Source organism: Strongylocentrotus purpuratus, unplaced genomic scaffold, assembly GCF_000002235.5.
Source record: "Strongylocentrotus purpuratus isolate Spur 01 unplaced genomic scaffold, Spur_5.0 spur5_scaffold_20, whole genome shotgun sequence".
NCBI lineage: Eukaryota > Metazoa > Echinodermata > Echinoidea > Camarodonta > Strongylocentrotidae > Strongylocentrotus > Strongylocentrotus purpuratus.
Genome location: NW_022145606.1, coordinates 27,536,465 through 27,607,605, shown reverse-complemented (window position 1 = coordinate 27,607,605; position 71,141 = coordinate 27,536,465). Strand labels below are relative to the sequence as shown.

General features: G+C 40.4%; 2 protein-coding genes and 2 long non-coding RNA genes across 4 annotated transcripts; 2 read left to right on the top strand and 2 right to left on the bottom strand.

Moving 5' to 3' along the window:
- Positions 1-24,017: 24,017 nt before the first annotated feature.
- Positions 24,018-26,505, bottom strand: LOC115927340. Its single transcript, XR_004065575.1, has 3 exons — positions 26,335-26,505; positions 25,142-25,269; positions 24,018-24,667 (listed from the first exon to the last, which is right to left on the bottom strand). It is a non-coding gene; the product is annotated as an uncharacterized LOC115927340 (long non-coding RNA).
- A 5,909-nt stretch (positions 26,506-32,414) lies between these two features.
- Positions 32,415-38,671, top strand: LOC115927338 (echinoidin-like). Its single transcript, XM_030993119.1, has 3 exons — positions 32,415-32,677; positions 37,408-37,680; positions 38,118-38,671. The coding sequence occupies exons 2-3, from the start codon at positions 37,417-37,419 to the stop codon at positions 38,340-38,342; spliced, it is 489 nt and encodes a 162-aa protein (XP_030848979.1). The 5' UTR covers positions 32,415-32,677; positions 37,408-37,416; the 3' UTR covers positions 38,343-38,671.
- LOC115927339 lies at positions 35,485-36,991 on the bottom strand. Its single transcript, XR_004065574.1, has 2 exons — positions 36,941-36,991; positions 35,485-36,044 (listed from the first exon to the last, which is right to left on the bottom strand). It is a non-coding gene; the product is annotated as an uncharacterized LOC115927339 (long non-coding RNA).
- A 14,253-nt stretch (positions 38,672-52,924) lies between the features above and the next one.
- LOC100893179 (galactose-specific lectin nattectin) lies at positions 52,925-68,289 on the top strand. Its single transcript, XM_030993118.1, has 3 exons — positions 52,925-53,025; positions 61,499-61,792; positions 67,106-68,289. Exons 2-3 carry the CDS (start codon positions 61,529-61,531, stop codon positions 67,340-67,342), a joined length of 501 nt encoding a protein of 166 aa, XP_030848978.1. The 5' UTR covers positions 52,925-53,025; positions 61,499-61,528; the 3' UTR covers positions 67,343-68,289.
- Positions 68,290-71,141: the final 2,852 nt, after the last annotated feature.

Sequence of the window (71,141 nt, the reverse complement as noted above, 5' to 3'; positions counted from 1 at the left end):
GACTGAAGGCAGCTTGCGACTGAATTGTCAGTCCAATGGTTTTCTTGTGAAAACTTTCCTTTAGAAAATGATAATCAAAATTTAGTAGCATGGCCGTAATAATCACAAAATAAGCTTTCATTTCATACCTCCATTCACGTACGACACCTATATAAAAATCGCGGCAATAATGATGGAAATAGGTCCCTAAGTTTGGACGTGGACGGGATGAAGCTTCGTATGTATCTCTGTGGCTCGTGCAGCTACTATACAATGGATATCCTATAGAAAGATGCTTTACTCGGGTAAGCCCGACCCTGTGAGTCGTGCATTTAATACGCAACTTAATGTGAGTGGACAGTCATCGGTCGTGTGTCTACGGATGTCATGTTGAATATCCATGAGGTATCTCTGTCGTCACGCATATCCTGCATTATGCATGTCGCGTCTGTTTTCGCCCTGGACGTCGACACGGAGGAGGACCTCGGGCGGAGTGTAGCCAATTCGCTAGAGTAGACTCTCCCGCGGACGACGGCACCGGGCACGGGTACCCCGAGGGCAGGGTTCAGGGGGAGATAGCCGCACCAACTTGGGTCGGCGATCTCATTAAAAAACAATAGGATACAAAGGCTCGCCGAGACGTCGCGCCCCCCGCGGAGCCTTAGCGTATTATTATTATAGACTAGCAGGACCCGCGGAAATCCGCGGGATTCTAGAGGGGGGCGGGGGGTGTAAATAGATATATAGAGACTGTCTAAATTAAAACCACCAAGAACTTTATTTGCCATTCAGGCCATTAAAAAAATATACATGTTTAGCGTCCCCGCCCGCTTCCTTTTTGGGGCCACCTCCTATATTTTTTATTTTTTTTAAACAGCTTCCCCGCCCGTTTCCTTTTTGGGGGCCGCCTCCTATTTTTTTTTTTTTTGAAATTTTTTTGAATTTTTTTTATTTTTTAAAAAAATTTTATAGAAAAAAAACAGCGTCCCCACCCGCTTCCTTTCTGGGGACCGCCTCTCCTATTTTTTTTATTTTTTTTGAATTTTTTTTTGATTTTTTTTTTTTTTTTTTTTTTTTTTTTTTAAGAAAAAAAACATGAAAAGCACTGCTAAAATGTATTTCTGATCTTAAAAAAGAAAAGAAAAAAATTGTCGGCTGCCATCTTGAAAAATAGCCTGAATGTCAGGGAAAATGTACGGAGCAGCCATTTGAAAGAAAAAAAAAAAAAAAAAAAAAAGGGCCTCGATCCTCCTTCCCATTTTTCAGAAAAAACAGGACGCTAAACATGTTTTTTTTTAAATTTGGCCTTAATAAAAAAATTTAAAAAAACGATCCAACTGTACCGGTAGTTATTCTTTAAGCCACTGGAACTGCGTAGAGTTCCGTAGTGTGGCGTACCGACTACGCAGAAATTAGGCTGCGTATTAATGGGAAAATAGTCCCTGCGTAGGTTATGCGTAGGCTGGCGTACAGGTTTGCTTATATGGTTGCTTACTGTGTGGAAAGCTTTTACTGCTTTGACGATCTGGCGTAGGGTAGCATAGTGTTGCGTAAAAAGGCGTACTTTCTGCGTCAAGTTTCTACGCTGAAAGTACGCGAAAAAAATTAAACATGTTGACTTGTTTTCGTTCATCTTGCGTACCCCTTTCTGTCCCTCAGCATATAGTAACGTAGGCCAGCGTAGTTGGTAGCAACACTACGCAACTCTACGTATTGACCCCACGCCAATTAGTGACCCGCAAGTGTCACAAATAAAGTATTAAAAATATGCTCATCTGACCCTAATTAAACGCCTAAAACCCCCGAGCTTTCGGGGGTTTATGGCCCCTTGAAACCCGTGGACCCCACGCCTATATTGTATATACACTCAACTCGCTGCGATCTGATCTCTCAACTTTGAAGAACGTAACCCCCGAGCTTTTGGGGGTTTATGGCCCCTTGAAACAAATATACACTCAACTCAGGGTTTCAGGTTTCCTTCTTCATAATTGCTTATTTAAAAAAAAAAAACATTTTTCTAGTTCAATAACTAAGTTTTCATGCATTGATTTGATGCAAGAACTGTAACATAATAGACCCTAGATTGTGATTATTTCTGACCATAAATTTCGATAATAGTATTTTTCAAAGTACAATTTTCACAAGAAAATCAGACAGTCGTTTAAAAACGTAGACATTAGTAATACTTTTACTAATTCTAAGCTCAGGTTTCGTAAATCTATTCACGAAACTATATTGAAATCGCGGCAATAATGATGCAAACCAACAGATAACAATTTCAAAGTGTCAAATCTCTTCGACTCGAGCTCAGCTCAGCTCTACTCATGGTGTCTGGTCAGGTCAACCCCAAGCCGGTCGCCTCCTATACGCAGTCGCCTCCTATACGCAGTCGCCTCCTAACGTAGTCGCCCCCAAACTGTGTGGTCGAGTCGCCTCCTATACACAGTCGCCTCCTATACACAGTCGCCCCCTATATACACAGTCGCCCCCTACGTACAAAGGCAGTACGCTCCGCTAGCGCAGCAGAAGCAGGTTATTTAATATAATGATGTCCACCTTCTTCTAGATAACTATTTTGTGCTAAAGTATAATGTGATAAACGTTTCATTTTATTTTGATGCAACAGAGATTTACATTCAAAAGTTTTACTTTTTATAATTGTACAGTAATATTCTTCTCATTTCGACATTATCAGCCACTGGTTCTCTGTTTCATTCCCTAAACTAAATAAAAGGTATATGTGAGAGGGGGGGGGGGGGTTAGAAAGTTGGACGTAGCCTGTATAGACCGTACTGTATTCATTGTTATGATATTTGTCTCTCCTCCTCCAATCACTCCCTTCCGGCTCTGATTTTGTTCTTTAGTTTGTCTCTTTTGGTGTGATTATATCTTTTCGCTAAAGTATAATGTCCGACGTATACCATCAGGAATATGTTTAATAATTAATCTCAAGGAAGGGATGATGCCGGGATACAAGCAAATGGCGGAATAGACAACATTATGGAAGATGAAGATGGACATAGACAGAGAGAAGGAGAGAGGGGGAGAGAGTGGGTTGGCGGAGATAGAAAGTTGGACGTGGTCTGTACTGTATTTATTATTATGATATTTTTCTCTTAATCCTTGTCTGAATTCAGTTTTCCCTCACCGCGCTGACGTTTCATTAAATTATTAGAGAATGGTTTTCGACTCTTAATCCTTGTCTGAATTAAGTCCCCCCCCCCCCTTCCGCATGAAGCGCGGAAGCTTTGATGTTTCATTAAATTATTAGAGAAAGAACAAAAAAGACGATTCGTTGTACCGACTCTTCATCATTGTTTGAATTATATGTTTGAATTATATACTGAACTTATACAATATATGAATAGTGATACATTTTTGATATTCAAAAGAATTAAATGTTTTAGTTGGAAAATGCATAGCCAGATGGGTAAGGTATGGTTATGGTGTTTTCTTCAATGAACAGAAACAAAGACAACAACAGAAACCAAATCCAGGAATTATAAAATCAAATAGATGCTACAATGATTTAAACAAATTATACAATGTAGGCAAAATGCAGAACATTTTGTATTTGGGCCAATTTACTAAAAGGTACATGTAGAATATGATATTGCATAAAAATAAGATAATTTTCGCATAAAAAAACATAGGTAAAAGTTTGCTATTGTAATATTCGATATAGTGTTAAAAAGTCAAACAGGATTTTATACAATTAAAACTGATTTAGTTTAAAAAAAAGTAAAATTCTATATTTATAACCCTAGTAACATTATTAAAAAATGCATTCACATGTCACCCTTTTATTTAAGAACTTATACCAGAGAAAGAGAGAGAGAGAGAGAGAGAGAGAAAGAAGGAGAGTGAGAATAGGGAGAGAGAGAGAGGGGGGGGGGGGACAAAGAGCGAGAGTAACAAGACAGTGAGCTAGCCAGAAAGCCATGAAGAGGGTCTCCCCGCTCCGCAGCACAGCACTGACAGAGAGGAGACAATAATATTGAGAGAGTGATCGATGTGTTAGTACGTAAGCTGGTGAAAACTTAGATGCAAATATCCTCGAAAATATGTGTTACAATGGAAAACTCGAGGAAAATTTGCAATATTTAGTAATATCATAGAACTGAGATGCCAGGAACTAAAAATGGCTTGACTTTGAACTTGTAAAAGACATCAAATTAAAACAACAAATTAGGGGGCGAGATGACCAAAAAACTGGGGGCGAGCTGACCAAGAATCCCAAAATCGGCAAACAAAATCGGGAGGCGACATGACCAATTGAGGGCGACTTTGTAAGGGGGCGGGCTGACATTAGGCGAGCTGACATGGAACCACTCACACACATAACACTCCAGCGTAACTCCACGAAGCTCAAACACAGGCGCCGCAGGCCTCGGACGCCTGCGGTGCCCGGTGCCGGTGTTGGAGATTCCTCGAGTTACTGCACTGTGATGTGTGGTGACTGAAGTTAGCTTGCGACTGAATTGTCAGTCCAATGGTTTTCTTGTCAAAACTTTCCCTTTAGAAAATGATAATCAAAATTGAGTACACATGGCCGTAATAATCACAAAATAAGCTTTGATTTCATACCTCCATTCACGAAAACTATATAAAAATCGCGGCAATCATGATGGAAATAGGTCTCTAAGTTTGGACGTCGACGGGAAGCCCCGTGTATCTCTTGTGCAGCTACTACATGCAAATCCATGCAAAGCACATCCTAGCTACAACAAAGCACATCCTATAGAAAGATGCTTTACTCTCGGTAATCCCGCCCTTTGCATAGAGCATTTAATACGCAACTTAATGTGAGTGGATAGTCATCGGTCGTGTGTCTACGGATGTCATGTTGAATATCCATGAGGTATCTCTGTCGTCACGCATATCCTGCATTATGCATATCGCGTCTATTTTCGCCCTGGACGTCGACACGGAGGAGGACCTCGGGCGGAGTATAGCCAATTCGCTAGAGTAGACTCTCCCGCGGACGATGGCACCGGGCACGGGTGCCCCGAGGGGAGGGTTCAGGAGGAGATAGCCGCACCAACTTGGGTCGGCGATCTCATTAAAAAACAATAGAATACAAAGGCTCGCGGAGACGTCGCGCCCCCCGCGGAGCCTTAGCGTATTACTTATATAGACTAGCAGGACCCGCGGAAATCCGCGGGATTCTAGAGGGGGGCGGGGGGTGTAAATAGATATATAAAGACTGTCTAAATTAAAACCACCAAGAACTTTATTTGCCATTCAGGCCATTAAAAAAATATACATGTTTAGCGTCCCCGCCCGCTTTTTTTAAAAATATTTTATTTTTGTATTTTTTTTATTTTTGAAAGAAAAAAACAGCGTTCCCGCCTGCTTCCTTTTTGGGGGCCGCCTCCTATTTTTTTTATATTTTTTTTTTTATTTTTTTTTATTATTTTTTTTTTTTGAAAGAAAAAAAACATGAAAAGCACTGCTAAAATGTATTTCTGATTTAAAAAAGAAAAAAAAAATTGTCGGCCGCCATCTTGAAAAAATAGCCTGAATGTCAGGGAAAATGTACGGAGCGGCCATTTTGAAAGAAAAAAAAAAGAAAAAAAGGGCCTCCTTCCCATTTTTCGAAAAAACAGGACGCTAAACATGTTTTTTTTTTAATTTGGCCTTATATAAAAAAACAAAAACGATCCAACTATACCGGTAGTTATTCTTTAAGCCACTGGAACTGCGTAGAGTTCCGTAGTGTGGCGTACCGACTACGCAGAAATTAGGCTGCGTATTAATGGGAAAATAGTCCCTGCGTAGGTTATGCGTAGGCTGGCGTACAGGTTTGCTTATGGTTGCTTACTGTGTGGAAAGCTTTTACTGCTTTGTCAATCTGGCGTAGGGTAGCGTACTGTTGCGTAGTCATGTAGCGTAGTGTTGCGTAAAAAGGCGTACTTTCTGCGTCAAGTTTCTACGCCGAAAGTACGCGGAAAAAATTAAACATGTTGAATTGTTTTCGTTCATCTTGCGTACCCCTTTCCGTCCCCCAGCATATAGTAACGTAGGTCAGCGTAGTTGGTACGCAACACTACGCAACTCTACGTATTGACCCCACGCCAAATAAAGTATTGAAAATATGCTCATCTGACCCTAATTAAACGCCTTAACCCCCCGAGCTTTCGGGGGTTTATGGCCCCTTGAAACCCGTGGACCCCACGCCTACACTCAACTCGCTTCGATCTACCTGATCCCCCTCGCCCCCCCCCCCTCCCCACACTTTGAAAAATGTTTTGTGGGGTCTGCATGTAACATGTAAGATGCAGATTTTTGTTGTAACATGTAAGATGCAAAAAAAAATATTTTGCCCCCCCCCTCCCCCCTCCCCCCAACGATCTTATGGCACTTCGGCCTGCCCGCTGTTGTGTTCACGTGTATATAGGCCTACTTCAATGAATGGATAGACATAAATAGTCGCATGGATGGATACATAATATAGCGTATAGTTGTCGAATATTGGCATGTTTGGCCCTTCATAGTCTCTTCGACTCTGTATAGCTAGCTCACTCACTCACTCGACACTCAGCTCAGTCGAGCAGCCAGCGCAGCTGCACTGCACTACACACTGTATGCGTACGGCAGAGCTCTTGAAACTGAACGATGTTTTTCTCTGATTTTCTTGTGAAAACTTTCCTTTAATAAATGATAATCAAAACTGAGTAAACATGGCCAGAATAATCACAAAATAAGCTTTGATTTCATACCTCCACTCACGAAAACTATATAAAAATCCCGGCAATAATGATGGAAATAGGTCTCTAAGTTTGGACGTGGATGGGAAGACATCTGTTGCGCTGGGCGCTGATCATGAAATAAGCTAATAAATATCAAATAAAGACTCGACTCATTTAAATTTTAAATATGAGGTCTACATTTTAATCAAAATTAAAAAAAATGGTAAAGATTACAACATCTAAAATATACAAAACAAACACGGGGAAGAAAAAACAAACACTTGAGACGGAGGCGGGATCGAACCCGTGCGTGCAAAAAGTGCAAGAGCTGCCGGCGAATCGAACGCAACCGGCGCCTCAGACCGCTCGTCCACTTCCGTTTCATGCTAAAGCATGAAATTCGTGACGGATAACTGGGACGTGCGGACGCATCGACGACGTCGACGACGACCGGGACGTCGCGCCGGGCTGGGACGTGGCCAATTCCGTAGATTGAAACCCCGTCCGTCCGCGGGACCGCCCGGCGGCGCCCGGGGGCGGGCGGGAGGGGAGATCTGGGCGCCGTAAAATGGAGCCCGGATACCCCCCTCGACGCCTTAGCGTATTATTATATGGACTAGCAGGACCCGCGGAAATCCGCGGGATCCTAGAGGGGGGCGGGGGGTGTAAATAGATATATAGAGACTGTCTAAATTAAAACCACCAAGAACTTTATTTGCCATTCAGGCCATTAAGAAATATACATGTTAAGCGTCCCCGCCCGCTTCCTTTTTGGGGCCGCCTCCTATTTTTTTTTTTGAAATTTTTTGAAAAGTTTTTTTTTTTTTTTTTTTTTTTTTTTTTTAAAGAAAAAAAAACAGCGTCCCCGCCTGCTTCCTTTTTGGGGGCCGCCTCCTATTTTTTTTTTTTTTTTTATTTTTTATTTTTTTTTTGAAAGAAAAAAAACATGAAAAGCACTGCTAAAATGTATTTCTGATTTTAAAAAAGAAAAAAAAAATTGTCGGCCGCCATCTTGAAAAATAGCCTGAATGTCAGGAAAAATGTACGGAGCGGCCATTTTGAAAGAAAATAAAAAGAAAAAAAAAGGCCTCCTCCTTCCCATTTTTCGAAAAAACAGGAAGCTAAACATGTTTTTTTTTTAATTTGGCCTTATATAAAAATTTAAAAAACGATCCAACTGTACCGGTAGTTATTCTTTAAGCCACTGGAACTGCGTAGAGTTCCGTAGTGTGGCGTACCGACTACGCAGAAATTAGGCTGCATATTAATGGGGAAATAGTCCCTGCGTAGGTTATGCGTAGGCTGGCGAAAAAAATTAAACAGGTTGAATTGTTTTCGTTCATCTTGCGTACCCCTTTCCGTCCCTCAGCATATAGTAACGTAGGCCAGCGTAGTTGTTACGCAACACTACGCAACTCTACGTATTGACCCCACGCCAATTAGTGACCCGCAAGTGTCACAAATAAAGTATTAAAAATATGCTCATCTGACCCTATACGCCTAAAACCCCCGAGCTTTCGGGGGTTTATGGCCCCTTGAAACCCGTGGACCCCATGCCTATATTATATATACACTCAACTCGCTGCGATCTGATCTCTCCCCCCGCCACCAACTTTGAAAAACGTAACCCCCGAGCTTTTGGGGGTTTATGGCCCCTTGAAACCCGTGGACCCCACGCCTATATTATATATACACTCAACTCAGGACCCGCGGAAATCCGCGGGATTCTAGAGGGGGTGCGCAGGCAAAAAATTAAGTTTTTCATTTCGGGGGCTCCATTTCAAATTTTAGGGAAATTTTCGGGGGCTCTTTTTTCTGGGGCTACTTTTTCATTAATTCATATAAGGATAGGCCTACACTTTGTTGAGATTTGTTTAGTAGGCTATTAGGTTTAAGGCTTCCTACTTCATAATTGCCTATTTAAAAAAAAAACAACATTTTTCTAGTTCAATAACTAAGTTTTCATGCATTGATTTGATGCAAGAACTGTAACATAATAGACCCTAGATTGTGATTATTTCTGACCATGAATTTCGATAATCATTTTTCAAAGTAAAATTTTCACAGGAAAATCAAACAGTCTTTTAAAAACGTAGACATTAGAGTCTAGTAATACTTTTACTAATTCTAAGCTCAGGTTTCGTAAATCTATTCACGAAACTATATTGAAATCGCGGCAATAATGATGCAAACCAACAGATAACAATTTCAAAGTGTCAAATCTCTTCGACTCGAATTCAACTCACACACTTTCAACTGCAACTCAGCTCATCTCACACACACTACACAGTGGCAATGCACTGTCAGTTACGGTGATTTTGTCTGATTTTCTTTACTTTGAAGAAATGATTATCAAAATTACGTAAACATGGCGAGAACATCACAAAATAGGCTTTAATTTCATACCTCTATTTATGGAAACTTTATAATATTGCAGCAATCGTGAATTCGTGATGGAAATTGATTGCAGTTTCGCGATGTTTAGTGGTTCATGGTCTAGATTCAGCTTCTACCAAAACAAAATCGACCGCCAAAAACTCGAGCCCTACGCTCCGTCTCGATCTCGCAACTGCGAAAATGTACGTGTTTTGGCGTACTTGCGTGCGACATGGTAAGCCAGGTAAGGTATGGAATATGGTTCGAGTTTTTTTACGACCGATTTTTGTGTATACAATTTTATACGGATAGTCATCGGTCGTGTGTCTACGGATGTAATGTTGAATATCCATGAGGTAGCTCTGTCGTCACGCATATCCTGCATTATGCATGTCGCGTCTGTTTTCGCCCTGGACGTCGACACGGAGGAGGACCTCGGGCGGAGTATAGCCAATTCCACAGAGTAGACCCTCCCGCGGACGATGGCACCGGGCACCGGGACCCCGAGGGGAGGGTTCAGGAGGAGATAGCTGCACCAACTTCGGTCGGCGATCTCATTAAAAAACAATAGAATACAAAGGCCGGCGGAGACGTCATGCCCCCCCGCGGAGCCTTAGCGTATTATTATTATAGAAGACTAGCAGGACCCGCGGAAATCCGCGGGATTCTAGAGGGGGGCGGGGGGTGTAAATAGATATATAGAGACTGTCTAAATTAAAACCACCAAGAACTTTATATGCCATTCAGGCCATTAAAAAAATATACATGTTTAGCGTCCCCGCCCGCTTTTTTTTAAAATATTTTATTTTTTTATTTTTTTTATTTTTGAAAGAAAAAAACAGCGTTCCCGCCTGCTTCCTTTGTGGGGGCCGCCTCCTATTTTTTTTTTATTTATTTATTTTATTTATTTATTTATTTTTTTTTTTTTTGAAAGAAAAAAAACATGAAAAGCACTGCTAAAATGTATTTCTGATTTTAAAAAAGAAAAAAAAAATTGTCGGCCGCCATCTTGAAAAATAGCCTAAATGTCAGGGAAAATGTACGGAGCGGCCATTTTGAAAGAAAAAAAAAAAGAAAAAAAGGGCCTCCTTCCCATTTTTCGAAAAAACAGGACGCTAAACATGTTTTTTTTTAAATTTGGCCTTATATAAAAAAACGAAAACGATCCAACTATACCGGTAGTTATTCTTTAAGCCACTGGAACTGCGTAGAGTTCCGTAGTGTGGCGTACCGACTACGCAGAAATTAGGCTGCGTATTAATGGGAAAATAGTCCCTGCGTAGGTTATGCGTAGGCCGGCGTACAGGTTTGCTTATGGTTGCTTACTGTGTGGAAAGCTTTTACTGCTTTGTCAATCTGGCGTAGGGTAGCGTACTGTTGCGTAGTCATGTAGCGTAGTGTTGCGTAAAAAGGCGTACTTTCTGCGTCAAGTTTTCTACGCCGAAAGTACGCGAAAAAAATTAAACATGTTGAATTGTTTTCGTTCATCTTGCGTACCCCTTTCCGTCCCCCAGCATATAGTAACGTAGGCCAGCGTAGTTGGTACGCAACACTACGCAACTCTACGTATTGACCCCACGCCAAATAAAGTATTGAAAATATGCTCATCTGACCCTAATTAAACGCCTAAACCCCCCGAGCTTTCGGGGGTTTATGGCCCCTTGAAACACGTGGACCCCACGCCTACACTCAACTCGCTTCGATCTACCTGATCCCCCTCGCCCCCCCCCCCACAACCCGTGGACCCCACGCCTACACTCAACTCGCTTCGATCTACCTGACCTCCCCCCCCCCCCCCACACTTTGAAAAATGTTTTGTGGGGTCTGCATGTAACATGTAAGATGCAGATTTTTTTGTAACATGTAAGATGTAAACAAAATATTTTGCCCCCCCCCCCCAACGATCTTATGGCACTTCGGCCTGCCCGCTGTTGTGTTCACGTGTAGGCCTACTTCAATGAATGGATAGACATAAATAGTCGCATGGATGGATACATAATATAGCGTATAGTTGTCGAATATTGGCATGTTTGGCCCTTCATAGTTTCTTCGACTCTGAATAGCTAGCTCACTCACTCAGCTCAGTCGAGCAGCCAGCGCAGCTGCACTGCACTACACACTGTATGCGTACGGCAGAGCTCTTGAAACATAACGATGTTTTTCTCTGATTTTCTTGTGAAAACTTTCCTTTAATAAATGATAATCAAAACTGAGTAAACATGGCCAGAATAATCACAAAATAAGCTTTGATTTCATACCTCCACTCACGAAAACTATATAAAAATCCCGACAACAATGATGGAAATAGGTCTCTAAGTTATGGACGTGGATGGGAAGACATCTGTTGCGCTGATCATGAAATAAGCTAATAAATATCAAATAAAGACTCAACTCGTTTAAATTTTAAATATGAGGTCTACATTTTAATTAAAATTTAAAAAATGGAAAAGATTACAACATCTAAAATATACAAAACAAACACGGGGAAGAAAAAAAAACTTGCGACGGAGGCGGGATCGAACCCGTGCGTGCAAAAAGTGCAAGAGCTGCCGGCGAATCGAACGCAATTAACCGGCGCCTCACACCGCTCGTCCACTTCCGTTTCATGCTAAAGCATGAAATTCGTGACGGATAAGTAGGACGTGCGGACGCATCGACGACGTCGACGACGACCGGGACGTCGCACCGGGCCGGGACGTGGCCAATTCTGTAGATTGAAACCCCGTCCGTCCGCGGGACCGCCCGGCGGCGCCCGGGGGCGGGCGGGAGGGGAGATCTGGGCGCCGTAAAATGGACCCCGGATACCCCCCTCGACGCCTTAGCGTATTATTATATGGACTAGCAGGACCCGCGGAAATCCGCGGGATTCTAGAGGGGGCGGGGGGTGTAAATAGATATATAGAGATCGTCAAGAACTTTATTTGCCATTCAGGCCATTAAAAAATATACATGTTTAGCATCCCCGCCCGCTTCCTTTTTGAGGGCCACCTCCTTTTTTTTTTTTTAAACAGTTTCACCGCCCGCTTCCTTTTTGGGGGCCGCCTCCTATTATTTTTTTTTGAAATTTTGTTGAATTTTTTTTTTTTTTTTTTTTTTTTGACAGAAAAAAAAAGCGTCCCCACCCGCTTCCTTTCTGGGGGCCGCCTCTCCTATTTTTTTTTTTTTTTTTTTAAAGAAAAAAAACATGAAAAGCACTGCTAAAATGTATTTCTGATCTTAAAAAAGAAAAAAAAAAAAATTGTCGGCCGCCATCTTGAAAAATAGCCTGAATGTCAGGGAAAATGTACTGAGCAGCCATTTTGAAAGAAAAAAAAAAAAAAAAAAAAAAAAAAAGGGCCTCCTCCTTCCCATTTTTCGAAAAAACAGGACGCTAAACATGTTTTTTTTTAAATTTGGCCTTATATAAAAAAAAATTAAAAAAGATCCAACTGTACCGGTAGTTATTCTTTAAGCCACTGGAACTGCGTAGAGTTCCGTAGTGTGGCGTACCGACTACGCAGAAATTAGGCTGCGTATTAATGGGAAAATAGTCCCTGCTTAGGTTATGCGTAGGCTGGCATACAGGTTTGCTTATATGGTTGCTTACTGTGTGGAAAGCTTTTACTGCTTTGACGATCTGGCGTAGGGTAGCATAGTGTTGCGTAAAAAGGCGTACTTTCTGCGTCAAGTTTCTACGCTGAAAGTACGCGAAAAAAATTAAACATGTTGACTTGTTTTCGTTCATCTTGCATACCCCTTTCTGTCCCTCAGCATATAGTAACGTAGGCCAGCGTAGTTGGTAGCAACACTACGCAACTCTACGTATTGACCCCACGCCAATTAGTGACCCGCAAGTGTCACAAATAAAGTATTAAAAATATGCTCATCTGACCCTAATTAAACACCTAAAACCCCCGAGCTTTCGGGGGTTTATGGCCCCTTGAAACCGTGGACCCCACGCCTATATTGTATATACACTCAACTCGCTGCGATCTGATCTCTCCCCCCCCCCCCCCTCCAAACTTTGAAGAACGTAACCCCCGAGCTTTTGGGGGTTATGGCCCCTTGAAACAAATATACACTCAACTCAGGGTTTCAGGTTTCCTTCTTCATAATTGCCTATTTAAAAAAAAAAACATTTTTCTAGTTCAAAAAATAAGTTTTCATGCATTGATTTGATGCAAGAACTGTAACATAATAGACCCTAGATTGTGATTATTTCTGACCATAAATTTCGATAATTATTTTTCAAAGTAAAATTTTCACAAGAAAATCAGACAGTCGTTTAAAAACGTAGACATTAGTAATACTTTTACTAATTCTAAGCTCAGGTTTCGTAAATCTATTCACGAAACTATATTGAAATCGCGGCAATAATGATGCAAACCAACAGATAACAATTTCAAAGTGTCAAATCTCTTCGACTCGAGCTCAGCTCAGCTGTACTCACACACACACACACACAGTGTAACTCCAGAAAGCTCGAACACCGGCGCCGCAGGCCTCGCGGACGCCTGCGGTGCGCGGAGCCGGTGTTGGAGCTTGCTGGAGTTAAATTGCAGCTCACACACACTGCACAGCAGCACTGCACTGACTGAAGGCAGCTTGCGACTGAATTGTCAGTCCAATGGTTTTCTTGTGAAAACTTTCCTTTAGAAAATGATAATCAAAATTTAGTAGCATGGCCGTAATAATCACAAAATAAGCTTTCATTTCATACCTCCATTCACGACACCTATATAAAAATCGCGGCAATAATGATGGAAATAGGTCCCTAAGTTTGGACGTGGACGGGAAGCTTCGTGTGTATCTCTGTGGCTCGTGCAGCTACTATACAATGGATATCCTATAGAAAGATGCTTTACTCGGGTAAGCCCGACCCTGTGCGTCGTGCATTTAATACGCAACTTAATGTGAATGGACAGTCATCGGTCGTGTGTCTACGGATGTCATGTTGAATATCCATGAGGTATCTCTGTCGTCACGCATATCCTGCATTATGCATGTCGCGTCTGTTTTCGCCCTGGACGTCGACACGGAGGAGGACCTCGGGCGGAGTATAGCCAATTCGCTAGAGTAGACTCTCCCGCGGACGACGGCACCGGTCACCGGTACCCCGAGGGGAGGGTTCAGGAGGAGATAGCCGCACCAACTTGGGTCGGCGATCTCATTAAAAAACAATAGAATACAAAGGCCGGCGGAGACGTCGCGCCCCCGCGGAGCCTTAGCGTATTATTATTATAGACTAGCTGTTTGCGCCCGTTAAACGGGCGCTCTTTGCTGTGGCAGCCATTTTGCGTTCGTCCGCGGCATCAAACTTTTCAGCCTTTAGCTTCCGTAAAGATTGACATATATAACAATTCTATTTATAATTGTATTTATAATTGATTTCATCATGAAATAAGCTAATAAATATCAAATTAAGACTTGACTGATTTAAATTTAAAATATTATATTTTAATTAAAAATAAGCTAATAAATATCAAATAAAGACTTGACTGATTTAAATTTAAAATAGACCTATTATATTTTAATTAAAAATATTGATTGATATTCATAAATTTCTGTGTTTGCGTGGCGAGCTTCTTTTTGGTCATTTTCCATGGTAGTACCATGGTAGAATTATGCTTACCGTGGTAGTACCATGGTTATGATGGTAATACCATGGTTATACCATGGAAGTACGGTAGTACCATGGTAGTACCATGGTAGTACCATGGTAGTACCATGGTAGTACCATGGTAGAATTATGCTTACCATGGTAGTACCATGGTTATGATGGTAATACCATGGTAATACCATAACAACCATGGTAGTACCATGGTATACCATGGTTTTTTTTTGTAAGGGTAGAATCATCGCATACATTATACACGACGTTCGTACACGCAGCAGGTCCGGCTGGCCTACAAAGCATATCCTATAAAAAGACGCATAACACGGGTAAGCCCAACCCGTGAGAGCGTGCATTTTTTTACATCCCCTCACCCGTGTGAGTCATCTGTTAATGTGTATTTCTCTTACATGCTACAAAGCGTATCCTATAGCAAGAGGCCTAAACTCGGGGTAAGCCACAACCGTTACTACGTGATGTGCTACACCCATTGACAGAAGTGGATTCTCGTCCGCTGTGAGTCTCTTTGTTGATTGCACAGAGGGCGGATGCACGCCTTCCCGACTCGCTCTCACAGGTTCGTCGCCTCCTTGCAATCCACCACGCCCGCCGTGCTCTCGTCCGCCCGTCCTCCCCGGGACCCCGAAACCGCCTTTATCGACGTCGACGGCGACCACGACCGAAGTTCGAACGGGGACGTGGCCAAATGGGTAGATTAAAACGTCGTCCGTCCGCGGGACCGCCCGGCGGCGACCGGGGGCGGGCGGGAGGGGAGATTTGGGCGCTGTAAAATGGACCCCAGATACCCCCCTCGACGCCTTACAGTATTATTATATAGACTAGCAGGACCCGCGGAAATCCGCGGGATTCTAGAGGGGGCGGGCGGTGTAAATAGATATATAGAGAATGTCTAAATTAAAACAACCAAGAATGTTATTTGCCATTCAGGCCATTAAAAAATATACATGTTTAGCGTCCCCGCCAGCTACCTTTTTGGGGGCCGCCTCCTATTTTTTTTTTTTTTTTTGATTTTTTTTTTTTTTTTTTAAGAAAAAAAAAATCGTCCCCGCCTGCTTCCTTTTTGGGGGCCGCCTCCTATTTTTTTTTTTTTTTTTTTTTTTTTTTGAAAGAAAAAAAACATGAAAAGCACTGCTAAAATGTATTTTTGATTTTAAAAAAGAAAAAAAAAAAATTGTCGGCCGCCATCTTGAAAAATAGCCCGAATGCCAGGGAAAATGTATGGAGCGGCCATTTTGAAAGAAAGAAAGAAAAAAAAAGCGCCTCCTCCTTCCCATTTTTCAAAAAAACAGGACGCTATAAGCATGTTTTTTTTTTTATTTGGCCTTACATTAAATTTAAAAAAACAATCCAACTGTACCGGTAGTTATTCTTTAAGCCACTGGAACTGCGAAGAGTTCCGTAGTGTGGCGTACCGACTACGCAGAAATTAGGCTGCGTATTAATGGGAAAATAGTCCCTGCGTAGGTTATGCGTAGGCTGGCGTACAGGTTTGCTTATGGTTGCTTACTGTGTGGAAAGCTTTTACTGCTTAGCAGATCTGGCGTAGGGTAGCGTACTGTTGCGTAGGCATGTAGCGTAGTGTTGCGTAAAAAGGCGTACTTTCTGCGTCAAGTTTCTACGCCGAAAGTACGCAAAAAAAATTAAACATGTTGAATTGTTTTCGTTCACCTTGCGTACCCCTTTCCGTCCCTCAGCATATAGTGACGTAGGCCAGCGTAGTTGGTACGCAACACTACGCAACTCTACGTAGTGACCCCACGCCAATTAGTGACCCGCAAGTGTCACAAATAAAGTATTAAAAATATGCTCATCTGACCCTAATTAAACGCCTAAAACCCCCGAGCTTTTGGGGGTTTATGGCCCCTTGAAACCCGTGGACCCCACGCCTATATTATATATACACTCAACTCGCTGCGATCTGATCTCTCCCCCCCCCCCCCCAACTTTGAAGAATGTAACCTCCGAGCTTTTGGGGGTTTATGGCCCCTTGAAACCCGTGGACCCCACGCCTATATTATATATACACGCAACTCAGGACCCGTGGAAATCCGCGGGATTCTAGAGGGGGGCGCAGGCAAAAAATTAAGTTTTCATTTCGGGGGCTCCATTTCAAATTTTTGGGAAATTTTCGGGGGCTACTTTTTCAACTTTCGGAGGCTCTTTTTTCTGGGGCTACTTTTTCATTAATTCATAAAAAACGATAGGCCTATACACTTTGTTGAGATTTGTTCAGTAGGCTAAGGTTTCAGGCTTCCTTCAAAACAAAACATTTTTCTAGTTCAATAACTAAGTTTTCATGCATTGATTTGATGCAAGAACTGTAACATAATAGAACCTAGATTGTGATTATTTCTGACCATTAATTTCGATAATCATTTTTCAAAGTAAAATTTTCACAAGAAAATCTGACAGTCGTTTAAAAACGTAGACATTAGTAATACTTTTACTAATTCTAAGCTCAGGTTTCGTAAATCTATTCACGAAACTATATTAAAATCGCGGCAATAATGATGCAAACCAACAGATAACAATTTCAAAGTGTCAAATCTCTTCGACTCAAGCTTAGGTGAACTCACACACACTGCAGCGTAACTCCTTAAGCTCAACACCGGCGCCGCAGGCGTCGGACGCCTACGGTGCGCGGTGTTGGAGCTTACTGCAAGCTCATCGCAACTCACACACACACTACACATCAGCACTGCACTTTGTGTTGACTGAAGGCAGCTTGCGACGGAACTGCCAGTCCAATGGTTTTCTTGTAAAACTTTCCTTTAGAAAATGATAATCAAATTTTAGTATACATTGCCGTAATAATCACAAAATAAGCTTTCATTTCATACCTACATTCACGAAAACTATATACAAATCGCGGCAATAATGATGGAAATAGGTCTCTAAGTTTGGACGTGGACGGGAAGCTTCGTGTGTATCTCTGTGGCTTGTGCCCGACCCTGTGCATAGTGCATTTAATACGCAACTTAATGTGAGTGGATGGTCATCGGTCGTGTGTCTACGGATGTAATGTTGAATATCCATGAGGTATCTCTGTCGTCACGCATATCCTGCATTATGCATGTCGCGTCTGTTTTCGCCCTGGACGTCGACACGGAGGATCGAGGACCTCGGGCGGAGTATAGCCAATTCGCTAGAGTAGACTCTCCCGCGGACGACGGCACCGGTCACCGGTACCCCGAGGGGAGGGTTCAGGAGGAGATAGCCGCACCAACTTGGGTCGGCGATCTCATTAAAAAACAATAGAATACAAAGGCTGGCGGAGACGTCGCGCCCCCCTTGGAGCCTTAGCGTATTACTTATATAGACTAGCAGGACCCGCGGAAATCCGCGGGATTCTAGAGGGGGGCGGGGGGTGTAAATAGATATATAGAGACTGTCTAAATTAAAACCACCAAGAACGTTATTTGCCATTCAGGCCATTAAAAAATATACATGTTTAGCGTCCCCGCCCGCTTCCTTTTTGGGGCCGCCTCCTATTTTTTTTTTTTTTTTTTTTTGAAAGAAAAAAAACATGAAAAGCACTGCTAAAATGTATTTTTGATTTTAAAAAAGAAAAAAAAAAAAATTGTCGGCCGCCATCTTGAAAAATAGCCCGAATGCCAGGGAAAATGTACGGAGCGGCCATTTTGAAAGAAAGAAAAAAAAAAAAAAGCGCCTCCTCCTTCCCATTTTTCAAAAAACAGGACGCTATAAGCATGTTTTTTTTTAATTTGGCCTTACATTAAATTTAAAAAAACAATCCAACTGTACCGGTAGTTATTCTTTAAGCCACTGGAACTGCGTAGAGTTCCGTAGTGTGGCGTACCGACTACGCAGAAATTAGGCTGCGTATTAATGGGAAAATAGTCCCTGCGTAGGTTATGCGTAGGCTGGCGTAAAGGTTTGCTTATGGTTGCTTACTGTGTGGAAAGCTTTTACTCCTTAGTCGATCTGGCGTAGGGTAGCGTACTGTTGCGTAGGCATGTAGCGTAGTGTTGCGTAAAAAGGCGTACTTTCTGCGTCAAGTTTCTACGCCGAAAGTACGCAAAAAAAATTAAACATGTTGAATTGTTTTCGTTCACCTTGCGTACCCCTTTCCGTCCCTCAGCATATAGTGACGTAGGCCAGCGTAGTTGGTACGCAACACTACGTATTGACCCCACGCCAATTAGTGACCCGCAAGTGTCACAAATAAAGTATTAAAAAATATGCTCATCTGACCCTAATTAAACGCCTAAAACCCCGAGCTTTTGGGGTTTATGGCCCCTTGAAACCCGTGGACCCCACGCCTATATTATATATACACTCAACTCGCTGCGATCTGATCTCTCCCCCCCCCCCCCAACTTTGAAGAATGTAACCTCCGAGCTTTTGGGGGTTTATGGCCCCTTGAAACCCGTGGACCCCACGCCTATATTATATATACACGCAACTCAAGACCCGTGGAAATCCGCGGGATTCTAGAGGGGGGTGCAGGCAAAAAATTAAGTTTTTCATTTCGGGGGCTCCATTTCAAATTTTTGGGAAATTTTCGGGGGCTACTTTTTCAACTTTCGGAGGCTCTTTTTTCTGGGGCTACTTTTTCATTAATTCATAAAAAACGATAGGCCTACACTTTGTTGAGATTTGTTCAGTAGGCTAAGGTTTCAGGCTTCCTTCTTCATAATTGCCTATTTAAAAAAACAAAACATTTTTCTAGTTCAATAACTAAGTTTTCATGCATTGATTTGATGCAAGAACTGTAACATAATAGAACCTAGATTGTGATTATTTCTGACCATTAATTTCGATAATCATTTTTCAAAGTAAAATTTTCACAAGAAAATCTGACAGTCGTTTAAAAACGTAGACATTAGTAATACTTTTACTAATTCTAAGCTCAGGTTTCGTAAATCTATTCACGAAACTATATTAAAATCGCGGCAATAATGATGCAAACCAACAGATAACAATTTCAAAGTGTCAAATCTCTTCGACTCAAGCTTAGGTGAACTCACACACACTGCAGCGTAACTCCTTAAGCTCAACACCGGCGCCGCAGGCGTCGGACGCCTACGGTGCGCGGTGTTGGAGCTTACTGCAAGCTCATCGCAACTCACACACACTACACATCAGCACTGCACTTTGTGTTGACTGAAGGCAGCTTGCGACGGAACTGTCAGTCCAATGGTTTTCTTGTGAAAACTTTCCTTTAGAAAATGATAATCAAATTTTAGTATACATTGCCGTAATAATCACAAAATAAGCTTTCATTTCATACCTACATTCACGAAAACTATATACAAATCGCGGCAATAATGATGGAAATAGGTCTCTAAGTTTGGACGTGGACGGGAAGCTTCGTGTGCATCTCTGTGGCTTGTGCCCGACCCTGTGCATAGTGCATTTAATACGCAACTTAATGTGAGTGGATGGTCATCGGTCGTGTGTCTACGGATGCAATGTTGAATATCCATGAGGTATCTCTGTCGTCACGCATATCCTGCATTATGCATGTCGCGTCTGTTTTCGCCCTGGACGTCGACACGGAGGAGGACCTCGGGCGGAGTATAGCCAATTCGCTAGAGTGGACTCTCCCGCGGACGATGGCACCGGACACGGGTACCCCGAGGGGAGGGTTCAGGAGGAGATAGCCGCACCAACTTGGGTCGGCGATCTCATTAAAAAACAATAGAATACAAAGGCTCGCCGAGACGTCGCGCCCCCCGCGGAGCCTTAGCGTATTACTTATATAGACTAGCAGGACCCGCGGAAATCCGCGGGATTCTAGAGGGGGGCGGGGGGTGTAAATAGATATATAGAGACTGTCTAAATTAAAACCACCAAGAACTTTATTTGCCATTCAGGCCATTAAAAAAATATACATGTTTAGCGTCCCCGCCCGCTTTTTTTAAAAATATTTTATTTTTTTATTTTTTTTATTTTTGAAAGAAAAAAAAACAGCGTTCCCGCCTGCTTCCTTTTTGGGGGCCGCCTCCTATTTTTTTTTTTTTTATTTTTTTTTTTTTTTTTATTTATTTATTTTTTTTGAAAGAAAAAAAACATGAAAAGCACTGCTAAAATGTATTTCTGATTTTAAAAAAGAAAAAAAAAAATTGTCGGCCGCCATCTTGAAAAATAGGCTGAATATCAGGGAAAATGTACGGAGCGGCCATTTTGAAAGAAAAAAAAAAGAAAAAAAGGGCCTCCTTCCCATTTTTCGAAAAAAACAGAACGCTAAACAGGTTTTTTTTTTAATTTGGCCTTATATAAAAAAACAAAAACGATCCAACTATACCGGTAGTTATTCTTTAAGCCACTGGAACTGCGTAGAGTTCCGTAGTGTGGCGTACCGACTACGCAGAAATTAGGCTGCGTATTAATGGGAAAATAGTCCCTGCGTAGGTTATGCGTAGGCTGGCGTACAGGTTTGCTTATGGTTGCTTACTGTGTGGAAAGCTTTTACTGCTTTGTCAATCTGGCGTAGGGTAGCGTACTGTTGCATAGTCATGTAGCGTAGTGTTGCGTAAAAAGGCGTACTTTCTGCGTCAAGTTTCTACGCCGAAAGTACGCGAAAAAAATTAAACATGTTGAATTGTTTTCGTTCATCTTGCGTACCCCTTTCCGTCCCCCAGCATATAGTAACGTAGGCCAGCGTAGTTGGTACGCAACACTACGCAACTCTACGTATTGACCCCACGCCAAATAAAGTATTAAAAATATGCTCATCTGACCCTAATTATCGATCTACCTGATCCCAACCCGTACCCCCCCCCCCCACAACCCGTGGACCCCACGCCTACACTCAACTCGCTTCGATCTACCTGACCTCCCCCCCCCCCCCCCCCCACACTTTGAAAAATGTTTTGTGGGGTCTGCATGTAACATGTAAGATGCAGATTTTTTTTGTAACATGTAAGATGCAAAAAAAATATTTTGCGCCCCCCCCCCCCCCCCCCAACGATCTTATGGCACTTCGGCCTGCCCGCTGTTGTGTTCACGTGTAGGCCTACTTCAATGAATGGATAGACATAAATAGTCGCATGGATGGATACATAATATAGCGTATAGTTGTCGAATATTGGCATGTTTGGCCCTTCATAGTCTCTTCGACTCTGAATAGCTAGCTCACTCACTCACTCAGCTCAGTCGAGCAGCCAGCGCAGCTATAGTGCACTGCACTACACACTGTATGCGTACGGCAGAGCTCTTGAAACTGAACGATGTTTTTCTCTGATTTTCTTGTGAAAACTTTCCTTTAATAAATGATAATCAAAACTGAGTAAACATGGCCAGAATAATCACAAAATAAGCTTTGATTTCATACCTCCACTCACGAAAACTATATAAATATCCCGGCAATAATGATGGAAATAGGTCTCTAAGTTTGGACGTGGATATGGGAAGACATCTGTTGCGCTGATCATGAAATAAGCTAATAAATATCAAATAAAGACTCAACTCGTTTAAATTTTAAATATGAGGTCTACATTTTAATTAAAATTAAAAAAATGGTAAAGATTACAAAATCTAAAATATACAAAACAAACACGGGGAAGAAAAAAAACAACACTTGAGACGGAGGCGGGATCGAACCCGTGCGTGCAAAAAGTGCAAGAGCTGCCGGCGAATCGAACGCAACCGGCGCCTCAGACCGCTCGTCCACTTCCGTTTCATGCTAAAGCATGAAATTCGTGACGGATATATAGGACGTGCGGACGCATCGACGACGTCGACGACGACCGGGACGTCGCACCGGGCCGGGACGTGGCCAATTCCGTAGATTGAAACCCCGTCCGTCCGCGGGACCGCCCGGCGGCGCCCGGGGGCGGGCGGGAGGGGAGATTTGGGCGCCGTGAAATGGAGCCCGGATACCCCCCCTCGACGCCTTAGCGTATTATTATATGGACTAGCTGTTTGCGCCCGTTAAACGGGCGCTCTTTGCTGTGGCAGCCATTCTGTGTTTGCGTGGCGAGCTTCTTTTCGGTTAATACCTGTAAGAAACGTCAATGAAATATATCAACCGGTTCAATTTTAAAAAAATTAAAATTCACTTCAGCTCAGAAAATACAGCATCTGCTGCAATTACGGCCGGGATTCTAGAGGGGGGCGGGGGGTGTAAATAGATATATAGAGACTTTTTAAATTAAAACCATCAAGAACTTTATTTGCCATTCAAGCCATTAAAAAAATATACTTGTTTAGCGTCCCCGCCCGCTTCCTTTTTGGGGGCCGCCTCCTATTTATTATTATTTTATTATTTTTTTTTATTTTTTTTTTATTTTTTTATTTTTTTAAAGAAAATAAAACAGCTTCCCCGTCCGCTTCCTTTTTGGGGCCTCCTCCTATTTTTTTTTTTTTTGTTGATTTTTGTTGATTTTTTATTTTTTGAAAGAAAAAAAAAATGAAAAGCACTTCAAAATGTTTTTCTGATTAAAAAAAGAAATTAACTGTAATAGAAGCAGGACCCGCGGAATACCTAAGGGGGGGGGGTAGGGTGTAATAGATATATAAATTAAAACCACCAAGAACTGTATTTGCAAATTAGAGGAAACCATTAGTTCCTACCCAACTTTATTTGCCATTTTGAGGACACCATAAGTCTAACTTGTTGGTATTCACATTGAAATATCCACGGGATTATAGGGGGTTGGGGGGGGGGGGGCTGTAAAATGTTAATAGATATATGCGCTCTCGAAAATAATATTGATTTAAATACAAACAAAATTAAGGTTAATTTTTATATAATTTAACATCCTTTTTTTCTTTGGAACATTTTTGTCTTCTTTTATTTTCTTTTTTATTTCTCTTTCTTGTATATGATTACTTTTTATTTATTATTCCATTTTCTTCTCTTTTTATTTATATTTTATACTTGTAAAGATATAAACCTTTTCTTTGTCGTTTAATGTAGCGTTTTGATTATTTTTTTTTTATCTGTACCATGTAATAAAAATTGAAAATTGGAGAAAAAAAGTGAGATCAGATATTTGTAATTAAAATTTGTTGCAGATAATTTATAATTTAATTTCGTTTTCACTTTCGTTATTTATGATTATTGTCTTCAATTGTTCCTATCCATTTTCTCCCTTTCGCTTTCCCATTCTCTCTAGTATCTAGCAATACCATTCCATTTCACTCCCATTCTCACATTTCCTTTTTTCACACATTACTAAGTTAATTTAGTTCTACACTGAAAATAATATATTAATTGATGTATTCACATATTTTCCATCTTTTGCTTAATTTCTCTCATTTCTCGGATCACAATGCTGACATGATAGTAGATTATAAATGAAATTGATTTTCAAAGAGTCTATCAATAATTAAAAAAATTACAACATACTTATGTAAACTTGCTCCAAATGAAAACATGAATACAATTTTTTAATTTGGCTTAACATACTTTATTAAAATAACATGATCCATTTATTAAAGTTATCATCAAAAAGATATTTTGCATGGATGATTCAATTAACTTAAAAGAGACGCTTTGATGTTCTCCATACTTGGAAATATATGCAGACACATAATTACATACTTCCTCCTCTTTTTTTCTGTTAAAACAATGAGATAATGGGAAGAGATAGATTACTTTTTCAATTAGGACTGTACATATCAACCTCCCATGCATGAAACCACATTCATATTTTTTCTGCAAAGTTATCAAGGATCCTCTATATGTGCACTCTCATTGCATTTTATGAGATTGTATCGTCCAGCTAAAAGGGAACATAATGATGACAGAACAAATACCTCAAATCTATTTATTATTTACTAATTATTGATTGAAGTGATTTTGTTGCGCTGTGGAAGACAAATTCATTACTACTAATCATTATTATTATTCATTTAATACATAATAAAAATTAAATATTTTTAAAAATAACCTGCATTGCTCTCACTTTGCTACTTGCACTTCCTTGGGGCGCTGATACTGATAGAGAGGGTACGTAGGAGGGATTCATCTCAGCCACACATCCATGGGGCGCTGCTACATGTGGTACATGCGATGGGTTCATCATACATTAGTCTGATAAGAGATATATAACAATTTTATTTACAATTGTATTTAAAATTGATTTCATCATGAAATAAGCTAATAAATATCAAATTAAGACTTGACTGATTTAAATTTAAAATATTATATTTTAATAAAAAATATTGATTGATATTCATAAATTTCTGTGTTTGCGTGGTGAGCTTCTTTTCGGTCATTTTCTGCGCGTACGCAAGAAAACAACACTCATATTTTTTCTGCAAAGTTATCAAGGATCCTCTATATGTGCACTCTCATTGCATTTTATGAGATTGTATTGTCCAGCTAAAAGGGAACATATTGATGACAGAACAAATACCTCAAATCTATTTATTATTTACTAATAATTGATTGAAGTGATTTTGTTGCGCTGTGGAAGACAAATTCATTACTACTAATCATTATTATTATTCATTAAATACATAATAAAAATTAAATATTTTTAAAAATAACCTGCATTGCTCTCACTTTGCTACTTGCACTTCCTTGGGGCGCTGATACTGATAGAGATGGTACGTAGGAGGGATTCATCTCAGCCACACATCCATGGGGCGCTGCTACAGGTGGTACATGCGATGGGTTCATCATACATTAGTCTGATAAGAGATATATAACAATTTTATTTACAATTGTATTTAAAATTGATTTCATAATGAAATAAGCTAATAAATATCAAATTAAGACTTGACTGATTTAAATTTTAAATATTATATTTTAATAAAAAATATTGATTGATATTCATAAATTTCTGTGTTTGCGTGGTGAGCTTCTTTTCGGTTATTTTCTGCGCGTACGCAAGAAATACAGCTCCGTTATTCATGATTGAGGTATCGTTATTCATGAATGAGGTATCAAGTTGACCGGGATCATTGTCCGAATAACTGTAAGAAATGTCAATGAAATATATCAACCAGTCCAATTTTTAAAAATAAAAATTCACTTCAGCTCAGAAAATACAGCATCTGCTGCAATTACGGCCGGTTTTAAGAACCAGAGTTCTGGGAAAGAATATTCTAAAGCCTTCAAATTTCATGCATAGACTCTACCTTAAATTTCTGTGACCGCGCAGCGGAGACTCTACGTGCATATGATCAGAATTGCCGAATTCCTTCCGATTAAAATAAATAAATCCGTTAATATATAACCCATGTACGTTGACGTAGAAACTGTCAACTGAACCCCTTAACATGCCACTGACGCGTGTTATCTTACTCTTATCCATAAATTATGACCATTTAATTTCAAGTAGATCTAGATCTAGTCTATGACAAACTATAACTCATATAAGTAGTGCATATTTTTAGATATGGCACAACCCATATTATTATAAACAAAAACATGTTCATTTACCAAGGGTAACCCCTCAGAGAAACATGCAGACACATAATTACATACACGTACGCCTAAATGGTCACCCCTTGCAAACACTCGTGCCAGCGCAACACTCGTGCCAGCGCCAACACCAAGCTGCAGTGCCAGCGCCCCGCTCCGGTCCTGTTGATGACCGAAATCAATCCGTTAATAACATTCAAGCTTATTCTGAAATTGAACGTCTGATCATGGCCATTACAATGACACAAAAACATCATGAAATAAGCTAATAAATATCAAATAAAGACTTGACTGATTTAAATTCAAAATATTAAACTCTGTTCACTCACTTTGAGGTCACATTAATGGGCAAAATCCAAACGAAAATCGTCGAAACTACTGTGTGTGTGAAGTGAGCATAGAATCATCGCATAATACACGTACACGCATGGCCTACCATAGGAAGATGCCTCACACGGAGTAAGCCCGCTCCATTGTTACTACGTGATGTGCTACATCCACTGACAGAGTAGATTCTCGTCTGCTGTGTGTCTCTTTGTTGATTGCACAGAGGGCGGATGCACGCCTTGCCGACTCGCTCTCGCGGGTTCGTCGCCTCCTTGCAATCCGCGACGCCCGCCGTGCCCTCGTCCGCCCGTCCTCCCCGGGACCCCGAAACCGCCTTTATCGACGTCGACGGCGACCACGACCGAAGTTCGAACGGGGACGTGGCCAAATGGGTAGATTAAAACGCCGTCCGTCCGCGGGACCGCCCGGCGGCGACCGGGGGCGGGCGGGAGGGGAGATTTGGGCGCTGTAAAATGGACCCCAGATACCCCCCTCGACGCCTTAGAGTATTATTATATAGAATTATACTTTGTTAGAATCAGGGTAGCCATCTTGTTTTAACTTGTGAGACTCCACCCCAAATTGGAGTTTACTTTGTTCAGAGCATTAAACAGGCTGAACCATGTTTGATATTTTACCTAAATTAATCCATTATCTAACCTCTGCTTTTAAATAGAAAAGGAAAGAGAAAAGTCCTTTAAGTATTTTGATGTTGCTTTACCAATTCAATTAGGTTATTATGATTGGTGTTGGAATTGATTAGTAAGCTGAGTTTAGATTCATATGAAAGACTTCGTTATGAATGAACCTGTAAATACATGTAGTTATTTAGCAGTTTAGTCATTTTGATATTATGATGGACATGAAAGGGATTAGGAGGTTAAATGTCTAATAGTCACAAAATGAGTTCAATTACTTTTTATATTACCTAGATAATGATTGGATGAGCCAATGTTATCATGGGTAAAGATTATTTGCCTTGATACTGTCTATGAATACAGTATGCTGTGTTTATTATATTGATAATAAATGTGCGATTCCACGTCTTGACACTATAGCATCACAACCATCTATTGTTTCTCCTCGTGTTCTTTTATTTTAGCACCCTATACCACTAAGGGGGCGTTACATACATGTAGCGAGATTTTGTTATAACGAGGTAATTGGCTTGGTCTCGAGCACCTCGTTATAATTAACGGGAGTGGAGTATTATACAAGGAAATTGGTGGGAAAAAAGAACGAAGTATTGAAAAATAGAGAGAGAAAGGACAGATGAAGTCAGACAGTGTAGAATAAAGGGGCATAAGTGACCAGCAAAATAGCATAATGAATGTTTGGAACTGAGATTTTAGGCGCAAAAGTCAGGAATTTTAATACACACGTTATTTTATTGTACATGAGCAAGAACATTCAATACAAAGATATGAATTTTCTAGCTAGTCATTTCAACATACTAGTACAACGAGATTTCGTTAGAACAAGTTCAATTTCCTGGTCCCAATTTCAAGCATGTGCACATGTGTCTATACGTGTGCCTATGTGTTCAGTATAACGATATGTCATTACACTAGTAGGTAATTGGCTTGGTCCCGGGCACCTCGTTATAACGGGAGTGGACTGTAATTAACAAACACACACACACATACCTTTCACATGTAAAACCAAACTATGTTACCGATTTCAAGGGCATCAAAGAACATGGAATGCATGTAATGATGAATGTGATTGGTCCTCATTTGTGAGGTCGGCGTGAGTGGCATATAAATCATGAAGATCACGATCGAAGTCAATCTTGATCAAAAGGTTTTTTTTTTAAAAGGAACCTAGCACATACAATGTAGATTCCACCACCCCTCCCCCTTCTTGACAAAAATGTTTAGAAAACATGCTCAAATACACTCAAATAGTCTACCATTAATTATTTTAATTTATCAATCTATTATTTATTAAAGCATTTTTATACAGGATAACAGTGTTCAGGTATATTGTGTTTTCAACAAGTTCCTGTTAACATTGAAAATAGATTAAAATGTGAATTAAATATTTTATTGTAATCTAGAGGTTATAGATAAATCTTTCCCAGTCTCATACTTTAACATCAGCATATCTCCAGATGTAATAGATTGTGCTCAAAACATGCTTAAATACACTAACATGTAAATACACGTAGTCTGCCATTGATTGCTTTAATCAATCAATTATTTATTAAAACATCTTGAAGCAGGATAACATGTTCAGGTATATCGTTTTCAACAAGGTCCTGTTAACATTGAAAATAGATTAAAATGTGAAATAAATATTTGATAGTAATCTAGAGGTTATAGATTGCACATCTTTTCCAGTCTCATATACTATAACATCATCAGCATATCTCTAGATGTAATTGATTGTGCTCAAAACATGCTTAAATACACTAACATGTAAATACATGTAGTCTACCATTAATTGCTTTAATTAATCAATTATTTATTAAAACATCTTTAAACAGGATAACATGTTCAGGTATATTGTTTTCAACAAGGTCCTGTTAACATTGGAAACAGATTAAAATGTGAAATAAATATTCAGAGGTTATAGATTGCACATCTTTCCCAGTCTCATATTATAACATCATCAGCATATTGTTATAACTCCAGATTTAATAGCTGGTGATATATATCATTTATAAATAGAAATAACTAAAATCGGAGCAAGTACTCCTCCTTTAATATAATAGGGGGCCTACTCCTACTGACATTTCCTTTTTTGCAGGAAGTTTCCCTTGCGAGTGCAACTTGTTTTCTTTCATTCCGATAACTTGAAAACCATTTAATCATAAATGATTCTTAAGTTATTGTTCAGAACCAAAAATAATTTTTCCTTCACTGCCAGTGTCCTCACTGTTATCACTGTCCATTGATTCACTTTCTTCATTAATCAAGAGGGGCTGCAGGTTATATAAGCCAGCACATACAATTAAAATGTCATCAACATTTTGAACAGTAGCAGGGATTGTGCTACTCAATATTTTGAAACATTTCAAACGTCGGATCGCCCTCTCGACATGGATCCGTACATTTGCAATTCGTCTGGTTTCCGTCACACATTTTTCGGGTAGGCGACGGTCTTTGAATCCCCTCGTGAATGTTGGGATCGACAGTTTTACACCTGGTGGTAAAATGTCCGTAATAGTGAAGCCTCTATCGGCTAGCACTTCGTCCCCTGGTAACAAATGTTCCCCACAACCACAATTTCTTGAAATAAAAGTGTCACTTGCACGTCCACCAAAGAGTTTCGAGACAAAGCTCACAAATCCATTAGGTGCAATACAGTAAAGCGCCTTGTATGTGTTATGGCTTTTGTAGTTTGAATAAGTTTGGGCTCGTTTCATCAGATTTAATGGTCTTTGTACAAAGATCTCGAAACAGTCTATAATGCAGGTAGCTTTCGGATGGAGAGTAGCGAAGCTTTTGGGCCGAATTCTTGCCAGAGTGTCACGTGGCGGCCAGAAGATTATGTTACATCTCATGTAGTTTGCCATGAGTGGCAACCACGTAGAAAATATTGTACATGCTGTCGTCCTGGAGATGCGAAATCGTACTCCAAGGTCTGTGAACATTAAGCCTAGTCTAAGCCTCATGAGAAGAAGAAGAATCTGATCGTGGACCGCAATTTTAGAATTCGGTATAGAGGACAAAGACATGATAAGAGAATTTACAAATGCCCAAAACACAGCCAAACGTAATCCTGTGTAAAACTTCACGACACAATTATCCATGTTTGTAACAGATGCTTCAGGACAATGGTCCGTTTGTGATGCTTTTGACACGGTGCGCCACGATTGGTCCTTAATGGCATAGTTGTGATCTTGAAGGGGGATATCCTGCCACTGAAAAGGGGAATCCTCCATCTTTGGCGTTTCGGTCTGCATAGAAGTGTGAGTAGTGCCATTCCCTCCCTCATCATTGTCAGGCAGTTCATTAGGCTGTTCGTCATCAGTCGCCATGTCTGTCGAGTTGAGTGGCACTCGTCGCTTTGGCTGTGGCCTTCCAGGATTCAGTCGTTTCTGTTACAGATCAAATAGTATTGATAATAAAAATAATGATAAATTAATAATGTAAGGAATTTGAAGTTCATCACAACCATACTTAATTGAAGGACAAAATTCACGCCCCTCCCTAGAAAAAGAAAAGAGAAAATTGAAGGGGGTATATTTTGCAAATTTCATGTTCGTAATTCTACCCCCCCCCCCAACTATTTTTTTAAAATTTTAAAACATAAATTCAAGGGGGGGGGGGGGAATACATGGCATCATTAGAAAAACAAATTAAATACAAAAAGAAGATCATTTTAAATGTCTAAAATAGTCTAAAATCTATCATTGAATTTTCTTTCCACTCTTTTCTTTCTTCAAAATGTCAGATTGTTATTACAATTCATTGGCTATTCTATGTGTGTGGTTTTTTAAAGAATAGTATAGAACAAGATTGTGGTAAATTAACTTACATAACTCTTGTAACCCAAGCATTGGACTGGATACGGCTGGTCTGCAGTTGGTTTGCCATCCTTGAAGTGGACAGAACACACCTGCATAAGAGAATAAAGCAGCAATGAATAAAAGCCATCCAGCATACTACTCTAGCCCATAACTAGGGTGCATAAAACATTGTCGTGGACTGGTAATATGATTGTTTCACCCCTAATTTCGCTTGGAATTTGACGATGTTCCACGCCATTGACTGATGATAAAGCCTCCGACTCCGACTCTGTATTATCAAAAAGAGATAATTACATCCCAAAGTTGTCTTTTCAAACCCTTTTGATCAAGAAAGGACACATTTAGACATGTTCTGTTTGTCCAGTTGTACCAATTAACGGCTCCGAAACTACTTTTGGGGTTGGCTACTCAAAACGCTTTGTCCCATTATTGTGATTCCGGTGCTATACTATTATAAAAGGCAATTAACTTTTCCTACCAACCACTGGCATAATTGTGGGGTGCAAAAAAAAAGGTCCTAAAGTCCTTGATAAAAAGTTGATTTCAGGTCACTACTTCAACTGGTTCTAGGACAACTATCCCCTGGACATTTACCCCCCCCCCCCCGGAAAATTAGCCCCCAAGGACAATTACCCCCCGGAAATTTACTCCCCCGGAAAATAGCCCCCCAAGGACAACTACCCCCCAAGGAATTACCTCCCGGAAATTTACCCCCGGAAAATTACCCCCCAGGACAACTACCCCCTAGGACAACTACCCCCGGACAACTACCCCTAACCCTAAACCTAACCCTGGGGGTAGTTGTCCTGGGGGTAGTTGTCCTAAGGGGGGTAGTTGTCCTAAGGGGGGTAGTTATATATCCAGGGGATAGTTGTCCGGGGGGTAGTTGTCCAGGGGGTAGTTGTCCTTGGGGGGTAATTTTCCGGGGGGTAAATTTCCAGGGGGGGGGGGGGGGGGTAATTGTCCTTGGGGGCAGGAAGCAGGGTAGTTGTCCGGGCGGTAAACTTCCGGGGGGTAGTTGTCTGGATACCACTTCAACTTATACTTCAACAGAATTTGGCGAAGCCCCCCCCCCCCCCCTCATTACGTCACTGCTGCCAAATGACTAAAGTAAACCCACCCATCTAACGTTGAAGAATTTGCCGAGTACTAGATCTATTAGTTAGATCTTTAATAGACCAAAGAATTCTGTCCCTGGTTTAGGGAAGGGGTGACAGAATTATTCGGTCGACAGTCACTAGATTTCCTAGATCTAACTTAGGCTAGCTAACGTTAACTTAACTTGTTAGACTGTTTAAATTTAATCCGTTGTAAATTTTTGTTTAGTTGGCAAAGGTTGTAAAAGAAAGAAAAAAATGAAAAACTCACCCTGCTATTGGCATTTGGTATAAAATTCTTGCGATTTATATTTTTCAACCACTCCTGAAGTTTTCGGGCAGAATCATGATAACGTCCATTTGGAAACGGTGCATTTGGTAAGGTTGCAAGCACTCACATTCATCGTGCGTCAAAGGTGAATGAATTTCACACACCAATAGTTTCCATTTTCGAAGTTTTTTACTATTGTTTGTGCATCCAACCACTGCACAGTTTTTCCTGTTCCTGTCTTCGATTTTTTCTTGATGAAACAATACACATGAAATCCTTTTTGTCCAAAGAAAAACGTCACAAAACGGTAACAAAACTCGCGAGTAACAGAGGTGCAGCGAATAGAATCGATCGCTCAACGGGTATGCTATACCTATACCGAACCTCGCCCAGGCCGGCCAGGGTCGCTGCTCCGCTAGCTAGTAACCGCTCTCGAGCTCTCTGTACTGTCAGCTGGATCTGAGAAGCCCCCCAGTTATAGCGCCGCCACCGGCGGGCAGGTACATAAAACCCCCAAACCGAATCGGTGTATAATGCCCATGTTGTCTCCCGCAGTGACGTCATAATGCTATTGCGCAATACGTGCCTTCACGGTTGTTTCACCGCAAAGCATGCCGGGACATAATTCTAGTCCATTTTCACCTTCGCCGTGATCAGCTGTCCTGTTGCAAACAACGGGATTCGTATCGAATCAACATCATAATCTTGTACATAGTCCGCTATTCTGCAGTGATTTTCTTCCAATCCAGTATCATTTGTACGGTAAGAAAACCAGAGTTTGTGGTTATTCATTTTTATGACAAATAAAGCTGATAATACGACGTAATGAGAGTGGGCCGAGATCCAACTTTAGTAAATGTAGGCCTAGATCTAGTCCCGTATGTTCAAATGTGTGTGCATTTTAAGTAGACTGATTGTCTTTTAAGCTGCTTAAGTACACTCGTCTCGTGTTTTAGGTAGAAATGTACAGTAATATGAGATTTATGTCTCATGAAATATTAATAGACTTTCTAGATCCTATAATTGATAATGGAATAGGGTCTACTAGAATGGCTGACATTTAGATAGTGATTGCAATTAAGTGTAAAAAAGTAAAAGAGGCCATGAAAATGATAGATTTGTCGATCTGGATCTGGATATAAATTCTGATATCGATGAGCTCAACTTCAGCATCTACGTGTTGAAGAAGTGATAAGGATTCTTTTGTTACAATCATTCTTGTGGTCACGAACTTAATATGATTGTCTTTTCCCTTATATTTATCAGTACGTTGCAGCATCATCGAACACGGCCGATGAAACAGAAGATAACGTGCATGTAGATGTTACGAGAGAGCTCATTTCACAATGGACAACAGAAGTGTTACGTGACTTTCTACAAGGAGGGGACTCAAGCTTGGAAATCGAGTACCGGTAGTCATTATTTCATGGGTGTTCTCTGCCTTGACGCGGTAGCTGTTCAGCCATCCGAGGTAGACACTGTGAGGAACTGGACAATGGATGGATTGGGGGGGGGGGGGGTGGGGGTAGGCATGCAGAACTGGCCTACTATGTTTGTATGTACCTACTGGATAAGGACCCTCCATCACTAGAGGGAAAAATAATGAGAGACTACAAAGAGGGGAAGGCATATAGTTATTTTGCCTTGTGAAAAAATTAGATTTAGCCCCTAAAAAAAGTGTTCCTTCGGGTATCAAATGACGACAGGTGAAACCTCACAGTTGTAGAATTATTATCTGTAATGTGATTTCCAAACCATGTGACAGCAAATGGTGTATGGTGTATGTTGTAAAGGTATTGTAAAATGCATTGTTTAACAATGTATATATGTTTAAACCGAGATGGACGTATGGCCCTACGTGCTACCAGTGTCTGTGATATGGTGTATTAATACTGAAGCCCTAACAAAATTGTGCTTCAAAATGATCAAGAAGTGCCTCTAAAAAGTAAAAATCTTTGTTTGACCCCTTTTACCATACTCGTTTTCCCCAATAAACTGTAGTGTTATGAAAACCGTTTGGCAAACACAAAATTTGGTTTCGATTTCCAATCGTAAATATCTTGATAATCAGACAGGCGATCGGATTGTAAAAGTCATTGAGTTCCTGACTGACCTAAATTTATCATTGCAGCATGAGCTAAATCCAGGATTTTGTTTCAGAATCTGAGAGTAAGTTACCCGATCCCTTTAAATGTGTTTGCATTAAAGGTGGTACCCCCCCCCCCTTCTCAGCAAAAGTCCAGTGTGTAAAGTCAATACGGGCAGATCTTTTTCTTTGTTACGAGCCAGAGATTTTGGGAACACACATGCGGTACCTCCGTTCCCGTTCCTGGAGGGGGGGACGGGGGTGGTACTAGTACTTCTTCATAAGATGTCAACTTATATGCATTGCATTAAACCTGTTGATATTGATCTAACTTGTATTCATCTCATGGTTATATTTATTTTATCAATAAAATAAAACAACACAGAGAAGGTTGTAGATGAGTACTAAGCAATCATTACTGTATGTAGGACGCCGAGTTGAAGTTATTCATGATTTATTCAAGAGAGGAAGGTCAGACAGACCTGATGTTTTAAATATTTAACGAGAGAAAAATCATAGAAACAGAGAGAGGCATCGAGAGAGATGTCGACGCTTAATGAAAGAGAAAGAGTGATAATAAGGAGAGAGGAGAGAGAAAGAGACAGAGAGGGGAGGGAGAGATAGAGAGGGAGAGCAAGAATTAGGTGTGAAGAGGAAGATCTAAGAGAACAAGAGATTAAATTTTACAAATGTACACGTTTCCATGTACCTTTACTTAATTTATATTATAATGTAAACGATATTGTGATGGTCTTTGCTTAATTTTAGTTTGCATTCTTTCCTTTAGCTTTATCTTCTAATTTACTATTCTAATTTAGTAAATGTTAGTATAAATATAATTTTGATTTCTATCTCTTCCCCTATGTCATAGCCTCCATTCTTGCTCTCCCTTCCTCATGTTAGTCCATCTCTCTTTCTCTCTGTAATGATAACCCCTCTATCAATCTTTTCTCCATCAACTCATGATATGTTCCTCCTCTTCTCCTTCTCGTTCATCATCACAATCATCATCATCATCTCAAAACTGTATTAATCAATCTATAAGACTCTTTAGATTGATCAATACAGTTCTTATAACATATGACCTTTATGTACAAACAATAAACCAAATGGTCACAATCATTTAATAAAAAGTGGTAAGAACAATTATTCCAACTCTATGGGCAACAACGTAATCTCCATTTTCTCCTCCTCGTTCAAATATTAGCTTCTTTTTCATTCTTTACTCGTGTTACTTCTCTATCTCTCTGACTATACTCACAAGAAAGTAGAATCAACGGTTTGACATGAAACAGTCTAGAAAATGAACTAAATTTATTCAAGTATCAAATGATTTTGAATTACAGACAGCTTTCTCCCACGAGATGAAAAAAATATCTCCCTAACCAGAAACTGGCAAAATAACTAAATGCCTTTCCCTCTTTGTAGTCTCTCATTCTTCCCTCTAGTGATGGAGGGTCCTTATCTACTAGGTACACACAAATGTCTCTATACATAGTAGACGACCAGCTCTGCAGTCTGAATGCCTTTCTCCCCCCCCCCCCTGCCCCCTCTCCATCCATCGTCCAGTTTATCTCTACCTCGGATGGCTGAACAGTACCCCCAGAGTCAAGGCAGAGAACACCCATAAAATAATGACTACCGGTACTCGATTTCCAAGCTTGAGTCCCCTCCTTGTAGAAAGTCACGTAACACTTCTGTTGTCCATTGTGAAATGAGCTCTCTCGTAGCATCTACGTTATCTTCTGATTCATGGGTCATAGTGTTCGATGATGCTGCAACTGATAAATAAAAGGGAAAAGAAAATCAAATTTTAGTTTGTGACCAAAGAACCCTCATCACTTCTTCAACACTAGATCATGTAGCAGACGTGTATGCAGGGGGGAGGGAGTTTCGGGGGTTGAACCCCCCCCCCCCCCCTCTTCCAATTTTGTTTAGACTATGTGTGTGTGTGTTTTTGAGGAAACCCCCCCCTCACTTTTTTAATAACAAAAATAAATTAAACATTTTTTGTGCTAAAGGGTAACCCAAAAAAGGTGACCTTACCCCCCACCTACTGAACAAAATATCGGTCTCCCAAATTTCATATTTTCGGGGAAAAAAAGAAGGAAAAAAAAAGGTGCTCTTACCACCCCCGGCTTATTCACCGGCTGGTCGAGTCGTTGTGAAATTGACTGCGTGATTTTTTAAAATTTTACCCCCCGGCCCCCCCCCCTCGAAAAAATCCTCCGTACGCCCCCGTCATGTAGATCCTCAAGTAGAGCTCATTGATATCAGACTATTATATTCAGATCCAGATCGAAAAAATCTATCGTTTTCATGGCCTCTTTTACTTTCTTACATTTATAATTTCTAATTGCAATCACTTTCTAGGCCTAACTGTCGGCCATTCTAGTAGACCCTATTCCATTATCAATTATAGGATCTAGAAAGTCTTTTCATATTTCATGAGACATAAATCTCATATTACTGTACATTTCTACCTAAAACACGAGACGAGTGTACTTAAGCAGCTTAAAAGACAATCAGTCTACTTAAAATGCACACACATTTGAACATACGGGACTAGATCTAGGCCTACATTTACTAAAGTTGGATCTCGGCCCACTCTCATTACGTCGTATTATCAGCTTTATTAGTCATAAAAATGAATAACCACAAACTCTGGTTTTCTTACCGTACAAATGATACTGGATTGGAAGAAAATCACTGCAGAATAGCGGACTATGTACAAGATTATGATGTTGATTCGATACGAATCCCGTTGTTTGCAACAGGACAGCTGATCACGGCGAAGGTGAAAATGGACTAGAATTATGTCCCGGCATGCTTTGCGATGAAACAACCGTGAAGGCACGTATACAGCTCCGAAACTTTGCTTTTTTCTGAGCGTTCTGAGTCGACATTTTTAAAGCCAGATTCCAGAATTAGCGATGATTTCTCAGAATAATCATTGTCATATTCGGAATCTCTGTGAACGATTATTCTACATGACTTGTTTCATTTTTAGCCCGTTTTGGTAAGAATGACCCTTTAATAAGCTTGATAGGGAAACTATAAATACACACCATCATGTATTTGAAGAGGCGTGTTTTTAAGTTCTCTTTCTCTCTCTCTCTCTCTCTCTCTCTCTCTCCACTATAGGTTTGCAACATGAAGTCAAACTTCACCATCAGCCTGTTTCTCCTTGCCGCCATCGCATGCCTGTCCCAAGGATGCTGTCCTGAGAGGTTCATGCAAGTCGGTAACCGGTGCTACTATTTCAACTCCGACAAGGTGGATTGGCACGATGCACGTGATGCATGCCTAGAACTTGGGGCGCATCTAGTCAGCATCCACAGCTTTCAAGAGAGTGCACAGGTCTATGCCTTATGGAAGAGTCTCGCCGATGACAGGTTCACTAGTAATCTATACGAGGTGAATAGTAGACTAGTATCTTTTGTGTAGCTGTACGGGGAAGGCTGTTGTGATTGGCAAAATGTGATTTAAAAAGAAGGGGTTGGGTTGGGAATAATTTATGTGCAGCTCGGAGAGTAGCGAAATTTTGATCGGCGCGATTTTCAAAGCTTAGCCCCCCCCCCCCCCCCCCCCCCTATTGGTAAATCCTGGATCCGCCACTGTGTTCAGCTGCGTGATGCGTAGCCTACACAATTTTAAAACATGTTCTCATAGCAATTTCATGTGTGTTTGTTTACAATTTTATTTCTCAATTGCAATCTGCTGTTAATATCTTGTTTATGTCTCGTTCATTATTGTGTCCTTTGATTGTCTTCAATAAACACTTAAATATTTTTTTTTTGGTGTAAATGCCTTCCTTGTTAGCATGTAATCATTCTCCTTTTCCCCTCACGCAGGCATATTGGATTGGACTAAATGACCAGCAAACTGAAGGCGTCTTCAAGTGGAGTGATGGGACTCCTACGGACTACACCCTATGGCATGACGGCGAACCAAACAACAGCAGGGGAGAAGATTGTGTGGCTGCCCTTAACGCAGGTAGCAATGACCAGGACAGGCAGAAGTGGAATGACTACCCATGCGGACTATTGAAGTCCTACTTCTGCCGCATACCTCTCTAAATCACTACCTAATGTCCCCATTGGTCAAATCGGAGGTCCTATTGTATTACCCATACAAATCATGCTTGGATTATATCATTACAATGTTCGATCATTAGCAGGTGATTAGCTGTCTAGGACCTTGTTTACGTTAATTTCTCGAAACTGGTTGTGATCGTGTTAATAATTTATTTAAATAACAATTATTAAATGAAAGGAAGGTTATTATCATGCAGCCAATTTGGACAACAAAATCATATTGAGTATTTAGTAGCGCTATAAACAAAAACATAAAGTAGGCTTACCGTGTGCATGCTACGTAGACCCACTAGAGGTCAGTGCGTTGACCCCATTTAAACACGTTTACAAATTGTAAACGCATCTTTTTATGAGTTTACGTTCGGCGATCGTGATCGCCGTTTTTCGGTGATTCTACAAAAGTAAGCATGGACGCAACCGTGTTTTAAACTAAACGCGTTCTGATGCCTGATTCTGGCCAGAAAAAGTGAAGCATGAACACGCCCTTAGTCTTAGCGACGTACGCGCCCGCTTACTCACTATATTTGTGTACAAGAGAATTAGCCACACACACACACACACACACGCACACACACATGCGAAGGGGAAAGGGAACTTCGAACTCGTGGGGTAAACACTCACACGGGTAAAATTCTTAAAATGACCAGAATCTCGTCTATCTATAGTAGTACAAGTAGTGTTGCGCCTATATCTTATAATTACGGTAGTCTCAAATAACGCAGAACAGAATGAAATAATTGAGTCGAATTAATTCAACAATAAATGAACTTATTAAGTTGTCACAATCTGGATTTTTTGTATAGGCCTATAATTATATTCTTGTACGTTTATAGAGTGCTCCCTCATCCTGAGTATGTCCATGTTTTGCGAGAAAGAGAGAAGGAGAGAGAGAGAATGAAATAGAGAAGGGACTGAATGATAGAGGGGGATGGGAGGAGTGAGTGAGAGCGAGAGAAAAGGAGAGAGAGAATGAAATAGAGAAGGGACTGAATGAGAGAGGGGGATGGGAGGAGTGAGTGAGAGCGAGAGAAAAGGAGAGAGAGAATGAAATAGAGAAGGGACTGAATGAGAGAGGGGGATGGGAGGAGTGAGTGAGAGCGAGAGAAAAGGAGAGAGAGAATGAAATAGAGAAGGGACTGAAGGAGAGAGGGGAATGGGAGGAGTGAGTGAGAGCGAGAGAAAAGGAGAGAGAGAATGAAATAGAGAAGGGACTGAAGGAGAGGGGGGATGGGAGGAGTGAGTGAGAGCGAGAGAAAAGGAGAGAGAGAATGAAATAGAGAAGGGACTGAAGGAGAGAGGGGGATGGGAGGAGTGAGTGAGAGCGAGAGAAAAGGAGAGAGAGAATGAAATAGAGAAGGGACTGAATGAGAGAGGGGATGGGAGGAGTGAGTGAGAGCGAGAGAGAAGGAGAGAGAGAATGAAATAGAGAAGGGACTGAAGGAGAGAGGGGGATGGGAGAAGTGAGTGAGAGCGAGAGAAAAGGAGGGAGAGAGAATGAAATAGAGAAGGGACTGAATGAGAGAGGGGGATGGGAGGAGTGAGTGAGAGCGAGAGAAAAGGAGAGAGAGAATGACATAGAGAAGGGACTGAAGGAGAGAGGGGGATGGGAGGAGTGAGTGAGAGCGAGAGAAAAGGAGAGAGAGAATGAAATATAGAAGGGACTGAATGAGAGAGGGGGGTGGGAGGAGTGAGTGAGAGCGAGAGAAAAGGAGAGAGAGAATGAAATAGAGAAGGGACTGAATGAGAGAGGGGGATGGGAGGAGTGAGTGAGAGCGAGAGAAAAGGAGAGAGAGATTGAAATAGAGAAAGGACTGAATGAGAGAGGGGGATAGGAGGAGTGAGTGAGAGCGAGAGAAAAGGAGAGAGAGAATGAAATAGAGAAGGGACTGAATGAGAGAGGGGGATGGGAGGAGTGAGTGAGAGCGAGAGAAAAGGAGAGAGAGAATGAAATAGAGAAGGGACTGAATGAGAGAGGGGGATGGGAGGAGTGAGTGAGAGCGAGAGAAAAGGAGAGACAGAATGAAATAGAGAAGGGACTGAATGAGAGAGGGGGATGGGAGGAGTGAGTGAGAGCGAGAGAAAAGGAGAGAGAGAATGAAATAGAGAAGGGACTGAAGGAGAGAGGGGGATGGGAGGAGTGAGTGAGAGCGAGAGAAAAGGAGAGAGAGAATGAAATAGAGAAGGGACTGAATGAGAGAGAGGGGGATGGGAAAAGTGAGTGAGAGCGAGAGAAAAGGAGAGAGAGAATGAAATAGAGAAGGGACTGAATGAGAGAGGGGGATGGGAGGAGTGAGTGAGAGCGAGAGAAAAGGAGAGAGAGAATGAAATAGAGAAGGGACTGAATGAGAGAGGGGGATGGGAGGAGTGAGTGAGAGCGAGAGAAAAGGAGAGAGAGAATGAAATAGAGAAGGGACTGAATGAGAGAGGGGGATGGGAGGAGTGAGTTAGAGCGAGAGAAAAGGAGAGAGAGAATGAAATAGAGAAGGGACTGAATGAGAGAGAGGGGGATGGGAAAAGTGAGTGAGAGCGAGAGAAAAGGAGAGAGAGAATGAACTAGAGAATGGACTTAATGAGAGAGGGGATTGGGAGGAGTGAGTGAGAGCGAGAGAAAAGGAGAGAGAGAATGAAATAGAGAAGGGACTGAAGGAGAGAGGGGGATCGGAGGAGTGAGTGAGAGCGAGAGAAAAGGAGAGAGAGAATGAAATAGAGAAGGGACTGAATGAGAGAGGGGGATGGGAGGAGTGAGTGAGAGCGAGAGAAAAGGAGAGAGAGAATGAAATAGAGAAGGGACTGAATGAGAGAGGGGGATGGGAGGAGTGAGTGAGAGCGAGAGAAAAGGAGAGAGAGAATGAAATAGAGAAGGGACTGAATGAGAGAGGGGGATGGGAGGAGTGAGTGAGAGCGAGAGAAAAGGAGAGAGAGAATGAAATAGAGAAGGGACTGAATGAGAGAGGGGGATGGGAGGAGTGAGTTAGAGCGAGAGAAAAGGAGAGAGAGAATGAAATAGAGAAGGGACTGAATGAGAGAGAGGGGGATGGGAAAAGTGAGTGAGAGCGAGAGAAAAGGAGAGAGAGAATGAACTAGAGAATGGACTGAATGAGAGAGGGGATTGGGAGGAGTGAGTGAGAGCGAGAGAAAAGGAGAGAGAGAATGAAATAGAGAAGGGACTGAAGGAGAGAGGGGGATCGGAGGAGTGAGTGAGAGCGAGAGAAAAGGAGAGAGAGAATGAAATAGAGAAGGGACTGAATGAGAGAGGGGGATGGGAGGAGTGAGTGAGAGCGAGAGAAAAGGAGAGAGAGAATGAAATAGAGAAGGGACTGAAAGAGAGAGGGGGATCGGAGGAGTGAGTGAGAGCGAGAGAAAAGGAGAGAGAGAATGAAATAGAGAAGGGACTGAAGGAGAGAGGGGGATCGGAGGAGTGAGTGAGAGCGAGAGAAAAGGAGAGAGAGAATGAAATAGAGAAGGGACTGAAGGAGAGAGGGGGATCGGAGGAGTGAGTGAGAGCGAGAGAAAAGGAGAGAGAGAATGAAATAGAGAAGGGACTGAATGAGAGAGGGGGATGGGAGGAGTGAGTGAGAGCGAGAGAAAAGGAGAGAGAGAATGAAATAGAGAAGGGACTGAATGAGAGAGGGGGATGGGAGGAGTGAGTGAGAGCGAGAGAAAAGGAGAGAGAGAATGAAATAGAGAAGGGACTGAATGAGAGAGGGGGATGGGAGGAGTGAGTGAGAGCGAGAGAAAAGGAGAGAGAGAATGAAATAGAGAAGGGACTGAATGAGAGAGGGGGATGGGAGGAGTGAGTGAGAGCGAGAGAAAAGGAGAGAGAGAATGAAATAGAGAAGGGACTGAATGAGAGAGGGGGATCGGAGGAGTGAGTGAGAGCGAGAGAAAAGGAGAGAGAGAATGAAATAGAGAAGGGACTGAATGAGAGAGGGGGATGGGAGGAGTGAGTGAGAGCGAGAGAAAAGGAGAGAGAGAATGAAATAGAGAAGGGACTGAATGAGAGAGGGGGATGGGAGGAGTGAGTGAGAGCGAGAGAAAAGGAGAGAGAGAATGAAATAGAGAAGGGACTGAATGAGAGAGGGGGATGGGAGGAGTGAGTTAGAGCGAGAGAAAAGGAGAGAGAGAATGAAATAGAGAAGGGACTGAAGGAGAGAGGGGGATTAGAGGAGTGAGTGAGAGCGAGAGAAAAGGAGAGAGAGAATGAAATAGAGAAGGGACTGAATGAGAGAGGGGGATGGGAGGAGTGAGTGAGAGCGAGAGAAAAGGAGAGAGAGAATGAAATAGAGAAGGGACTGAATGAGAGAGGGGGATGGGAGGAGTGAGTGAGAGCGAGAGAAAAGGAGAGAGAGAATGAAATAGAGAAGGGACTGAATGAGAGAGGGGGATGGGAGGAGTGAGTTAGAGCGAGAGAAAAGGAGAGAGAGAATGAAATAGAGAAGGGACTGAAGGAGAGAGGGGGATTGGAGGAGTGAGTGAGAGCGAGAGAAAAGGAGAGAGAGAATGAAATAGAGAATGGACTGAATGATAGAGGGGGATGGGAGGAGTGAGTGAGAGCGAGAGAAAAGGAGAGAGAGAATGAAATAGAGAAGGGACTGAATGAGAGAGGGGAATGGGAGGAGTGAGTGAGAGCGAGAGAAAAGGAGAGAGAGAATGAAATAGAGAATGGACTGAATGAGAGAGGGGGATGGGAGGAGTGAGTGAGAGCGAGAGAAAAGGAGAGAGAGAATGAAATAGAGAAGGGACTGAAGGAGAGAGGGGGATGGGAGGAGTGAGTGAGAGCGAGAGAAAAGGAGAGAGAGAATGAAATAGAGAAGGGACTGAATGAGAGAGAGGGGGATGAGAGGAGTGAGTGAGAGCGAGAGAAAAGGAGAGAGAGAATGAAATAGAGAAGGGACTGAAGGAGAGAGGGGGGATGGGAGGAGTGAGTGAGAGCGAGAGAAAAGGAGAGAGAGAATGAAATAGAGAATGGACTGAATGAGAGAGGGGGATGGGAGAAGTGAGTGAGAGCGAGAGAAAAGGAGAGAGAGAATGAAATAGAGAAGGGACTGAATGAGAGAGGGGGATGGGAGAAGTGAGTGAGAGCGAGAGAAAAGGAGAGAGAGTATGAAATAGAGAAGGGACTGAATGAGAGAGGGGGATGGGAGGAGTGAGTGAGAGCGAGAGAAAAGGAGAGGGCGAATGAAATAGAGAATGGACTGAATGAGAGAGGGGGATGGGAGGAGTGAGTGAGAGCGAGAGAAAAGGAGAGAGAGAATGAAATAGAGAAGGGACTGAATGAGAGAGAGGGGGATGGGAGGAGTGAGTGAGAGCGAGAGAAAAGGAGAGAGAGAATGAAATAGAGAAGGGACTGGAGAGAGGGGGGATGGGAGGAGTGAGTGAGAGCGAGAGAAAAGGAGAGAGAGAATGAAATAGAGAATGGACTGAATGAGAGAGGGGGATGGGAGAAGTGAGTGAGAGCGAGAGAAAAGGAGAGAGAGAATGAAATAGAGAAGGGACTGAATGAGAGAGGGGGATGGGAGAAGTGAGTGAGAGCGAGAGAAAAGGAGAGAGAGTATGAAATAGAGAAGGGACTGAATGAGAGAGGGGGATGGGAGGAGTGAGTGAGAGCGAGAGAAAAGGAGAGGGCGAATGAAATAGAGAATGGACTGAATGAGAGAGGGGGATGGGAGAAGTGAGTGAGAGCGAGAGAAGGAGAGAGAGAGAATGAAATAGAGAAGGGACTGAATGAGAGAGGGGGATAGGAGGAGTGAGTGAGAGCGAGAGAAAAGGAGAGAGAGAATGAAATAGAGAAGGGACTGAATGAGAGAGGGGGATGGGAGAAGTGAGTGAGAGCGAGAGAAAAGGAGAGAGAGAATGAAATAGAGAAGGGACTGAATGAGAGAGGGGGATGGGAGAAGTGAGTGAGAGCGAGAGAAAAGGAGAGAGAGTATGAAATAGAGAAGGGACTGAATGAGAGAGGGGGATGGGAGGAGTGAGTGAGAGCGAGAGAAAAGGAGAGGGCGAATGAAATAGAGAATGGACTGAATGAGAGAGGGGGATGGGAGAAGTGAGTGAGAGCGAGAGAAGGAGAGAGAGAGAATGAAATAGAGAAGGGACTGAATGAGAGAGAGGGGGATGGGAGGAGTGAGTGAGAGCGAGAGAAAAGGAGAGAGAGAATGAAATAGAGAAGGGACTGAAGGAGAGAGGGGGGATGGGAGGAGTGAGTGAGAGCGAGAGAAAAGGAGAGAGAGAATGAAATAGAGAATGGACTGAATGAGAGAGGGGGATGGGAGAAGTGAGTGAGAGCGAGAGAAAAGGAGAGAGAGAATGAAATAGAGAAGGGACTGAATGAGAGAGGGGGATGGGAGAAGTGAGTGAGAGCGAGAGAAAAGGAGAGAGAGTATGAAATAGAGAAGGGACTGAATGAGAGAGGGGGATGGGAGGAGTGAGTGAGAGCGAGAGAAAAGGAGAGGGCGAATGAAATAGAGAATGGACTGAATGAGAGAGGGGGATGGGAGAAGTGAGTGAGAGCGAGAGAAGGAGAGAGAGAGAATGAAATAGAGAAGGGACTGAATGAGAGAGGGGGATAGGAGGAGTGAGTGAGAGCGAGAGAAAAGGAGAGAGCGTATGAAATAGAGAATGGACTGAATGAGAGAGGGGGATGGGAGAAGTGAGTGAGAGCGAGAGAAGGAGAGAGAGAGAATGAAATAGAGAAGGGACTGAATGAGAGAGGGGGATGGGAGGAGTGAGTGAGAGCGAGAGAAAAGGAGAGAGCGTATGAAATAGAGAATGGACTGAATGAGAGAGGGGGATGGGAGAAGTGAGTGAGAGCGAGAGAAGGAGAGAGAGAGAATGAAATAGAGAAGGGACTGAATGAGAGAGGGGGATAGGAGGAGTGAGTGAGAGCGAGAGAAAAGGAGAGAGAGAATGAAATAGAGAAGGGACTGAAGGAGAGAGGGGGATGGGAGGAGTGAGTGAGAGCGAGAGAAAAGGAGAGAGCGAATGAAATAGAGAAGGGACTGAATGAGAGAGGGGGATAGGAGGAGTGAGTGAGAGCGAGAGAAAAGGAGAGAGAGAATGAAATAGAGAAGGGACTGAATGAGAGACGGGATGGGAGGAGTGAGTGAGAGCGAGAGAAAAGGAGAGAGAGAATGAAATAGAGAAGGGACTGAAGGAGAGAGGGGGATGGGAGGAGTGAGTGAGAGCGAGAGAAAAGGAGAGAGAGAATGAAATAGAGAAGGGACTGAAGGAGAGAGGGGAATGGGAGGAGTGAGTGAGAGCGAGAGAAAAGGAGAGAGAGAATGAAATAGAGAAGGGACTGAATGAGAGAGGGGGAGGAAAGGAGTGAGTGAGAGCGAGAGAGAATGAACTGAGGGGGAGGGGCGAAAGAGAAAATGGAGAGGGGTAAGATAGACAGAGATGGATAAAATAAGAGGAAATGAGGTAGATTATTGAATATCGACTTTGGGATAAGGATGTACGAGAGAAACAGAAAGAATGAGATATATGTATATATATATTGTGAGGTGGTCGAGGACTCGAAATAAAGAGGGACAAGCAAAGAGTCTCTTAAATAGTAGTAACCAGTTACTGACACAATACATATCACATAATAATGCTGATAATCATGGAGATCATGCATTCCCTTTTACATGTCATTTTATCAAATATAAATTGAGTAGATTTGCACTTTAAATACCAGCTGCCACAGTTTGATGTAGCTGAAACTCTCAACAATATCACAGGTAAATACCTGACCCAAATACTTAAACAAATAGGTAACAGTCAATACAAAACTCATATAAAGTAACACATTCACAAATTTGGATAAACCAACACATCAAGCTAGGTTTATTAACCTCATCATTTGACCTCTTTATTAGTACTTAATTCTTGTTTAATAAACTATACCTTTAACTTGTAGGCCTACATTGTAATATCAAGACAATGCAAATGTCCTAACAACGCAAACTTCAATAGGGGTATCCTGGCTCCCCCTTTTCAAAGTAAGCACATATTATAGAATAAATAATGAAACTAACAATATCATAACAATGAAACAAAGACAAAATATCTCTGCTTTTAAATATCAAAATATCCCAAGACCAGAAACATTGATAAATCCTGGAAACTATGAATCTCTTTAGATTTGCATCAAATACAACTTTCATCAACCACTTTAATCCAAATATGTATCTATACTTTTCTTACTTCCAAACAAACTCCCATGATCTCCTGGTGTAACCCTAAACCTGCTCGTACTCTTATTATTCCATATCAATTTACCATGTTACATTATTCTTTTATAATTATTGCAATCTTCAAAATGAGAAATAAGGTTTACAATGATAGAGGGCGCTAGAAACCCTCTGATGGCTAAATAGTCAGACAAAATTCGATCATCACTGTTTGATGTACCATAAAATCTCCTTAGCCCGGCCCCTTAACAACCAAAATACAAACAACATACAATTGCTTTGAAACACTCAACTTCCGTCATAAGCACTTATGTTCTATGCTCCTTATATTTCTCACTGACCTCGTTCCTGAACCAAGACCTATACTCGTCACATACATGTACATGAGAGCGTAACCCTTGTCCTTGCTGGGTCCTGGTCCTGGGACCATGTACAACATTAGCGCGCACGCACTACACCCAATGTTGGTACCGCATTCAACTACTATTAATTAGTGTGCATAATCATGTACTACAATGTTGCATATAACAAATCATAACCGTAAGCATCACACATGTTAAAATACAATCCTCGCTTTCGATATAATAATATCAACCCACATGATACATCAAAATAATCGTTGAAATCGTTCTGACACAATCCACATAATACATAACAAATTTTTAGCATAACAATATCAATATTTACTTATCATCAAAGTGTTTCAAGTTTGGTCGACTCACCTGTGAGAGGGACAAGCAAAGAGTGCAGCCTTGTCTCAGCACTCCGCCCTCTACAGGTGACATGGTAATTTCCTTACCCCTTACATTATGTACATAGTGGGAGAAGCAGAGAAAGACAGACAAAGAGAGAGCGCGAGATGGGCCGAGAGGGAGAGGTAGAGGAGAAGGGGGGGGGGGGGGGCGCACTTCAAAACAAAAGGTTGGCCCCGCAGATAACCAACCCTGTTATTAGTAAGCACTATGAACATGACAGACAATGTAAGCGGACAAAATATACAGTTCCTCAGGTAGACAAAGGGACATCCCTTCACTGCTATTATGTAAAAATGTGTAGAACAGGTGTCACATGCATATTCACCTGTTCTACACATTTTTACATAATAGCAGTGAAGGGATGTCCCTTTGTCTACCTGAGGAACTGTATATTTTGTCCGCTTTCATTGTCTGTCATGTTCATAGTGAAGAGATCAGAAGAAAATAAAACGAGTTTGGAGCAAGAAAGACGAAACATTGTATATATGCCTATAATAAATCGGGAGGGAGAAGGGTTTATTGGGGGCATTGTCCAGGCCATTATTATATACACACTCAGAAATAAGGGTGCAATGATGGTTCTCCAGAGCAATTAATATATTATATTTTCCCCTGTGGAGTGACGGGTAAAATGAAATGGAAAGTTATATTTAGGCTGATTAATTTGAGCAGAGTTTTGCTGTATCTTCAAATGGTGGTAGGGTGATGTTCTCAGAGTGCTAAAACGATATGTTGTGTTTAGTTCTTTTTGATAATGGGAACATTTTGAAAGGAGTGTATCACTTACCAATATTCAGCACTTTTTTGCCTAAAAGCAAGTCGAAATCAGCAAGTAATCAGCTAGTGTATGACGAATCCTTCTTTCTTATTTGGGAAAGTAAGACAAAAACAAAACAAAACAAATATGCTGTGTCTTTGTGTGTGCGTGCGTGCGTGTGTGTGTGTGTGTGTGTGTGTGTGGGGGGGGGGGTTATGTCCTCATATTCGGTGAATAGATATAATGTTATTAATTATATGTTCATATGAATTTGTAATAATAAAGGCATAATTCCGTTCATGGGTCCTTTTTCTTCTAGATAAGAAATAACTAATATATTTAATTCATTTTATGTCTGATTTGTACTATTTTAAAGATAGATTGTATTATTATTCTTACTGTAATAAAAATATATATATACGTAACTGAAACATTCTAATTGTTCTACTGTTTCATATGCCTTGTTTATTTCTGCTAGTATTAAAACTGTTCCCGTCCTTCCATTTTAACGCGTTTCTTACGATTTGACCGACCGCCTGAATTACCCCCGGGCGAACGGGCCCTCCCGGTGCCACGAAGGCGTGGCTTGTGTATGCATATTTGTAGGCCTACATTTGCCCCCATTGGATGAGGCGCATCCCGTGTATGCATAATTAAGAGCATACGCTGTTCCGGGAAGCGAGACGTGGCATAAGTCGTGCATATTCGTGAGTCCCGTGCTGTCTTGTGTAAAAATCAACATTCTCCGCAATTATCATTGGTTTGCGACCACGCAACCATCGACAGAGTCATGAATATTCATACGTTTGCAGTACGAGGCTGCATGTGTGCCAAACAATGTTGGTACAGTGTAGCAGAATATTCCTTTTGAGATAGAAACAACGATGAATTCTTTCCCATTCTTTCGTATAATACATTGTTCACCATTATCAGATTATGAAGATGAAAGTCACATACCGAACATTTCAAATAAATCAAACTGATTTTTGTTTGAACAGTAATATGATATTGTCATTATTTTATATAAATTCAGTATCATTAATAAAATGAATGCGATGTTTTCTACTTCTTAACTGTAAAAACCGGTATTTATTATTTTCTTTACAATCATTTTCTCACTAGTTTGAAGTTTGGACTTGAAAAAATTGCTCTTGTCTCCTGACTCCATGATTTAAGCTAAGGACCCTTCCCCCCCCCCCTTGTCAACTGTCCCCCCCCCCCTTGTCAACTGCCCCCCCCCCCCTCTCACCCTTTGAACCTGGATCCACCCCAGTAAGATATTTTCAGTGGGATATAATAAAAAGTAGTGTGCAAAATAATTAATGTGCATCTTTATTTTCACCGGCGCTAACATAGAAATGTGTATGACTTTCGCGTGTCGGATATAGATGAAAATAAACGACTGAATAAAAACCGCTTGTTATTTCATTTATTCTTCACATGTTTTTTTTCGGGTTTATATATGGCAATTGTATCCGATAACCAATTTAAAATCGTGAACAATGGAATCTACGACGGCAATTATATTCTTTTTTTTAAAGATAAAATGAGAAGGAATCAACATCTTATCGCGTCAAGACTGTCCTAAGCATCCCCTTCTGTCTTTCTCTCTCTCTCTTCCTCTTTTTTGTGCAATGATAGGATTTCGTCACTAAATGTCATTTGAAGGAAGAAAACAAATTAGAAGTGCGACGTCCTGTTACCCCTTTATAATGGTCGCATACATTTTGTTTATAAACGGATGAGTTTTAAAGAATTCTTTCTGATGATATTTAGATGATTTGATAGTGTTTAATGTATACATATGCGAGAAACATCTGAAGAGTTCCGTCGCAAATCGCAACACATTGTATCTCCATTTTTTCAAGTTGAGGTATTTGCGATTGACATTACTAGAATAATTATAAAGAAAATAACGAGAATTAACGTTGACAATTTGTACAATAATTTCAAAATAATTTCTGTGAATGTTTAAGGAGCGGGGTATCAAATGAAAGGCATATTTTTATTTTTCGAGAGTGGTGTTACTTTAACATTTTCAAAAAATGGCGCTTGACTCGTTTCGGGGTGAAACTCCTCATTTCTTCATCACATTTTTATTGTTGCTAATTTATTGTTTTACTTACAAGGTTAATGTTTCAATGATACTTTCCCGATACACGCGCGCTTAGAATTACAAGTCAAGATGCTGTCTATCATGAAATGATCCCACTTGAGGATTAAACATCCGGGAATTTGATGCTCCCAGATAGCTCCCTATCCTCTTGATTTTTGTTATGCTAGTACAATCTAGAAGACATCGACCTGGGATTTGAAAGAAGCTTTGAATGATGGTAATCGAGTAGCATCCGGGTATGTGATGCTCACATAGCTCCCTATCCTCCTGATCTTTGTTATGCTAGTACAATCTAGAATTAGACACCGACCTGGGAATTGAAAGAAGCTTTAAATGAGTAGCATCCGGGTATTTGATTTCTCTCAGATTGTGTCTGACTTTTCTTTCGATCCTTCATCCGAATCTAAACAATCCTGACAATAACGCGTACCTACTTTGAGAGATGTTCAATCCCAAGACCTATTTATTTTTAATTATATAATATATATCCCCTATTTTTCCATATTCGTGGATCAAAGGAATTCTCAAGAAACTCTAAAAGAGGACACACAAACGAAATTATCGACTTTCGATCGCGTGAAAGGTCTATATTACACCAACTTTTGAAATACCTACTTTGATTGGCTATTTTCGTAATCTAACTATTAAATGTATATCTATAATGTGCCTCGATACAAATTGTTTCATTTATCTGTTATGAATAATTGTATTTAAAAAGTCAGAATGAAAATTGCATGTATTACGTGTTGTTATTAGGGCAAGCCATAACGTTTGTCCTACATAGTAACGACTCATGTACGTAATTTCAATTCTGAATATTGAGAAACATTCATTTTTAACAGGTAAATGAAATAATTTGTATGTAGACGCCTCCCAAAGGCATATGCATTAATTTGGTTACATTACGTAAATGGCCCCTAAATTCGCTTTTTTTTTTTTGGAAGTGATTATCTCAATCCTTATTATGACAAATACTGATACCACCAGCTTAACTTTATCTGAACCTACATGTGAAATTATGTCATGTGTATGTTCCCACGCATATGTTTATTACTCTCTTATTTATTCTTCTTAGTTTTCAATCGTATTAAACAACGAAGAAATTAGAGATTAAAAAAAGCGTATTACGAGAAGAAAACAAAAGGGAGAAAGATATATAAAGAGAGATATATGGAGATGGATAGGGGAGAGAGATAGGGAGATGGACGAGGAGAGAGAGAGAGAGAGAGAGAGAGAGAGAGAGAGAAAAGTGAGTTTGAGAATAATGTTGCTGAGTGTATTTCAGTTGTATAGAAAAAACAGGGGACCAAGAACAGAACCCTGAGGTACACCATATTTAATAGAAGCAAGTTGGGAACTAGCACCATTCACCAGAAGCCACGAACTCCATAATGCGCAAGTTTACCGAAGAGGATACCATGGTCGATGGTTTCAAACGGCTTAGATTTAAGAATATCCCCAAACAATACTTGTCTCCGTCATTAGCTTTTATGATATTACTTACAAATTAAACACACCCATTTGTGTAGAGAAGTGCTTACGCAATCCACACTGCTGAAAAGTCAAGCTATTCTTTTTTACATAGAAACTCATTTAAGCGTTTATAAATTATATTCTCAATAATTTTAGAAAAGATTAGTACAGTGCTATTGCCCTATAATTATTAATGACATTTTTACGGTTAGATTTGTTATACACTAGTACCACTTTAATTATCAGGAATAACTCCAAGAGATAAGGAGATATTAATGAGTGTATATAAGGGATTAATAGACAGGTGAATGCACTCCTTTATAATTCTAGTTGAAACACCCCCCTGAACCACTAGATTTAGATGGTTTAAAAGACGATACAATATCGATGATCTCAGATTTTGAAGTTGGTTTTTAGAAACATAGATGCATTATCATCACACCATTTCATATAATCATAACAAGATTGTGGAACTTGAGGAATATCTGTACTGCTTTTCATGGGTAATCCAATGAAATATTCATTAAAATTTTCAGCCTTATCCTTGGCTGATGATAGAAGTATTCCATTAAAATCCATTTCTTGACGAAGTGAATGCCTATTTTACCGACCTAACGATTTATTGATATGAGACCACGTTTCCCTAATATCGCCTTTAACACTGTGGAACAAATCATCGCAATAATTTTGCTTGGCTATACCATGGACCTGTATGTCCATGGCTATACGAAGAGTATTAACCATGACAGTCCTATAATCATAGACCTTCATTTTTTTAATTCTCAGCTGTTTGTCTTTTGAAATAACAACCATAAAGCTTATGTTTATGATTTATTATGTTTGCAATGAACCACGAGTTACCCTTGGCTTTTAAAATTTACTCTTTATTGATACCTCAATTGATGGGAAACATGAATTCAGAAAGGAAATGTATAGAGGGAGTCACGCTGTGGAGAATGTGCGTTATAATGTGCAGAATAGTACTCGAATCCAGTGACCGGAGTATTAATACTAGTACTGTAAGCCCTTTAGTCAGTTAATCGTAAAGCGTTATTTAAGAAACCGGTATTAATATTATCAACATTATTATTATTTCTTTATCATTATCATTTCTTTTGTCCGCGCTCCACCTCATCATGGCGTGGCTTGACTTGATACTTCAACTTAACATTGACTTGATACTTCAACTTAACATTGACGCACACTTCAACTTAACATTGATGCATACTTGAACATTTTTCTCCTGGTATCGAAAAGTGGCCTGATTTTATCACGAATACCCGATTTATTTTCAATAAATACTGGGGTAAATCTGGTGTAGAATCAATCCACGCTCCACCTTGCTGAAGCTGAAGTGCAGTCCAGAACGTTCAAGCCATCTCTGCATGTGAGTATGCTTACTCTGTTTAAGCTTTCATCTTCATATTAGCCCAATTATATCCAGGGGGTGTTTCACAAAGATCCTAAGTAGAACTTAACACTAAGTTGGACTTAAAAATTATGGACAGCCATTAGAGCCTTAAAATGAAATGTATTCAAAAGCAGAAATTCAAGTATTTTAGACTTTTTTATAATTTCCACATCAAGAACATGAAATCTCCTTGATGATAGAAAATATGAATGATTTGAATCAACATTTTATGCCTTTCAAAATAACTTTTACAACATATTTTCAAAGATTCTAACGGCTTTCCATAATTTTTAAGTCCAACTTAGAGATAAGTTCAACTTAGAATCTTTGAACTTAGAACCCCCCTGGTTTGCCAAGATTGGCAATCAGCACAAAATTATGTAGATACATATCGAACAGTAGTTTTGACAGAAGCGGTTTTTATTTCATTTTGTTTCCGTTGGGTTGTTAACATTTGTTATTCTTTATTTTATGTGTTGTTAGGGAAGCGTGCGGCACGGGTGGGGAAGGGGTGGGCTTGAGGTTATTGCGCTCATCTTCCACATGCAAATTTCTTTCAACAAAAACAAAACACAAAAAACAAAATGATGGGGGTTGATTTTCTGTCCGAGGGAGGCTGAGACCCAAAGCCCCTCTTTTGCAATTGCATCATGTTATTGTCTACTTACTGTATTTATAATATGCTTTGCAATGCGATCCTAAAATTATACATAAATCATGAAAATAATCTTGTAAAGCAATTCAAAACATGAGCGAGCAATAATTGAAATAAAGTGATATTCGGTAATGTGTGGCGCATGGGTACTTTTTCCCCTGTATTTTGAAGCAAATATAGTGTGAAGCTGGATTTTAGGTTATTACACATTTAATTCCGTTCATGTACTCCTGTAAAACGGAAAGAATGGGTTCTTATAGTTCAACGGATAATGGGGACAAAAATATTTATCCCGTGTACGAGTGTGATACGTATGGAATGAAGAATTATTTCTGAACTATTCTGTTTTTATTTTAAAATGTAAAGCGCCTTGAGCATGTTCGTGTAAAGGCGCTATATAAATATCAATATGTATGTATGTATCGACAAAAACTGGGAGAATCCCTATGTGATAATTTAACAGGAAAAAGTGATATATTAAGTTGTAATAGTTCAAACGCTGGGAGAATTCTTAATTTAACAAATAGTGGTAAAGTGGGATTACGAAAGTAACTCTGTTTAATCAATCGTATTGCACGTTTTTGTAAAATATATAGTTTATCAATATAGATTGGCGGGTATAAAATATCTGAGTTTCGATAACACACTTATACTTCTCGAAAGCTTAGAAGATATATTAGAATGTGATACTTCCAGTTGAAGTGACTCATGAATAAAAATGCCTATAAAGAAAATATAAGACTCGGTTCTTGCAATAAAAGTATTTTCATTTCTTCGACTCAGTGTTTGGTAGATTTTTTTTTCTCCTTTTAGAATGGAATAATACATACTATTCTTAAAATTAAATAATAGCTCTTTACATCGGATTAGGCAATCTGCCGCCTAGCGTAGCAGAGCACTTATTGATTTCGTCAGAATCTTTATACTTTTCCTCCTTTCTTTCTGTATGGATTTTGTTCGCTTCATATCACATGAATGCCATGGTTAATGAAAATGTCACGTACATTTTCATGACATGTGCCATATGCATGATTATTGTTTCCCTTTTCTTTTTCTTTTCTTTCTCTTTTTGGCGGCTACAAAAAAAACAAAAAAAAAGAATAAGAAAGGAAAAGAGAAAAGGGAAAAAAAAAAATCAACTTTAAACAAAATCCTAGGTGTGGGTTAGAGTGTTCGTACTGGGCTGCCCATAACATAGTGGTGTACGCGTAAGCATCCTAATGTTAAGCTGGGGCAAGCCACGAACCTCCCGGTGTTCAAATTTCTTCACGATTCTTCCTGTGTCCTTCTAAATTTTGCAAATATTTTTGTTCGCATTTTGCCAGATTTCTCTGAAGAAAATTTTAATTTTCAAACTCATTTAATACGGGATTCGGTGTATTATTATATATTGGCTTATTTTTTTTCTCTACAGTTGACTTTTTTATTTCTCTACAGTTGAAAAGAAAACTTGTGAACATTTTGTGGTTCATACATTGCAATAAAGTTTAAATACATTTTAACTTTGAAAACTATGAATTTTTGATGAGTTGCCGCAGAAATTAATCGATATATCCGCATGCAAGAAACAGTGTACCGCGCATGTACCGTTGCGTTTCGAGTATAAATTCAGCTTAAAGGGATTGTTGAGTTCTGTTGCAGAGGGCGCTACACAAAATATTTTTTTAGTGAGATAATGAAAAACTGAGTGTCAAATTTGAAGGAACATATTATTTAAATGACAAAATCATCTTTGTGTGATCAAAATCGGTTAACAGACGGCTGAAATATAACGATTTATAATACTTGTGTACAACCACAAATATTAAATATTTTGAAAAAATTGAAAAAAACGTTGAAAAAACGAAATAACGCCCTTTACGTATTATTTTAGCCAATGCCGATGTTGGCTATTTTGCTGGCATTATCGTGTTGCTTATATTATGCACAACCAGCTGGCCCATGTATTGTTATTTTAATTCAATCATTAATTAACGGTCACCGTATTTTTGTTAAAGTGGAGCTGAATAGGCCAGTTTCGGCGGTTACGTAATGCGCGGTTACTGTAAAGCCCCAGTCCCATATAAAGCCGGACCAGCACGGACGAGCACGGACCACTCCGGACCATCCCGGACCATGGTCTGGGGTGATCCGGGATGGTCCGGGATGTTTTGTTCAAAAAAGTGTGATGCTTTAAAGCTACAGTCCCATATACGTCCCGGACCGTCCCGGACAATCCCGGACCCCATCCGGGGTGATCCGGGATTCGGTCCGTGTTGACACCGTGTTGACACCGGGGTGGTCCTGGATGGTCCTGGATGGTCCTGGATGGTCCTGGGCGGTCCGGGAGTCGACCCCGGATGTTTTTGACGGTCAAAAACTGCCGGGGTGGTCCGGGACGGTCCGGGACAATAGTTTGATCCGGGGTGATCCGTGTAGCCACCGTGCTGGGTCCGGGGTCATCCGTAGTGGCGCCGGGGCGGTCCGTGTTGATCCGTGGCAGTCCGGGAGTGAGTTATTGACCGCCCAGGACCATCCAGGACCATCCAGGACCACCCCGGTGCCAACACGGTGTCAACACGGACCGAATCCCGGATCACCCCGGATGGGGTCCGGGATGGTCCGGGACGGTCCGGGACGTATATGGGACTGTAGCTTTTAAAGCATCACACTTTTTTTAACAAAACATCCCGGACCATCCCGGATCACCTCAGACCATGGTCCGGGATGGTCCGGAGTGGTCCGTGCTCGTCCGTGCTGGTCCGGCTTTATATGGGACTGGGGCTTTAAGCTTAAGTCCCATATACGTCCCGGACCGTCCCGGACCATCCCGGACTCCATCCGGGGTGATCCGGGATTCGGTCCGTGTTGACACCGTGTTGGCACCGGGGTGGTCCTGGATGGTCCTGGATGGTCCTGGGCGGTCAATAACTCACTCCCGGACTGCCACGGATCAACACGGACCGCCCCGGCGCCACTACGGATGACCCCGGACCCAGCACGGTGGCTACACGGATCACCCCGGATCAAACTATTGTCCCGGACCGTCCCGGACCACCCCGGCAGTTTTTGACCGTCAAAAACATCCGGGGTCGACTCCCGGACCGCCCAGGACCATCCAGGACCATCCAGGACCATCCAGGACCATCCAGGACCACCCCGGTGCCAACACGGTGTCAACACGGACCGAATCCCGGATCACCCCGGATGGGGTCCGGGATGGTCCGGGACGGTCCGGGACGTATATGGGACTGTAGCTTAACCAAGCCCGACAAGCTTTGTCAAATCACCATATTGAATTTGTGCATTGTGTATTAGACTGTCGGTTCTTGCCGTTAAATTTTATTCATATCTTTCTATCAAAACTGCGTGTATATATATGAATTTCTGTTTTGGCCGGAAATGTCTTCCAACTTGCCATTCATCAAGTTGAGTTTCAGGCAGCTGCAATATTTTCTAAGAAAAAGAGGAGTTTCGACTACGGTATACACCCGAGAAAAGACTCGTTAAAAAAGCGTCCGCAGTAGCGGACTAGCCTGCCCGTAGCCCATGACCTACGGGGTCCGTGTCACTCGGTAGACGTGACTGTATGGGGAAATTACAACGGGAATTAGGATTTTCGTTAAGTGAACTAGTTACATACCTCCCTTTGACGATATTCCTGACTTTGGGACCTATGACGTATTCAATTATCTAGTAGAGAATATGGCGGACCATGCATTTATGATCGTCGAAAACTAAAGGCTTTTATGAGTTTTGAAGACTTTCGATTGATATTTCCCGATGGCCATAGCTATGTGGCCTGGAAAAGCTCGAGTACAATCCCCCCTCTAGTTAGCTCTCGGCAGCTCATGATAGCGACTTGTGACTAGATTATACAGATCAAACCGACGCAAAAAGACAGAACATACCAACTTGAACAAAAAGAAAAAATATATAAATAATAAACAAATAAAAAGTAGAAGTCTAGACTAGATCTAATAGAAAATGTAATAACAATTTTATTTTTAAATGTTTTTTTTTTAAATAATAATAATTGCTTCTTGAAGTTGAATAACGAAGGTCCGGCATAATTGTAGTCTAATACTATTAACTTTTATTTTATGAAAATCAAACTTAATTCCTAATCTTATTCTAAACAATAAAATTATTCATCATCCTGATTCTTCTTCCTTGCCATCATAAGGTTTTTTTATTATTACTTTTATTATTCCCTTTTTCCATTGCTCTATCATTCTTTTTCCTTGTTCATTGTTTTTCTTCATTTTTTCCGTTCAAAATTATTTGTTTTTCATTATTCATCATTCTTTTTCTAGCTCTCTGTCATCGGACGATATTATTTTAATATTATTTTATTAACAAAGACCTTATATATTATATTATTACCTTTATTGTCATTATTTCTCGTTGCTTTTGTTAATAATATTGATTCTGCGGTCAGTGCTTGCTTCTCGTTAGCCGTTTCTCGTCCGCCTTAAAATAGTCCGTATCGAGGCGTTTCACAAACATTTTTTAATCCGTAAAATTGTTTTCATTTTGAAAATGTGAATTGCGCCTACACGAACACGAACACGTGGTACGCGCGCACGCTTCTGCAAGCAGAGGTGACTGTGTGTGCGAACGAGTGGAAAATAGTTCATCACTTCTTTCATTTCTACGTCCAAATTTGTACTCAGATTCAAGCTAAGGTAAATGCAAAATTGAATGGAAATTACCGATATCGGCTGGCTAACTTATATTTTGGTGCTTCGCTTCCTGTTTCAGCCCTGGCTTTCAAGCCAATGTCGCTTGTATCATCGACCTCGTTTTTCTTCTTTTTGAGGGGGTATCGTGCGCTGCCTGTACCGGGGACTTGGCCGAACAGGCTTAGCTGCAAGATGTAAATCGCTAGTTCTGTACCAGCAATGCTTTTCTATTATTCTTGCCTAAGACTCAGCGATTTTAAAGATCAAATGTATGAAGAACAAAGTCACATCTCAAAGATATTTATTATTCAAGTTTGAAACTGCCTCCTTTTTCTTCTCTCTCTCTCTCTCTCAAAATAGCGAAAACAAACGATACAATCACACCTAACGAACACAGTCACGTATGGTATGCACGCAAAGTGTAGTCTGCTACGCACCGCGAGTTCTTTGCTTGTCCGACCCTCCGATTACGTAATGCGATTTAAAGGTCTCTGAATACATTACGAAACTGGCCTATTGGAATGCTCGTATTGGCTAAATTTCACATATTTTGGGGTCTAAAATTACCTTCATAGCAATTTTAGATCCTAAAAGGGCACTATAGATAAGAATAAGAGCAATAACCACGCATTTGCGGTTTGAAAACAGAACTCAACTATCCCTTTAAGTCTAATGGACAGGTCAAAATGACATACAATTTTGAAAACTCCAAATCCAGCCACGATTCAGTCCTAGTTTTCTCATATGGTCTGGGATTTAGGACAGTCGGTAAAGTTGTCATAAGTCTTCTTTTCAACTGTAGAGAAATAATGAAGCCAATAGGCCTATGATGACATTGTGGGCAAAAAGTCTTCACCAAATCGCGTAAATTGAGTTTGAAAATTGAAATTTTCATTCTTCGAATGACCGGTATTACCATCCTCATTTTCCCCTATATAGACTGTAGTGTTATAAAAACCGTTGGGAAAACATTTTGAATTCCAATCACAAATATCTTGATAATCAGACGAGATCGGCTTGTAATTAACGCCATGTGATTCCTGACTGACTTAACGGTATACAGTGCGTTCCAGAAAAAACGAAACCGAGAGTTATCGATGTTTCATCATAACTTAATTGCAATTATAATTGATAAATGACACAAATTTGTAAAGCGTAGATCCTGTTCTTTCTTTTGATGCAATTTATATGATGCATATATCGCGCATGAGTGATTAAAAACAATTTGGAGAGAGGACACTACAAAGTCATTTGGCGGGCGGTATCTGAATTTCAAATAGAAAATAACATTTCTAGAAAGTTCAATTTCTGCCCTTTCATATGACACCTCAATCAGGAAAATGAGCTAACAAAGTTCTGTTTGTTTAAAAGTAAATAAAGATCGATGTGCTCGATCTTGTAATTAAAAAAACAAGTCAGAAAAAGTATTGTAACAAGCGGAATTCGATCAAGTATTCAACTTATCAGAACTCTATTTTATCAATATCAAGAGTTATGGGAGGTTTCTATTTTTGTTGTTGTTGTTATTGGGGGGGGGGGGACGGGTGGTGTCAATGACAATAATATGTGTTGAATTCTTAATTTATTATGTTGCAGTGTGTTGCTGTTTTTCTCCAACTCTGTAAGTCGAAAATCGGTCACACATATCTATATTTACATATCTTTATGTAAAGTAGGAAACTTGAAAATCGATAGGCTCAAAGAAAGATAATAGCCCTATTGTTAAAACATTTCCAGGATTTGTGTTCCTAACAGTTAAAGGACAAGTTCACTCGAAAAATAACTTACTTTCGATAAAAGCAGAAAAATCGGACAAACCAATCAAAAAGGTTTGAGTGAAATCGGATATTAATAAGAAAGTTATGAATTCTTGAAAAAGTATGTAAAACTATGGAACAATGAGAATCACAACACAAATTGCCAAGATGGTTATCAGTTTGTGACGTCATGTCCTCACTATTTATCAATTGCTTTATATAGTTTAATCCCAATAATTTCCCTTTTTATTCCCCAAACTTGATTTCCCCATGCCTTTGCCCAGGTTATATGATTTGTATTATATTGCGTGCATGACATTTCACAAAATCTTTTATGAACTTTGAAGATTCGATACTATTGTCTGAATATTGTATATTCATAATTATTGATTCTTATATGAATAGTTTATCAAAGTTCACATTTTTCATGATTTAACTGGAAAAAATTACTCTATATTAGTGCATCCACACAAAACATATTACTATCAATCTTGGATGCTGGTGTGAATAAATGAGATTCTTAAGGAGAAAATAGGAAATTATATCATCAATATAAAGAAAATAAATAGGGAATAGTGAGGACATGACGTCACAGACTCATAAGTGAGTTGCCAATTTGTCTTGTGATTTTCAAAGTTTTTCATGTCATTACAAATTCATAACTTTCTTATTAGTTATCCGATTTTGCTCAAACTTTTTTTGATTGGTTAGTCTGATTTTTTCTGCTTCTATTGAATATAAGTTATTTTTCGAGTGGACTTTGGCTTTAATTAAAGTACAATGCAATTTTGTCTATTACATTATATCTCTACAAAGGCTATCGACTTTAAATTGATATAATAATCTAAAGTCGTGTAAATACACATAGCACAACCTGGATGACTTCGAAAGTTAACTCGTCTTGACAATACGATGGCAAATAAGGTCAATTCATCATGTGTGACATCTTTAATAATACTCTTCTAATTTTTGGACCTAATTGTGATTGGACCATTTGGTATTAGCATGAACCTAATATTAGGTTCATGGTATTAGACACATGGCAATTGGACTTAATGGTGATAATTGTACAGAGTGGCAGATATATCGCAAGCACTCTCTATCTCCTTCTCTCTCTCTCTCTCTCTCTCTCTCTCTCTATTTCTCTCTTTTGCTTGCTCTTCCCCCTCTGTCTAAAAATCTATTTTAACATAATTACTTTTTTAAGCACGAAATCCAATACAAAATATTGCTCAATGCGCTCTACATGAAAAAAGCAATGCTAATTACAGACAACAACATATAAAGCATGATAAGGAAAAGATAGAAATACACATTCATTTATTTGAATAGGCGTGTCTTTAAAACAGTTCTCTCGATCGTTCTCTCTCTAGCTCTGTCTGTCTCCACTATAGGTTTGCAATATGAGTTCAAACTTCACCATCAGCCTGTTTCTCCTTGTCGCCATCGCATGCCTGTCCGAAGGATGCTGTCCCGAGAGGTTCATGCAAGTCGGTAACCGGTGCTACTATTACAACTCCGGCAAGGTGGATTGGCACGATGCACGTGCTGCATGCCTAAGACTTGGGGCGCATCTAGTCAGCATCCACAACTTGGAGGATAGTAGAGAGGTCTATGCCTTATGGAAGAGTCTCGTCGATGAGAGTCTGCGTGATAATTCAGACGCGGTGAATAGCAGTATTTTTTGTAGCTCTATGGGGCAGGGATGATGTGATAGGCAAAATATTATTTTAACCCATTGCTTACTGGAACCTGGTGGTCCCTGTGTTAAGTCCATGGGAATTAGATAATTCAGTAGTCAACAGGTTAAAGGAGGGGTTGGGTGGGAAATATGTACAGCTCGGAAGAGAGTAGAGAGTAGAGCGTTCTACACTGTCGCTCATAAAGGTGGAATATTATTTTTTTACCCCAATTTATGGAATAATTAAAAAAAGTATTAAAAATGAATAGATCTAGATAATAATATACAATCTTAGATTTTATTGAATGATAATTTGCCAATGTGTGTTTTGCGGGACTGCTAAAGCATGTGTATGCTTCTATGCTTATCAACTAGGGGACCTACGCCGTTAAGTCATAAATGACAGTAATGAGGATTAATGCCCACAAAAGGGCACTAATATAGTACATCGACACGGTTTTGATCCTGGGGCCTCACAGTTATGAGGCCATTGCTTTGTCACTGAACCATGACTGTACGAAGCGGGGGTTAGGGTAGGGGGCAGTTTCCATAAATAAAAAAAACACAGACAATGCAATACATTTTCAATAATTTATTGCATTTTACCCCGGTTCCCAACATAAACAAATCTCTTGTGAGCCCATGCCTTGAGCCATAATGCTTTGTCACTGAACCATGACTGTACGCAGCGGGGGATAGGGTAGGGGGCAGTTTCCATGAAAAAAAACACAGACAACGCAATACATTTTCAATAATTAATTGCAATTTACCCCGGTTCCCAACATAAACAAATCTCTTGTGTGCCCATGCATTGAGCCATAATGCATGGCCGTCCGGAATGGAAACTGCCCCCTACCCTAACCCCCGCTGCGTACAGTCATTATTCAGTGACAAAGCAATGACCTTGTAACTGTGAGCCCCCAGGATCAAAACCGTGTCGATGTGCTATATTAATGCCCTTTTGTGGGGCATTGATCCTCATTACTGTCATTTATGACTTAAGGGCGTAGGACCCCTAGTTGATAAGAATAGTAGCATACACATGCTTTAGCAGTCCCGGAAAACACACATTTGCAGATTATTATTCAATACAATCTGAGAATGTATACTATATTATCTAGATCTATTATTTTTAAATTATTTTTTAAATAATTCCAGAAATTGGGGTAAAACTAAAATATTCCAACTTTATGAGCGACAGTGTATGTTCTTTGAAATAGTTTTGCTGTTGAGAATTACGCACATTATGGTGAGTAAGAGACGAGTAATGTAGAAATGTTGTGGTCCAGTGGATAACTCTCTGGACTGTGAACCACAGGGTACGGGGTTCGAATCCCTACCCCTATACACTAACATCCTTCAGCAATACGTTTATCTACATTTGCCACACCCTCCTTTGAGGTGACTGAAATGGGCACCTGGTACGACTATGCATTGCACTGTGCACTGATGACAGTCACCAAAGCTAAAGCTAGGGTAAACATTTCCAAAGCTCTTAAGGCCCTTTTACACTTTCACGGATCGCATCACGGATCATCTCGGATCGTCGCTCCGGGGTCATCCGTGTTATCTCCGGCATTACCGTGTATACACCGGGGAGGCATCCGGCGTGATCCTTGGCGTACCGGCATATCCGGGGAAAAAAATTAAGCTTGCTTAATTTTTCATCCCGGAGTTCACGGATGAAACAATCCGTCCTCTTCCCTGTAGGCACCGTACGTGTACCTCCGTGTAGCCGCCGAATACATCCGGGACAGTCCGTGTAGGCACCGGGAGGTCCGTATTAACACCGGTTTCATCCGGGTTTGAAATTCCGTATATCAAATGAGCGCCTACAAGCTCAAGTCACCCGTCAACATTCCGGAGATATCCCAATAGACAACGTACACCTCCGTGTAAGGACCGTAAAAGTACCCAGTAGCCTCCGTGCTCTTCCTTGAAATCCGTGTTAGCTCCGTATGCGTTTCCGGCGTGGTCCGCGTTGCTACCTTGTCTGTCCGTGGAGACACCGTACTTGCCCGTGTATACACCCAGTTCGATCGGAACGTATCCACACCGGCATCGAGAAGAAATCGTGGAGTCGCACGCCGGAACACCTCTGATTAAGATCCGGGATGATCCGTGATGCGATCCATGGAAGTGTAAAAGGGCCTTAGGGACGTTTTATAATGTGTTAAGTGCTTATACATGAAGAGATTAGTATCATTATATTTTGTATCCGTAGCTTTTTGGGGGAGCGGTGATGTGATTGGGAAAATGTGATAAAAAAGGGGGAACGGGAAAGATGTACAGCTTGTAGAAGAGTTACGCCGATGGTAAGAAAATGTATTGAAGTGCCTGTTGAAAAAAAAAAAAAAAATATGGCAAATCACTAGAAACTGGTAAGCTAACAGATGGCCATCGTACAAGTTTTAGGTCAACTACATATCGGGTTATTTATAATACGAATAAAACTACCTCCATAGCATCTGGGTTATGCGAGAGATTCGCCAGAAAAATAACGATGTTTCAATACCATCACAATGTGAACCAATCCTGCCCAAGCAAACGACATCCCATAAAGAATGAACATAATTGCAATGCTATCATTTCTCAAATTATAATGATTTTAGTGTATATAAATGTAATGGAATTTTTCACAATTCAAAAAGGGATATGACCCCGATTCTGATAACTAAATTATTCTGTTTGTAGAAACCTGGAATGATAGCATGGACGGCATTTGTTCCCCCTTGCAACGCAAAACATACCGCGGTGTATGCAGCTTAAAATACAATGGCCCGTATTCTGAAGTCGTGTCTAACTCCTGTTTAACTAAACAGTTGTCTAAGTCCTGTCTAAGTCCCGTCTAACTTTAGACTCGAAGTCGTGTCTAACTTTTTTCGTATTCTGAAGTCGTGTTTAAATAAAGTTAAACACGAAGTCCTGTCTAAGTCCTGTTTAACTTTAGACAACTGCGAGGGGTTGTTTAAGTCCTGTTTAAGGGCGCGATTCTGCTGCTTTTCAACGTCTACGGTACACTCTACTTGCTGACCCCGAACTTGCGGGAGAACGATGGTACGTGCATCCTATAAAATTTCAAATACATTTTGCAGGATTTTTTCTCGTGTAGCCTGATTTTTTTTCTCGATAATATTAACTATTCTTATCTAATGGTGACATCTTGGAAATTCCATAATCTATAAAAAACTAACCATTCTGTTGGAGAAGTTTCTTTGCTGGTTCTTCCGAGCACAGAGGCACTGATAAGTGATATTATTAGTGCGTTTGTGTACAGTGTACGTGTAGTACACGTACGTCACAGTGCAATACATGCATGCAGTCTAGTCATTACGTCACGATCACATCACCATGGTACCAGCACGCGCACAGCTAGGCACGCGCACAGCTAGCTGTGCGCGTTAATTTATTTATCCGGTGCGCGCACGCATGCGCATTGGGTCTATCGTCAGAATTAACGCCTACTGGGCATGCGCAGAAGTCGTGACTGAAAGTTAAACAAGACTTGCGCAGAACTTAAACAGTTGTTTAGTTAAACACCACTTAGACAGGACTTAAACAGTTGTTTAGTTAGACGAGACTTAGACACGACTTCAGAATACGAAATTTAGTTAAACAGGACTTAGACACGACCTCGCGTCTAAGTCCTGTTTAAGTCTTGTCTAACTAAACAGTTGTTTAACTTTAGTCGTGGCTAAGTTAGACAAGACTTCAGAATACGGGCCAATGGCGTCTTATTTTGTTTACAAGCGATTTTTTTTTTTTATCCTTGCATTTTTCATCAAAATAATACCAGGGATATGTATAAACTCACATATCCCTAATAATACCATGCGCGGGGTTTAGAGTAAGGAAATATATTAAATATTTAGCCGGAGGTAGTCAAGTTAGAGAAATAACTGAAGAGAAGGTGATAAACAACGCACTGAAAATGTGTAAGATGTCATGGGACATCGTCTGCTTGTGCAAATCATGTCCATACTGTGATCTCACACATCTCATCAGCGTTCGGAGAGCTTTTCAGGTGCTATGCCGGGGCTGTATTTAAGCGTTATGTAATTAATAATAGTTATTACTTCGAATGCTTACAAGCATTGAATTTTGATAACCTTGTCCAATCAAAGTTCCACCTTTGCAATAATGACAATAACGTTACTTTTTAAAATCAATGAACCTTCTCTTTAAAGCGCTTTTGGGAGCAAACCGTTTAGTCTAGTATCGACCTGTGCGCTCCAATGCATACCGTACCAAGTGGTTCGTTTTGCGAGCGTTCAGGCGCTTATAACAGTAGGCCTATCCTTTTAAAATGCACAAATTGTTCTTCTTTATTTTGTAAAACAGTGTGAAATAAAAATGTGTATTTCCGAAAAGGTCAGAAAAGGGTTAATAATTCTGAAAACGGAAAAGGGTTCGTAATTACGAAAACGAGAAAGGGTTCATAAGTTCAAATTAAAATGTAAAACGTTTTTTTTTTTTTTTTTTTTTTGTTTAAGGTTCATAATTCCGATAATGAAATAGACAAAGATGTTTATAATGTTTTATCAGACTCGATCGAACGGTCACGCGTATGCGCAGAAAAGGGCCTAGTCCAGAATATCTGGCCGATTTTATTTAAATAATCTCTACCGAAGATGGCGTAATGCTAGAATTAGGACGACGGCAGGAAAAAAAGAATAAAATAAAGCTAAACATAATCTTAGACTGTGTATGATCGAATCTCTTTGTTTAGATTTATATGACTACGCCATCTTCGGGAGTTTGCAGCAAGTGTAGGGAATATTAGAGAGATAAAATATAAGAACCGGCCAGATTTTGCTACAGGTGATTAAATAATGCCGACTTTGCCCATAATTATGAAACATTTTTTATTTATTTTTGGCTTATACTCTTTATGCTCTTTCAATATTACGTTTATAATTGCAGATTCAGATGGACGTACCTCCCGGCCCCAAATAACATAGATGGTTTCAAGGCACTTAAGTCCAACAAAGATTTAAAGAATATACAATAATAAGAGTAGACTTGCTCTTCACTTTCGAAAGTGAGGATAATAGTTTGAAAGATGTTCAGCTGATGTTAACACAACTGGATAACATGTCCTTATAGTGTGTTCATGTGTGTTTGTTTACAATTTTATTTCTCAATTGCAATCTGCCTTTATACTACCTTGTTTGTGTCATGTTCATTGTTGTGCATGTTCACTGATAATAAAATAATAAAAACTTAAATAATATTAATTTTGTTTAAATTCCTTGTTTGTGTATTTAATCATTCTCTTATCCCCCCCCCCCCCACGCAGGCCTATTGGATTGGACTTAATGACGAGCGAATCGAAGGCTCCTTTAAGTGGAGTGATGGGACTCATACAGACTATACCCTGTGGCAGGCCGGCGAACCCAACGACAGCAACGGGGGAGAAGATTGTGTGGCTCCCCGTAACCAAGGGCGCAATGACTTTGACAGGCAAAAGTGGAATGACAACCAATGCGGAAATCGGAAATCCTACTTTTGCCGCAGATCACTCTATAGGTCATAGGTCAAATCGGTGGCCCTATTGTTACCCATACAATTCATGTTCGGATTATGTCATTACAATGTTCGATCATTAGCAGGTAATTAGCAGTCTATAGGCCATTGAAAATGTTTACGTTATATTTGTGAAAACTAGTTGTGATCGTGTTAATACTTGATTTGAATACAAATTATTGAATGAAAGGAAGGTTATTATCATGCAGCCGATCTGGACAACAAAATAATATTAATCGTTGAGTATTTAGGAGTGCTAAATACAAGTAGGCCTACCATGGCGCTTAATTACAAACAAATTACAGACAATTATTAAGAGGAACACAAAATACAGACTCTTAAAATGGGTGATTCACATTATGTTGCCGACGGAATAAATATGTTTTAAGGGATCTTTTGAAAGGGGCAAGAAATGCTCATTCTCTGATTAAAAATGGGATCTTGTTCCACGTTTTCGAGGCAGTCAAACGTTTTCAATTGCAACAATATTCAATAATGAAAACAAAACAAAGACAACAAAAATATGAACATTAAATGAATTACGCATGATATCAAATGAATTAGAACCCTTCCCCCTCCTTACTCAGTTTATGCCAATATTCCCTCATATTCTGATTTTGAATAATTGTGATATTTTCATGATCCAGCTGGCTCATATGCACTATTTAAGGAAAGTGCACAATATTTTGTGTTATTCTAGTAATAAATTGTATTATTGGAACCATTTTGTTTAAAAGCTTGACAATGCCGAGGTATACCCGCCGACAGTCTCTTTACGCTTTATACACATAGTAGTTTACAACATGGACAGTTCTTTATTCGGACGTCTTAGTAATGCGCCTATATTTTATAATTACGGTAGTCTCAAATGATAAAGCAGAAGAACAGAATGAAATAATTATGTCGTTATGAATTACTTCAACAATAAAGGAACTTATCAAGTTGTCACAATCTTCATTTATTCGTAAAGGCCTATTCTTGTATGTTTATAGAGTGCTCCCTGATCCCGAGTATATACATGTTCTGTGCGAAAGAGAGAAAGAGAAAGAATGGAAGAGAGAAGGGACGGGAGGAGAGAGAGAGAGGGGGGGGGGGGGGGAGAGAGGGGGGGGGGGTGGAGTGAGTGAGAGCTCAGGAGTTTTGCGTGTTCCCAAAATGTCCGAAAAATGGGAACTTTTCACGCAGCAATGTCCGGCTATTCAGTATGGTCAGATGGGCATCCAGGGGCACGCCTTAAGACCCTTGGTGGGGTCCAGAGCCCCCCGGAAGCTCTTTTAAGGCAATGTGACGTCACTGCCAGTGCCTTAAAAGGAAGTCACATTGACTTAAAAGGGCAGTCCACGTTCTCGTCGGGCAGAATCTAAAATTGCCTGTTAGCGTGCGAATTTTTTTAAAATGCTCAAAATCATCCCAAATTTGTTTTGCATACGTTTCAGGCCATTATAAGCATTTTATTAAAAATCGCGCAAAACACGCATTTTTCGTTCGTCATGGCCGAACGAAAAATAAGTCCTCTGCAATAATCATTGACAGAATATTCCTCATATTTGTCTGAACAATTTGATACCATGTTCATCTCTTTATCACTATTAATAATGGAATGAGCGTCCGTCCAAGATAAATATACGCGCGCGCGAGGTCATGTATTACATAGCATATATGGGCAAAAACATGCCTGTAAAAAGTACATCGGGATGAATAAGGACTGCCATTCTTTTTTCATATTTAGATAGAGTATGAGTCGGAGATATGATTTCATATCTCATGTGGCCATTAAATACATCTTGACGTCATCAAAATGGCCTTGGAAGTCAAAATACAAATTGCATATTATGACGTCATCATATTTATGGAAAATTTAGTGTATTTCTCATAATATTGACTGATTTTCTTCCAAATCTCTGTATCTTTTAGTTGAGGCAATTGCCTCATTGACGTTATTTTTATTTCATTGACGTCATCATAGTACAAAATTCAATTAAAGGCCACATGTCAGAATTTCTTAATTTGCGTGTTATGCCTATGGAAGGTGAATTTCGTTCACATCATGAATCTACATGACATTGATCTTTGAGCACTATCTAGCTTATTTTGTACTCTATGTTCTCCCAAATTTTGATACGGTGTAGCTAATAAATTATCTACAATATTGACGTACATAATTTATCATTTCGATGACATCATCATAGTGAAAATTTCAATTAAAGGCGACATGTCAGAATTTTCTTAGTTTGCGTGTAAGGCGACTTTTTCTGAAATCCTGATTCTACAAATCTCTATCGAATACCTGAAGGGGGCGCTATACCACTCTTAATCATGGTCTTTATCATTTAAAACAAAAAATCTTTCGTAGTTATGAACATTATCATTAGATCATCATCGGCACACTTACATGATAAAAAAATAGCATACGTATCACCTAATTCGTCAAAGTGACGAATTAAAGTCTAGTTTTATATTTATGTTGTAAATAGTGATAGAAAGAGGTTTTCTTCTCCAAGCCAAAATCAGATTTCCGCATGTAGAACACGTGATCGGACTTACAATCGATTGTATCTCTTTCTTCAACAGGGCCCAGCAGTGATTACTGTTCTTTTACTACTATAAGTTCCAATCGATGTGCATTCTAGTATTCTTGTATGTCCTGTAGAGTAGTATTAATTTAGTTTTTGTACACTATATTTGCTGTCTCCAAATAATTTGGGTGAATTGATGGAATAAATGAAGATAACATTTTCAGTAGTCATCTTCATTTATAAGAATAAATTGGTGTTGATTCCCTGACTAAAGCTGTTAAAGTTTGTTCTCTTGCCTTTACTTCATGCAAGAAAAGCATACTGTATTCAAAGGTGTAATTGTAGATTTAACCTTTTTTGTACCTCAAATTAGAATGTTGATGATTGCCAACAGCCCAACATGGTATATTACACGCACATTGTATTACTTCTTTATAGTACTTGTTACGTTTGTCTAGATATTGCAGAAGGTAAACCGCATATATATGGCAACAGTGTCATATGTGGTTATTTTCTCTTACCCCCTATGTATAGTGGAAACTGAATGTGATTTTGATATGAAAACAAATTGTTTGATCTTATGATTCTATTGGTTATACTGTGATGTAAAGAGTGCATGTGCACCCTGCAATATGCAATTCTACACCATATAAAGGTTGCAAATCTGCACCCTAAATGTGCTTGCTTGCATCCCAAGGGGTGTATGTATGCACCCTTCAGGGAACAATAATGACCCCAAACCCCTGCACCCTATATGGGACAAGTCTGCACCCCAAAACCCTTTGTTCTAGAAATGGATTCCCCATCTCTTTCAGTACTGTCAGAAGTTCCCATCCCTCAAGAATGCTGCCTATACTCCAGGTTGCTGGTCATGGTGATGTTGTCTAGTGTAAGCAGAACCGTTTTTTGGCTTTATGGCCTGTTTCTCAAACTCTGTAGTGATCCTTTAAATTATTTAGAACCAAATAAAACACAAAGTAACTTAAAGAACATCTTACCAGTATTACTGAGCAGTAATGGGAAGGAGCAGTTTTCCTGACTTGAATTAGTGAAATAAACTAACTGCTAGGGATTACGATAGAGACTATGCAGGGGAACCACTCCTAAAGAAATTTGAGAACATGGGGGGACAAATAAATGGGAAACATAAACATGTAAACATTAAAAACTTAATAATTATCAGTCAATTTTGACCTTGACCTTCACTTAATGCAAAGCCCTGAGTTCTGGCGTACTCACAAGTATTACCAAATGAATTGGCATCCCCAAGTTAGTTAAAATGACACCTTAAAC

Coding starts and splice junctions, on each gene's coding strand:
- LOC115927338 (XM_030993119.1), top strand. CDS start 37,417: ATGAAGTCAAACTTCACCATCAGCCTGTTTCTCCTTGCCGCCATCGCA. Junction 37,681..38,117: donor TCACTAGTAATCTATACGAG/GTGAATAGTAGA, acceptor CCCCTCACGCAG/GCATATTGGATTGGACTAAA.
- LOC100893179 (XM_030993118.1), top strand. CDS start 61,529: ATGAGTTCAAACTTCACCATCAGCCTGTTTCTCCTTGTCGCCATCGCA. Junction 61,793..67,105: donor TGCGTGATAATTCAGACGCG/GTGAATAGCAGT, acceptor CCCCCCACGCAG/GCCTATTGGATTGGACTTAA.